The sequence below is a fragment of the Notothenia rossii genome (assembly GCF_949606895.1).
Source record: "Notothenia rossii genome assembly, chromosome: 5".
Taxonomy (NCBI): Eukaryota; Metazoa; Chordata; class Actinopteri; order Perciformes; family Nototheniidae; genus Notothenia; species Notothenia rossii.
Genome location: NC_136903.1, coordinates 3,219,110 through 3,290,363, shown reverse-complemented (window position 1 = coordinate 3,290,363; position 71,254 = coordinate 3,219,110). Strand labels below are relative to the sequence as shown.

The 71,254-nt window shown below is 41.7% G+C and overlaps 5 protein-coding genes across 16 annotated transcripts in view; 3 read left to right on the top strand and 2 right to left on the bottom strand.

The window, feature by feature from the left end:
• The window catches only part of LOC307041248 (calcium-dependent secretion activator 2-like), a 182,756-nt gene extending 171,488 nt beyond the window's left edge, over positions 1-11,268 (bottom strand). Inside the window, exon 1 of the mRNA XM_079684557.1 lies at positions 10,427-11,268. Within this exon, the coding sequence (XP_079540683.1) occupies positions 10,427-10,762 (336 nt within the window). The 5' untranslated portion in view covers positions 10,763-11,268. The remainder of the gene's footprint in view (positions 1-10,426) is intronic.
• A 3,851-nt stretch (positions 11,269-15,119) lies between these two features.
• On the bottom strand, positions 15,120-36,185 carry iqub (IQ motif and ubiquitin domain containing). Its single transcript, XM_079682695.1, has 14 exons — positions 35,745-36,185; positions 34,015-34,110; positions 33,594-33,704; positions 31,954-32,088; positions 31,385-31,552; positions 30,622-30,797; positions 26,746-26,901; positions 24,741-24,951; positions 23,098-23,273; positions 22,485-22,655; positions 18,582-18,758; positions 16,901-17,149; positions 15,970-16,155; positions 15,120-15,386 (listed from the first exon to the last, which is right to left on the bottom strand). Exons 1-14 carry the CDS (start codon positions 35,914-35,916, stop codon positions 15,195-15,197), a joined length of 2,376 nt encoding a protein of 791 aa, XP_079538821.1. The 5' UTR covers positions 35,917-36,185; the 3' UTR covers positions 15,120-15,194.
• A 4,230-nt stretch (positions 36,186-40,415) lies between these two features.
• Positions 40,416-50,173, top strand: LOC307040126 (ankyrin repeat and SOCS box protein 15-like). Its single transcript, XM_079682696.1, has 9 exons — positions 40,416-41,411; positions 41,523-41,575; positions 43,527-43,658; positions 45,450-45,614; positions 46,462-46,707; positions 47,354-47,525; positions 48,006-48,531; positions 48,897-49,050; positions 49,666-50,173. The coding sequence occupies exons 1-9, from the start codon at positions 41,308-41,310 to the stop codon at positions 49,839-49,841; spliced, it is 1,728 nt and encodes a 575-aa protein (XP_079538822.1). The 5' UTR covers positions 40,416-41,307; the 3' UTR covers positions 49,842-50,173.
• A 997-nt stretch (positions 50,174-51,170) lies between these two features.
• asb15a (ankyrin repeat and SOCS box containing 15a) lies at positions 51,171-65,726 on the top strand. Of its 12 annotated transcripts, none has more exons than XM_079682706.1 (10): positions 51,171-51,244; positions 52,139-52,231; positions 52,325-52,362; positions 59,426-59,557; positions 60,214-60,372; positions 61,107-61,352; positions 62,129-62,300; positions 62,486-63,008; positions 63,274-63,427; positions 65,142-65,726. In XM_079682706.1, the coding sequence occupies exons 2-10, from the start codon at positions 52,143-52,145 to the stop codon at positions 65,327-65,329; spliced, it is 1,701 nt and encodes a 566-aa protein (XP_079538832.1). In that variant the 5' UTR covers positions 51,171-51,244; positions 52,139-52,142; the 3' UTR covers positions 65,330-65,726. The 12 variants fall into 12 exon arrangements, with proteins under 12 accessions (XP_079538832.1, XP_079538827.1, XP_079538830.1 ...); XM_079682701.1 differs by having other exon boundaries at positions 52,304-52,362; XM_079682704.1 differs by having other exon boundaries at positions 51,173-52,231; positions 52,304-52,362; positions 65,142-65,348; positions 65,611-65,726.
• A 4,576-nt stretch (positions 65,727-70,302) lies between these two features.
• The window catches only part of LOC307040141 (leiomodin-2-like), a 4,258-nt gene continuing 3,306 nt past the window's right edge, over positions 70,303-71,254 (top strand). The window contains exon 1 of the mRNA XM_079682723.1: positions 70,303-70,703. Within this exon, the coding sequence (XP_079538849.1) occupies positions 70,440-70,703 (264 nt within the window). The 5' untranslated portion in view covers positions 70,303-70,439. The remainder of the gene's footprint in view (positions 70,704-71,254) is intronic.

Below are 71,254 nucleotides of genomic sequence, written 5' to 3'. Positions count from 1 at the left end.
CTGTTCCTACAGTGGAGACCCTGTCCACGGTCTCCCACTACTGGGGCATGGTTCAGCAAAATGCCTTTCCTCAGGCTTCACCCCACCTGAAGCCAATGAGTTCAGTTGTTCCGTTACAGCGAGGTAGTTACGTCTGCTTCCCGACGTCCAGTGATCTGTAGTCAGTGCAATGCACAGAGTTTATGCCGATTCCTCAACTTTCTATGCATTTTCACTGCAATACACTTCATGGAAAAAGAAATCTGTGCTGAAATGACCAGATGAAGTTGGAGTCAAACGTGGTAATGTGTTTTTAAAAAAGCATAATTTATATTTAAAGCGATAAGGTTTCAAGGTGAATCACATTGACAGCCCTAGTAGAAACAGCACAAAGTCAATCTTTTAACGTATTGAGGGTTGTTCCATTATCTCATTAGGTGAAGAAACTGATGTGCGTCTGTTGGTTTATTTCTCAGCAAACTGAGTGTGTATTCTCACACACATGCATCCTGCAGCCGTGCTACAGTACTGCTTGTGGAAGAAGTGTTGCTCTCATGGTACTGTAATGTTCTGCTGACTGCTGAGACTTTGAGTCAGGACCGTCTTTGGCCCCGGGGCCTCGCTGTCTGACGCTCTTCATGGAGCTCCCTGATCTGAGTCCTGCTGAGACATCCTTTCACTTTAGAGAGGAGGAGGAGGAGGAGGAGGAGGAGGAGGAGGAGGAGGAGGAGGAGGAGGAGTTGCATAACCCTTAAAGAGCTCAGGGTAACTGACAGAGAAGGAGGGATGACAAAGGAGGACGGAAGTCGCCTCCAGCTGATTTGTGGCCAAAAATCGCGCCCGCAGAAAACAAACCGAAAGGAGCCTCCATGCAGCTGAAGAGGCTTCCTACAGCGATGGCGTTTATCTTGTTTGTGTAATAAACAGCTGCCAGGGGATTAGATGTGTGCAGGAGGGTGGAGGGATGCGTGGGACTCCATCAGGAGGGGTTTCTGCAGTTTCCCTGCTCCGTTTGCCAGGCGCTTGGAAACGAGACAAAAACAGAAACACCGAGGGAAGACTGGAGGAGGCGAGGAAACAACAGGTGGCAGTTTCCTCTCAATGTCAGGAAACAGATAGAATATTCTCTCATTTTCATTACGTCACAATGGACTCTGTATCCAGCTTCCACCTTTACTACATTTTACATTTGAAAAGCCTCCGTGAATATTCTGCTGAGATATGCGAGGCAGTAACACAGCAGAAAGGTTTCCCTCCTTCCATTCAAATGAACTGAAATGACAGACTGTGAGCAGGAAGAGTTCAGAAGTCTCAGAGCTGAGAGGCAGAGAGGTGGTTAACCCTCCATAGCTTCAGGCTGCTGCCCTGCTGCGCTGCTCGGCCTCCTGCAGCCACACATCAACCAGACTGTGCTCAGGATTCTGGGGGTAAAGATCTGAGGGCATCTTTCTCTGGCAGAGGAGTGCTGGAGAAAGCTCTCATGCCAGCGTTTCATCAAGAAGAAAGCGCCCCCAGTGCTTCTCTCTCCAGCGAAGTCACCAGCACTTTTCTGCAAACTTGAGATATTTTCAACTGCAGCTCTCGGGCAACCGCAAAAAAACATCTGAAGAAGAAGCTGATTGCAGCGCTTTCTCTCATGGCGGCCACAAGCAACGGCATGTGCTCAGTCCTCAAAGTAAAGAAAAGAAAGGAGCCTCATCCCAACGTGCACACTAACTCTCCATTGGTTGACGCACTAGCATGTCCCTTTTGCTACAAAGGCGAATAAGGTCATTTGTTTAACTTAAAGATATCAGCAAGACATTTCTCCAGGTAGTTCCTTACATTAAGACAATTGTTTTTTGAAATAGCATGTTTAAATATGCAAATGAGCCATACTCTCATTAAATACATTTCAGGAACCGAAATCTGAACTTTGGATAAAGCCAGGTTCAAAATTCTTATTTCATTTTGTAGTCATATTAGAATCTAAAGTTTTTACTGAAGGGATTTGGATATCTCTTTTTATCACTCCATAAATCAGATAATACTGTCAACATCCCTAAAATATCCATTTGCCATGTTTTTAGGTATAAAATGTACTGATATAATTCAGGCTATGAATGATATATGAACAAACCCTTCTGTAAAAGCCTTCATAATGTTGATAGGAATATAACTGGAAGGTTTGGTGAATGTAAGGGCTGCTGAAGTGGACATTTCTCACTCAGAATATGAGAAAAAACTCGTTTTGAGAAAACGACCTTTAAAGATTGCAGTGTGGCGCTAGCTCAACCCTCCTGTTCTCTGGATGACAGCTTGCGCCTCGACGCACTCCGTGAAGGTATTTCATAGACAGGGTCATTTGTTTTTTGTATAACCTTGCTTCGTGCAACTGACAATTGTTGTCGTCTTCTATGTGAACGTTTATTTCGCTGTTCTTTTGCCATTTTGAGATTTACATTTCCAGCGAAAAGCTAAAACAGTAAGTGTTTTAGCACACCACGTGACGCATCTGAACGAATCACGTTCTCAGAAATTGACACCAGCCAATGAAATTTAGTTTTTTGGTTTAAGACCCCTTTGTGCTTTCACGATTGGTTGCTGATACAAAGGAAATGACCATATTTGGATCCGATGATCAGCGTATGGTAGGTTATACAATTTCAACACTGACCAGTAAAACATTCAGGGTCCATCAGGCCGATCTACTCCAACAAATCAGCTTTTCTGTCTTTTTTTTTTTTTAATATAGTGTCTGTCTGACATTAACATCAGGAAAGATAGACAGCGTCACTAGCACTTTTCCCAAAAAGATGAGGCGTCTTCAGCTAAACGCTTGGAGCGGATATACAAAGATGGCAGATTGCTCTAATAACAAAGATCCTGGATGCAGCGCTTTGTCTCAAGACAGTTGCATACAGTTATAATCTCTCTTATCATTGGAACAAATATTGAAAGAAGGCACTGAAACTCAGGGAAATAATTGTATACAGGGCTTTAATCAAGATCCTCAGATTGAGAATCAACATGTGTCCACTAAGTGAAGGCCTAGGATTCAAACGTTCCAACATGTTGCGTGTCTCAAAACAAACCCTTGTGTGGTTATAAAGGAATTTGAACTGGGATACCTTTGTGCCATTTAAAATAACAAGGGAAAGAGAACAAGGAGAACAAGTTTACTATCGGCCCCTGCTCTCATCATATGGTTTATTCTGAGTCATGCACCAGTCAGTGTTATGGAGGCAGTCTGCTGATTCAACTTGAAATGTTAATTATTTATCAGAATTAGGGATGAACCGGAGAGGCTCTCTGGGAAATAAACATCCTTCGTGTTAACTAGACGGCCTTGGGGTGAAACCTGGACCGCTTCCTTCCTTCCTCTCGTCTGATTCTCACCACGTTTAATCAATACATTCACAAAACATCAATCAAAAGCCCTTTGAGAGAGAATCATTCACTTCCTTGAACTTCAACAACTCAGACTTTCAATAATGTAGCATTAGAGACTATAAAGAGCTCTTTTGGTCTGACACTTATAAGTGGCTGCTTCACAAAGAGCAAACAAGACCTGTTAAACTCACGCTGAACGTTCTCACTGTGTGAACAAGGAAAGAGCAGATGTTGCACGGCTGGTTTCTCTGCTCCAGCTTCTCCACTAAACTTCCTCCCAAAAGGTGTCAGGGTTTACGGTCAGTCTGGTTCATATCGGTGTTACACAAACCGCAGACAAGCTGTTAATGTTTCAACATGTAAACCGGGAAGAAAATGGATTTGACTGAAAAGGAAAGTAATCAATAAATAATAAACCTTTGGCCACATGGCTTTCACAGTTGGCAAAGCATACATCAAAGTGATGGAAACTCGAGAGCAGTGCAGATCATTTTACTTCAATAGATAGATTTAATAAATATTACGTTTGCTACGGATGTTGGTTTTCAGTTGGGGAATTTGGGTGCTTTGTTTGTTTTTCAGAAAGATTAAGAAAAACTATTGGCCAGATTTTAATGAGACTTGTAGGAGTTCACAATTCGCAATATGGACTAGTGCTAAATGCTCCTGAAGTCAAATGTAACACCTTTTAAGACCTTTTTTAAGACCCTCTCCATAAATTTCAAGACCTCATCGCCACTTTGACTTCTAACCGGTTACATTCGCAACACACTTTACCTGGTGGTTGCAACTAGAAGTGTTTTCATAGTGGCTTTCGTCAACTTTTAATTGAACAATTTAGATGAGTTATAAATGGAACTATGAGTTGAAACTGTTATGGTTATTTCAAAGTAAAGGAAAATGTGAATTCACCTCAACAGGACATGTGATTTCTAAAGTTGATTCAAAAAGATTACAAGAAACAAAGTCATCGTAGCATATTTGTCCTTTCCCCCCACATGCAGTCATGTATAGAGCATTGATGTGTTTTTTCCGCAAGTAACAACACCCATGTCATCATTAAAGTGTGTGCTGGGGGGTGAGAGCATCATGGAGTCTGAGCGTGGGCCGCCGCTAAGCACCGGCTGCATCATTACCTCCGCCTCCAGAGGCACGGCGGCCAGCAGGAACTGACGGGATCAAGACGGAGGAAACGTTTTCCGTCAGAACTATTATTAGTCTTCAATCACTTCAGACAGGAGGGAAGGGAAACATTTCCAGCATCGCTCTACGCTCCAGCACAACACTAAATCTTTTTTCTGCACAAAAGGGTTGCAATCAATCCAAATGTTAGCGAAATTATCCAAATCGCACCAATATGTGGTAAAGGCCAAACATCTGAATGAAATACTGTGTAGTACAAGTCCCGGCCCGTTGACAGTGTTCTAAAGACTTCTTATGGCACCATGATCCTTTGAATGTATTCCTAGATGAAGATGTGAATGATGTTTCACTCAGGGTCATTCTAATAAGGCAAATCACAATTGAAATATCTGTCAGAATAATCGCAATTTGTTTGTTTTTTCAAATCGTGCAGCCTTAACAGTTGGTGATGCATTTGGTTGGTACTGCAGGTTTCAGCTAACTGATCAATATAGCTTCCAATTAGCTTTAAAGCATCAACGTAGAACAGCAGCAGCTTGTCAAACGAGCAGAGAAAGTCATTCTATGTCAGTTTGAGCGTGCAATGGAAAATAACACTTAGTTTTAGTGGAGTTTGAACGGGATCCGGGTCCAAAAGACCTGATTTGTACACTCCTGAGTATATGGATTAACTCTATAACGTTACGTAACAGTGGACGTCATCGTCAACACTTCAGGTTTCTAAATGAAAAGGTCACCCATTATGCAAAATCCTCTTCTTCATGTCTCTTCTACATCAACATGTGTCCCCTCTTCTCCATGTCTCTTCTTCATCAACATGTGTCCCCTCTTCTTCATGTCTCTTCTACATCAACATGTGTCCTCTCTTCTTCATGTCTCTTCTACATCAACATGTGTCCCCTCTTCTTCATGTCTCTTCTACATCAACATGTGTCCTCTCTTCTCCATGTCTCTTCTACATCAACATGTGTCCCCTCTTCTCCATGTCTCTTCTACATCAACATGTGTCCCCTCTTCTTCATGTCTCTTCTACATCAACATGTGTCCTCTCTTCTTCATGTCTCTTCTACATCAACATGTGTCCCCTCTTCTTCATGTCTCTTCTACATCAACATGTGTCCTCTCTTCTCCATGTCTCTTCTACATCAACATGTGTCCCCTCTTCTCCATGTCTCTTCTACATCAACATGTGTCCTCTCTTCTTCATGTCTCTTCTACATCAACATGTGTCCCGTCTTCTCCATGTCTCTTCTACATCAACATGTGTCCCCTCTTCTTCATGTCTCTTCTCCATCAACATGTGTCCCCTCTTCTTCATGTCTCTTCTCCATCAACATGTGTCCCCTCTGTGGAAAGACACTCTGAAAGTTTCAGGAACAAAGATTCTCTCTCTTTTTGATCCATTTCTATAAAAACCTGTCTGAAAATGAGCTGATCAGATTTTGGCCACTTTATGATGTCATAACGATGTTTTGTCTTGTGTAACCACTAGCCAATCAGCAACCAAGGTAACCCCCCCCCCTTATCACCTGAATCTCCTCCTAGAGCTCCATTGATTGAAATGTGATGTTAAATACAATGCTAAGAAGAGCGCTGTAATGATCTGCGGAGCAAAAGGGGATAAGAACCTTGGTTTTGGTTGAAACTAAGTATCTAGGACACATCATTACAGATGAAATGGCTGATGATGATGATGATGACATGTATAGACAGCGTCTTATATACACAAGCTAACATGTTGGCTAGAAAATTCTCTTGGTGTTCAGATAAGGTTTAGGTGAACCTCTTTAGAGCTTATTGTACTCCTCTGTATACTGCCCCCTTGTGGGTCAAGTTTAAGAAGGCGAGCCTCAAGAAGCTCCAGGTTGCTTATCATGATTGTTTGCGTATACTAGGGCTGCTCAATTAGTCGTATTTTAAAATCGCAATTACGATTATGGCTTGCAACGATTACGAAAACCACGTAATCGAAATAAACGATTATTTTTGTATTATCATTATTTTTTACTAGATTTTTTTTTAATTGTTTTTTCAGTTAATTATACTTAAAGTTCAGGGTAATCAACTGTTAAAAACATACTGTTCAAATAGTTTTTCTCCAATAAATGGATGTTTTCAAAGTAAATGGATAATCGTTTTTAATAATCGTGATATCAATTATTGACCCAAATAATCGAGATTTAGATTTTTGCCATAATCGAGCAGCCCTAGCGTATACTGCTTAGAAAACCAAGGTGGTGCAGTGCAAGTGAAATGTTTTGTAATGCACGAGTCAACACGTTCCATGCTCTCTTGAGAAATCTGATGAACAAATTCATCTGTCGATTAAATGTTTCTCATAACTCTGTCATTATGCTGCTTTCAAATCCGTGTCTCAGTGCTGTACGATACCAGTCACCTCTGTGGAAACATTGCTATAACTGCCTTTTTTCATTTATATTTGAGTGTTGTATGTCTTTTAATAATGCACCAAGAGTCTCTTTAAATAAAGCTGATGATGATGAGTTATTTTTAACCAAATGTCTCTCAGAGGGGCGTGGGGAGGGGCTCCTTATTTTCATCTAAAGTAACAGACAGAGAATCAGCACTTTGGAAACAGCGCTGAAACAGAGGGGATTATGGGTAATGCTGCAATGATCCGTTTGGTGTTTGGAGCCAAACAGAGACAGGGGCTGTATATATCTGCGACCTGTGATATATTCATGAAAAACAGTATGATAGGGCAGTGGTTCCCAACCTGGGGTCGCAGGGGGGCGCCAGGCCTCAGATGATTTGAGGCCAAATATCATATTTAGACTTTTTTTTTCCCATTTTTTTTTTTTTTACATATAATTGTAAGGCAATACATGATTGTCACTAAAAGCCTTGTTTCTACATTACAATAAAATATAAAAAAATAATTGATTAATTAATCGTAATACAAATTCAAGTTAGTATTAAAGGCATAAAAAGAAAGAAATGTACAATTCTTTCTTTAATAGAAATATTTCTTCTGCCCGTAAAGTGTCCAAACCAGGCTTGTCTGGATAAGCACATTTTTAAAAACATAGTCATTGTCCATGCCGGTTTCAGTTGGATTATTTGTCCCAGTTGCTCCGATCAGATCGGTCTCCTCCATTTTGTAGATTTTTTACGACTTTTGAATCCACATAAACACATCGGCAAAATCCGGCTTACTTTGAGCATGTGTTTCAAACAGTTCAATCCCTTTGTGAATTGTTTCCACTTCTGCCGTCCTTTAATTTCTTCATACAGCGGGAATCCAAATGAATGAATCCTGAGTCCAATAACCATCAAAGTCACTCCAATAGCTAATACTTAATTACGCTTTCATCCTCCTTTAACAAAATACTTCACATTCATCCAGTTGGTGACAGTATATGTAGCATTTTTGAGACTTTGAAACTTTAATTACCGCTGCCCCCCCCCCCCGTGTGTGTGTGTGTGTGTGTGTGTGTGTGTGTGTGTGTGTGTGTGTGCAACTTCCAACAGGAGTTATTTGGGGGGGCTCTTGGGGAAAAAAGGTTGGGAACCCCTGTGATAGGGGACCTTTAAAAAAAAAAAAAGGCACTGTAGGGCCCCAACTAATGACTACTTTCATTATGACTATTGTGCTGATTATTCTATATATAAATCGGTTCGATGTTAGTCTAATATTGTCAGGAAATTAAAGTCCATCCCAGTTTCTATAAATCCAAGGTGACATCTTAAAATGTCAAGTTTTGTCCGTCCAAAGCCTAAAGATATCGACTTTGATTTGATATGAAAACAGAGATAAAAGCAGGAAATATCCACATTTAAGAGGTTGAATACTGAGTTTCTTGACATTACAGTACATCAGGAAGAATCACATGCTTCCAAGGTTTTACTGTCCTCTGAACAGTAGCTACATCTTAGTGGTTGTCAATGAAAATCTGAAGTGCCATGCTTCTCAAACAGTGCTAAGTACAATCAACGTAAGGCAAAAGAAGTAAGGAAGTAATATATAGTGCAATAAGAAATGGTGAAAGTGAAACAAAGGTATAGTGGAGGAGAAGGTACAGAATGTTAGATACAAAAGATAAAGAGGGATTACGTGAAATTGTTGGAGATTAACGTCAATCGACTAAACAAAAGATTTACATGAAAATGGTGAAGCACAGCAGGAAGTGCTGGTGTAAGCCAAACAGTAGACCATTGTTGTGAGGACATCCTGATAAAAAACAAAACAATGGCTGTTCTCAGATCTGCTTCCTGTCTGACTTCACTTGGATGACTTGCTCCTCTGCCGATAAACCCCCCCCCCTGCCTGCAGAGAGTTTTATGGATTCTTCCGTCCTGCAGAGATCCAGAGCTGGGCAGGAGTCCAGGGATTCAAACCAGCAACACACAGACACGCCTCTCACCTCGCACCAGGGGAGTACTATTAACACGAGGAAATCCACTTCCTCTGCGAGACAACAAATCGATCGCCGCGTTTTCCTAAAGACTTCACACTCTGTTTATTTATGAATCAGCGCCGGGAGAAGCAGGACTTCCAGCACCACTGAGGAAATGCTCTCAGATTCCCTCGTGTTGGATCTCAAGTTTCTGTCTTATTAATGTGACATGGGTTTAATATTCTGAACTTGCACAAATAAACTCCCACGTCTGCCTTCTGTCGGAGCAGATTCATCACTCTCTGGATGGAAACACCTCGTCTCTGCTTATTGAAATCAAACACCACGAGACGCTCATTACCAGGCTCCCCAGTGGGAACATGGAGTCAGAACTGGCATCCCGTGCTTGTTTTATTGAGTGAGAACTCGCAGGTCCAGGATGCCCTCCAGCACCGCAAAAAGATGCATTCATCTGAATATAACATGAAGAAACCCCGGGGGGAGGGGGTTTCGCTTAATCAGCTGACGGTCCTTGAATGAAGTGCAGCCAAGGATGGGGATTCAATGCATCCGGAAATAAATAAATAACTGAACATGTGTGCCTTTAAAATAAAGCTTTTTGAAGCAGCTCTACCTATGTGTAGTGTGCAGAGATTTTAACAAACAGTTACATGAAACCAAAGGAAGCAACTTAAAGGTTAAGAGGACTTTTAAGGAGATATTGCTGTCAGTTTTAAGGTGATTTTGTTTGCATTTACAAAAGGTGTGTAGAATGGATTATAAGGTAAGCACAAACAAAGCAGACTTTAAGAAGTCCGTTCTAAGGCTGATGAGGGGTTTTACCCAATGGGATGGAAGCTGTAGATCGATAGCATTGTTTAATGTGTAATGTTGAAGGGTGGTGGGTTCATTACAATGTTATTTTTCAAGGCAATTAAAAAAGAACTGCATAAAGTATTGGTTTAACAACCTAGATACCCCTGATTCCCACATAACTCTTCACCACTATGCCAGATTCCTTTCGGATTTCACTCAATTTAAGGTAGACATGACCCGAACCAAAAAGATATACACAGCACAACTATAGAAACACATTACATTCAACAAGTCCAGTAGATTGTTCAATTCGGCATTAATTTCAACAAAAACATAGCGGGTTTTTTAGGATATATCCAATTTAACAGCTGGTTCACAATGGTGGTGGTCACTCTCAAAGGATTGTTGTGATACGGAAACAGCGTGGAAGCAACAGGAGAATCAAAGAGAAAAGGAGCTATTTTGTTCAAATTAAACAATTCATGGTGGATGTAATATATGCCGAATTGATAAGTAGGTGCATATGATTGTAAAAATATTAAAAGTGTAGTTGTTTGTTGGAAATATTGTGTCAGGTGGGAGAATATGCTTTAAATTGACTATTTTCTAATGGAGCTTCGACCCTAAATATTGTACATTGCGCATAGGAATCCTGAAGCATTAGGACATGTTTGTCCAATATAGAGATGACATGCTGTTTATTTCAAATTAAATATATTGTTGGTCTCTTGAAAGCAGACAACAGGTGTTTCTCTCACCTTCTGCTGCCGCCGGGCCATGTCTGTGGGCTGCTTGGCGTTGAAGGGGTAGGCAATGCACCGGAGGACAAACACATAAATCTGCACTTTAGTCTTCCTCTCCTCTTCCTCCTTCTGGATCTTCTCCCTCTCCTTCCTCTCCTCCTCCTCTTCACCTTTATCGTTGCAGTCTTTCGGAGCACCTTTCCCGGGGACAGCAGCTCCAGGTGCGGGGGGGTTTCTCCGGTTGTTTCCGCGTTTCCCCCCCGAAGAAGGAGCCTGTTTCCTGGGAGCCTCCTGCACAACTTCTGGGTCGGACTCCCCGCCCGTGTCTTCGCTGGAGGACGGGTCCAGCATGGTGGGGAACTCCGAGAAAAAAGAGAAACACCTGTCAGAGTTTGTTTGTTTTAGTCGACGTGGCGCTAACAGCTGCACTTTTCACACCAACGGTTCTTCTGTTCAGCCGTTAGTGTTGGACGCGTGGACGTTGGTTAGTTGCCAAACGGTTTTTAACGGTTAATATTCATCGGGGTTGTCGTCGCGTGCACTTCGTTCCGACGCACCGCCGGGAATGTGATGTGTTGGAATGGCTGCGCGTAACCGCTGCTGTGAGCGCGCTTTGACAGTGAGCGCTCCTTCAGACACAGGTGAGCAACCTGTAGCTACAGAGAGAGGAGAAACACAGCGAGAGGGATCACTCTGTCGGGGTTTATAAAAAAAACCTCTTGTGCAAACAGTTAATAGGTTAGTATAAGACATTGTACGGAAGAGGATTAGGGCCACATGAGAAAAAAAATGTTGGAATGTGAAAAACTAAACTCTGATTCTGGATTTTTTTCTCAGAGTTCTGAAATTGAAGTCACTCAACTCACTCATTCTGTGCTATAGGCTACACTATGTATTTCAGATAAGATAGCAAATTATAAAATAAGATTGACCTTTATTAATCCCCGTAGGGAAATTCAGGAGTTTAAGAATTAACAGAGTGAGATTGAAAAACAGGACAGTACAAGATTAATACAATTAAATATATATGCAGGTAAATAACTGTTAAAATAAGAAATGAATTAAATGAACATATATATACATACAAATATGTATGTATATATTATATTTAAGTACATACATATTTGAGTCCCATATACTGAGGAAAAATACTTTACTTTGCTACTTTAGACTTTTACTTTACTACTTTCAGAGACAATTATATTGCTTTTTATCACGCCATATTTCCTATTTCGAGTTTAGTTACTGTTCTGATCAAGATTTTACAAAAGAAGATGTTATATTTCAACTATTTAAAGAAGTTGTGTTACAGTAAAGATCTGCTATCTGTAGCTGCAGAGTCTTTTGTTTATATGTTATGTTGCAAACAAACAAGTGATGATAAAAGGACTTACTTCTTCAATTGTATTAGGGGCAGCAGCAGCTCAGTCCCTGGTTGGAGTCCCTGGTTGGAGTCCCTGGTTGGAGTCCCTGTCCGTGCCGAAAGAAAGGCGGATCCTGAACTACTTCCAGGTGGCAAACACATGGCAGCCTCTTAGCTCTGACACATAACTGTAAAGATGCAGGTGTATGTTTTTGATTGTGTATTATTTACTAACATCGTATAACTGAATTTTCCCTTGTGGGATTAATAAAGTATGTATTTTTGTTCTTCATCGTTATGCTAGTTTATGCAATACTATTCTAGATGTTAGCAGGCACGTGCACACATAGACATCAAAGTGGGCTTGAGCCCCTGCCCTTTTTCTTCCTCCAGAGAAAGTGCCCTTTTCCCCCTTTTTTTATTTTTATAAATGAATAAATATCAGTACTGCTGTTTGCGCACAGTTTCCCTTTCCAAAAATATATTGATTGAATGCTAAATTAAAATATTTTTTTGTGATATTGGGCTATATAAATAAACATTGATTGATTGATTGATTGATTGATTGATGAACAAATTACTAAACTGCCAGTGCCTCGAGTTGACAAAAACAAATATAGTTAACTAAGGTAGGCTACTAGCTAATGGATAAGTTAGCTCAAGGTTTAGCTAAGGCCATTTATCATGGGCATACAGGCTAATGTGCTGTAGGGGAGACACTAAAGGAGAATACAGTAAAATGTGTATCTAATAACGTCATCACAATCGCCACATTGATATGCTATGGAAGCAAACGAGAGACAGAAGTATTTGAATTTTATCAGACACCAAATGAATTGCACACCCCTTACAATTTCACTTCTGACTTACTGCACATATTTTACTTAGTAATTCTTACTTTCCTATTTAGTGATAGTGTTTTAATATGTTTCTATATGACAGTGTTTGTATTGTATTCAACACATATACAGTGAAGCAGATTCCCTTTGAATGTAAACTTTCTTGGCAATTAACCTTATTCTGAAACAGAGATGGTTCTTTTTACTCCACTGCATTTTGTCTGACAGCAGGTTAGTAGGGAGACGTTTTTTCCCCTGCAGAGTAATACCTCCTCTCAAATAGACGATCTTTGAGCTGAAAGGGAAGCAACATGTGTTCGAGCTGGAACACAAAAACATTTAAAGATGTACACCTCACAGTAAAAATATAAAGTGGTTTAACTAAAGTAATCTGTATGTAAGAATATGTATGTGTAGATAACAAATGTCTCAACTAATGTGTTGTTTCAATGTTATAAATACGCTCTGGCAGACTTTCCAAATTAAAGGTCACCTATCATGTTATTTGTAGGCAATAGCATAGGTCTCAGATATATACAAATATATAAAAAACATGTCTATGAAGTCTTTTGCTCAAAATACCAAGCAGAGCTCCCATTAGCCATGCCTCATATCCCTCTATTTCACTTCCTGTTTTAAAAGTGCTGATTCTGGGTATAAAGCTTTAAAAAAATAGAATTGCTAAAAAAAAAAAAAAAAAGTAGGGGTCTGAGCTCATGCGGGACCCGGCAGCTACAGTCTAAACTAAATACTGCCGTGATGAAACGCCATATCATGGATTATCAAGGATTCTCTCTGAAACAGTATGGAGCTCAAAGGCTTTCTCTCTTGCCGGTTATACCACAAGGTGAGTTCCTTTTTACTTCCTGCTTCTTCACACACATGCTCTCCAGTACAGGTTAGCTCTGAGTGTTAGCGATGCTAATGTAAACACCGACCATATTACGTCCAAAACAGTCGGGCATTGTTTCTGATAGCAACGTGTCTGATAGGGCCGTGGGTCCACATTTCAGATATTACGTCATATCGGACGCAAATCTGGATCAGCTCCTTTGTTCCCCCGTTTTTAGAGATTTGGGTACGGAGGGAAAGAGAGAGGGTTTTATTTCCTGACGCTGCGTGAGTTCCCCCGACACACATGATAGGTCCCCTTTAAGTCTTTCAGGATTGTGTTCACTACAAAACAAACCATACACATATAGATTTGTAAAGAGGGCTTTCTACCTCCTTAAAGCATGACAGACAATTCAAACAAGCACATTGTCCACTATGATCACAACATGTTAAGCTCTTGCAGCAGGGGATTACAGCTTTTGAATAGCAGTGTACACAGTTTATATAAATATCTTGTGTTAAGGTGTAGTCATTTAGGGACACAATAGCCACTAGAGGTCAGTGTTTCTCTGGTTGTTTACACCACGTACTAGTCTTAATTGGAGTCCTTAACATATAGGAGTTACTGAGCAATAAAGGCAACATATACAAAAAAAAAAAAAACAATCGCCTACATCTGTAATAATTCACATGTTTTCATTATTACAGGTTTTTGATTTACTGCTTCTGCTGCAGCTATAATGACACCAACCTGATAACTAAAGTGAGTAAAGTAGAGCTTCGTTGGTGCATTATTTATGTTTTATCCAAATGTATATCTGGGAGGAACATTGCCGTAAATGCTTCTCCTCTAAAGTGTCAACGTCAGAGGATGTTCAGAGTTAAAACTATGGACTGATTTCCTTTCTATTTATTACATTTGCCTGCGATCCAGCACCTCACCTGAACAGTTGTGTGCGCTCCATCCATCCGTGCTTTACTGAACACAAAGCTGCACATAAATGGGAACTCCACCAATTTAAAGGTGGGGTAATTCACTTCAGAAACACTTTTTGTTATATTCCATGGAATGCTCTTAACATCCCGATAGCAATGAATACATTAAATGCTTTGACAATAACTACATTAAAAAATATCATCTGTGGAAGCCGTAGCGCTGTAAAAAGCACGACCAATCATCTGAGCCGGCCCGGCTAAAGTAACTGGATGGCCTACCTGCCTGTCAGCCTTCCATCTGTGCACAAACTCATCTCGTGCCCTCATTGGTCATGTGCACGTTCGTGTGTGTTGGAGGAGGGGCTCTGTAAGGAAGTCTGAAGGAAGTGGCAGATGTTTTTCGGTTGCGTACTTTCAAATTCTTGCGCACTCCAGCTGGTTTCTCCATTCTTACCTACCCCACCTTTAACATGGCAAATAAATTGTTGTTTGCTAAAATAGTCCGGCTGAAATTGTGGAAATGCATGCACTGTAGTGGAAGGTTTGAAAACACCCCAAAAGACAGTATATACCATTTATTTTAGGGTTATTTTACTCTTCTTTCCGGAAGCCGAGCCCTGGGTATCCAGTGTGTAGAGCTCCCAACATCTAAGTTCTAAATAAAAGCTAACCCTAACCCTGAATTACAGGCTCGGGGCTCAACTGGTTAGTAAATGTGCATGAGTGAAAACCAGGATGAAGACCATCATGAACTTTATTTTGTAAAGTGACAGCTGATCAGAGTGAGGGAGGGGCACAATGGGGGGGTTTCTTAATGAGCTGAACCCGCTGGGGTGTGAACGGTGGGCTTGCCTGTCGCCATGTTGACGGGCTTGGAGACGAGCTGGTTGCCGAGCGTGACGGTCGGCTCAAGGTGCTCCGCCATGACGGGGACGCTGCTGAAGTGCCGGCGAGCCAACGTGTGTTTGTGATCGACCCTGCGGAGGAACGTCACCTCGTACGCCTGAACACACACACACACACACACACACACACACACACACACACACACACACACACACACACACACACACACACACACACACACACACACACACACACACACACACACACACACACACACACACACACACACACACACACACACACACGCACACACACACACACACACACACACACACACACACACACACACACACACACACACACACACACACACACACACAGGATGTCTAAATGGCTTCTTTAAGACCAACGGGAACATTTCAGTTTGGTCAGGTTAAAATTCCTCTGTGCTTTGTCTAGTCCTCTGTCTTTCTCTACAGCGTTAACCTTTGTGCTAGGTATTACTGTATGCATGTTTTGTTTTATTGTTTTTATAACTATTTCCAGATAAAATAGCCTCTTGGTTATTGCATTTAAGGAAGTCATAATAAAATAAAAAAATTGTGTTTAAAGATCCACCCTTTTATTGAAATTGGCTCTAATGCTTTCTTTTGACATACGGCTTTGAAAGTTAATGAAATTGTTGAAATCTGAGATTAGACATGAGGTGGAGACGATGTATACATGTTGAATGGACAGACCTTGTGCACGTCGTCCACCTCCAGGTGCGCGGACGTCTCCTCTTTGGACAGCAGGATGCAGTTCCAGGGGCTCCAGACCCTCCTCTTCTCCCAGCGCACAAACACCAGGCTGTAGAGGTCGCTGCTGCCGTGGAGGGCGGAGCGCGACGCCCACAGCACCTCCACCAGGTACCGCACGTCCTCCACCTGAGAGCACACACACACACACACACACACACACACACACACACACACACACACACACACACACACACACACACACACACACACACACACACACACACACACACACACACACACACACACACACACACACACACACACACACACACACACAGCTCAGAAACTACATTTACGCTCAAAAGCGTAAAGGTAAGTGAGAAAAGTAAAATGGCTGAAAGACGTGGAGAGCTCTCCGCTGCCGTGCGGAACAGCTTTCATACAATAACAATAAACCTTACAGTTAAAAACAATATATACATATGGACATAAGAGTATGTACACACTTTAAAATATACATAATATATTAGAATACTCTCTAATATATCAATCTACTAAAGGGACAGAAACATATACAAATCATCTGCTACATTAACAAGTTGTGCACAGTAGCTTATAATTCAAAGTAAAATATATCCTGTGAGGTAGCGTAAGTAGGCTGCAACATGTAAGTACAGTATGTGCAAATAGTTCATGATTATAGAAAGGGAGAACAGAAACAAACTGTGAAGTGTTCAGCCAGCCAGAGCTGAGGTGTTGTGAATGACTTCCTGTATCTGTTCTACTGTTTTTAAATCTGTAAAGCCCTCTGAGACAAACATGTTTTGTGATATTGGGCTATTCAAATAAAGTTTGATTTGCTTTGATTAGTGACCCGGGTGAGAGAGCCCCGGTCTGACCCTGGTTTTGGGTGTGTTGTGGTGATTGGTACCTGCAGCAGGAAGGGGATCTTGGCGTCCTGGTTGAGCCGCATCTCGTCGCTCCTCAGCCTCCTCAGGATGTTCCGGTAGCAGGAGAAGTCGTCTCGGGATCGGGCGATGTTGTCGAGGCCGGTGCAGTCCCGGCAGCGTCCGCTCAGACGCGCCCCGGCCGTCGGGCTGAAGTCAGAGGACTGGAGGTAGCGCTGGCAGCCGCGGCACTGGAACATGTCGTTCTTCAGCTGAGACGGGTTCTGGGGAACCTGGGACAGATTTTACAATACATGGAGACGGTTATTGTTGGGGAAATATGTTCCTAGGCCCATAACAATACAATACAATACAAAGGGGCTTTATTGGCATGACCACATTTTAAACATAGTATTAATAATAATAATAATAATTCATTACATTTTTTTTTAAGCGCTTCTCAAGGCACTCAAAGCGCTTTACAATGACACATTACACATATTAGACATGTAACAGTATTGCCAAAGCATTCAGCACAACAGCATGACACAAAACATACTGTATATGCCAACAACATGCAAATATTAGTATATAAATAAAAAGTGTGTGTGTGTAGGTGTGTGTGTGTGTGTGTGTGTGTGTGTGTGTGTGCGTGCGTGCGTGCGTGCGTGCGTGCGTGTGCGCGTGTGTGTGCGTTGTTACGACCCTGGTCGTTATGTGTATTGTGTGTAGGGATTTCCTTCAGAATTATTAGGTTTAGTAGTAGGCATGGTTAACAAAACTGTGAGTTTGTGTCTTAAGGGGGGGGGGTGTCACGGCTGCTGCTGCTGTCTGCTCGTTAACCTGTCTGGGATTGTTTTCAGCTGTGTATGTTATTATGTATATGAGATGTGCCGTTGCCCGGACGCCATTGGATGCCAGTTTCCTGTCCCTCCTCCGGTAGGCGTGACCAAAGATCTGGATTGGAGACCGACTCACCAATCCCTGCCCACACCTTCCGAGGACTCTTACAAGAGTGTGTGCATCTCAGTTAGACAGGAGAGGTCTGAATCTGTGTCAGACGTCTCTCGGTGCTCTCCTTACATTCTGTGTAGCCCTGTGCTAGTTCTGCTACAGTGGTTAGTAGGGTGTGTGCTTTATGTATATTCTGTGATTGGTGACGGCGTCGAACTTGTGCGAGACGCCTCACTATTTTAGCCTTAAGAGCCTGTATTTTTGGTTATATCATCTTTATTTTGAGTTTATTATTAAAATCAACCTCTTACCAAGAACACCTGGTTTCGTGTTGCTTCCCTTTTACCCTAAGCGAGCTGGGGACGTAACAGTGTGACTTTGACCCAGTTTATCCGTCTGTACCGCCCTCACTGAGCACAGGCCTGTGACCTCTGGCTGCTCTCAGTGTTTCGTCTGCCTGTTGGCGTCAGCTGATAGAGGTGTTATGGTTTATCTTGTTATGCAGCATGTTGATTCTTCTCTCAGAACCAGCTAAATACATGGGTCTGGGGTAGAGATCTTCAGAAGTGGTGTGGCAGCAGCTGTGTCACCTCGTGGCTCAGCTCATGTCTTGTGAATTCTCCGGCTGGAGCTCCAAATAAAGCGTCAGTGTTTACCATCAAAGATCCTGCTCTCTCCGAGTCTCTCTGAGTCTCGTCTCCATTGCTCCAGAACTTTGCATCAGTTATATGTGAAGAGCGTTTCTAAAGTTTCAGCCGTTAGAGGGCTCACCTTCAGGTGTTTGGCCACCTCGGGGTTAAACGCTGGAGTTTTGATGAACTGCAGGAACAGAGTGGAGATCCTCTTCCTCAGGCCCTGCAGACTCGCTACTTTAACCTGCCGAGTCATCAGGTCCGCCTCCCTGTCAATCAAATCCACGATGTCCCGGGTCAGCTGGCACTCGTGCTCCTGTACGAGAAGGAGAAAAACCTTCAGGCTACCAGCAGTAACAGAGAGAACAAGAACTATTCTAAATGGCATCAAATGTGTAGTAAGCGCACACTTTTATTTGGAAGTATTTGCTATGCTCAACTTCAGTGATCGGGTGCACTTTAAAACTTACGTGTGTGTGTGTGTGTGTGTGTGTGTGTGTGTGTGTGTGTGTGTGTGTGTGTGTGTGTGTGTGTGTGTGTGTGTGTGTGTGTGTGTGTGTGTGTGTGTGTGTGTGTGTGTGTGTGTGTGTGTGTGTGTGTGTGTGTGTGTGTGTGTGTGTGTGTGTGTGTGTGTGTGTGTGTGTGTGTGTGTGTGTGTGTGTGCACGACGCCATCTGCGATTGATTAACGAGTGGACAATGATCCCTCGCTCTACGCCTCCTGTACCCAGTCCCGGGCTGGCCATCGGGAGGACCGGGGAGTTTCCCGATGGCCAGGCCTGTTAAGTGCCTGGCTGGCCTGAGGATTTTTTTGAGTGACTGGCTGTCTACGTGATGTGGCCTGCCTCACAGGGGGACTGGCTGTCTACGTGATGTGGCCTGCCTCACAGGGGGACTGGCTGTCTATGTGATGTGGTCTGCCTCACAGGGGGACTGGCTGTCTACGTGATGTGGTCTGCCTCACAGGGGGACTGGCTGTCTACATGACATGGCCTGCCTCACAGGGGGACTGGCTGTCTACATGACATGGCCTGCCTCACAGGGGGACTGGCTGTCTACGTGATGTGGTCTGCCTCACAGGGGGACTGGCTGTCTACATGATGTGGCCTGCCTCACAGGGGGACTGGCTGTCTACATGACATGGCCTGCCTCACAGGGGGACTGGCTGTCTACGTGATGTGGTCTGCCTCACAGGGGGACTGGCTGTCTACATGATGTGGCCTGCCTCACAGGGGGACTGGCTGTCTACATGACATGGCCTGCCTCACAGGGGGACTGGCTGTCTACATGATGTGGCCTGCCTCACAGGGGGACTGGCTGTCTACATGATGTGGCCTGCCTCACAGGGGGACTGGCTGTCTACATGATGTGGCCTGCCTCACAGGGGGACTGGCTGTCTACATGACATGGCCTGCCTCACAGGGGGACTGGCTGTCTACGTGATGTGGCCTGCCTCACAGGGGGACTGGCTGTCTACATGACATGGCCTGCCTCACAGGGGGACTGGCTGTCTACATGATGTGGCCTGCCTCACAGGGGGACTGGCTGTCTACATGATGTGGCCTGCCTCACAGGGGGACTGGCTGTCTACATGACATGGCCTGCCTCACAGGGGGACTGGCTGTCTACATGACATGGCCTGCCTCACAGGGGGACTGGCTGTCTACATGATGTGGCCTGCCTCACAGGGGGACTGGCTGTCTACATGATGTGGCCTGCCTCACAGGGGGACTGGCTGTCTACATGACATGGCCTGCCTCACAGGGGGACTGGCTGTCTACGTGATGTGGTCTGCCTCACAGGGGGACTGGCTGTCTACATGATGTGGCCTGCCTCACAGGGGGACTGGCTGTCTACATGACATGGCCTGCCTCACAGGGGGACTGGCTGTCTACGTGATGTGGTCTGCCTCACAGGGTGACTGGCTGTCTACATGATGTGGCCTGCCTCACAGGGGGACTGGCTGTCTACATGATGTGGTCTGCCTCACAGGGGGACTGGCTGTCTACATGATGTGGTCTGCCTCACAGGGGGACTGGCTGTCTACATGATGTGGCCTGCCTCACAGGGGGACTGGCTGTCTACATGATGTGGCCTGCCTCACAGGGGGACTGGCTGTCTACATGATGTGGTCTGCCTCACAGGGGGACTGGCTGTCTACATGATGTGGTCTGCCTCACAGGGGGACTGGCTGTCTACATGACATGGCCTGCCTCACAGGGGGACTGGCTGTCTACATGATGTGGCCTGCCTCACAGGGGGACTGGCTGTCTTCATGACATGGCCTGCCTCACAGGGGGACTGGCTGTCTACATGATGTGGCCTGCCTCACAGGGGGACTGGCTGTCTACATGATGTGGCCTACCTCACAGGGGGACTGGCTGTCTACATGATGTGGTCTGCCTCACAGGGGGACTGGCTGTCTACATGACATGGCCTGCCTCACAGGGGGACTGGCTGTCTACATGATGTGGCCTGCCTCACAGGGGGACTGGCTGTCTACATGATGTGGCCTGCCTCACAGGGGGACTGGCTGTCTACATGATGTGGCCTGCCTCACAGGGGGACTGGCTGTCTACATGACATGGCCTGCCTCACAGGGGGACTGGCTGTCTACGTGATGTGGCCTGCCTCACAGGGGGACTGGCTGTCTACATGATGTGGCCTGCCTCACAGGGGGACTGGCTGTCTACATGACATGGCCTGCCTCACAGGGTGACTGGCTGTCTACATGACATGGCCTGCCTCACAGGGGGACTGGCTGTCTACGTGATGTGGCCTGCCTCACAGGGTGACTGGCTGTCTACATGATGTGGCCTGCCTCACAGGGGGACTGGCTGTCTACATGACATGGCCTGCCTCACAGGGGGACTGGCTGTCTACATGATGTGGCCTGCCTCACAGGGGGACTGGCTGTCTACATGATGTGGCCTGCCTCACAGGGGGACTGGCTGTCTACATGATGTGGCCTGCCTCACAGGGGGACTGGCTGTCTACATGATGTGGCCTGCCTCACAGGGGGACTGGCTGTCTACATGATGTGGCCTGCCTCACAGGGGGACTGGCTGTCTACATGACATGGCCTGCCTCACAGGGTGACTGGCTGTCTACATGACATGGCCTGCCTCACAGGGGGACTGGCTGTCTACGTGATGTGGCCTGCCTCACAGGGGGACTGGCTGTCTACATGACATGGCCTGCCTCACAGGGGGACTGGCTGTCTACATGATGTGGCCTGCCTCACAGGGGGACTGGCTGTCTACATGATGTGGCCTGCCTCACAGGGGGACTGGCTGTCTACATGATGTGGCCTGCCTCACAGGGGGACTGGCTGTCTACGTGATGTGGCCTGCTGACATGGCCACTGTTATACAGATCATAAATCAAAGCCCTTGATTGGTCTCTGTGTGTCATTCAGGCTCGGGATAACCTCAGCTCAGGTGAGGTAAAGGATTCTCTGAGGGTTTAGATAGTTAACTTAGTCTAAGTTCTCAGTGGGTTTCAAACGGTTTGGTCACCATTTATGTAAACACATATTTCCATTTGAGGGTGTCAGTGTTTTTTCATATTGGAAATGGTATGTTATTGGTTATGATTATTGAAATGTATAAAGTTCTGTTTCATAGGTGTTCCCATAGATCTAGTCTCTTTATATCACCCTCAAAGTGCACCAGATTGATGCATTTAACTCCAAAATATAAAAACAAATCTTACCGGGGGGGCATGCCCCCGGACCCCCCGAGAGGATCTGAGGTCCACCTCCACTTAAAATCACATGGACAGGTTCCTAAATACATTTACAATTTTTTTTAAATAGTAACCCATATCCATATGTTTATTTTTGGGTAGTAGATTTAAACTATAGGGCTATCACTATGGGCCCTGCCTGTACCTGTTCGCTCTGCCATCGCATGAAGGGTCTGCTAACAAACGACCAACAGAGAGGTTAATGTTGTTACACCTCACAAAGGCACGCCACCTCAACCCCCGCTACCACCACCCCCCCAAGTATATTTCAGATCTGTGTGTGTGTGTGTGTGTACCTTGACGGTGTGTCTGAGTGTCAGCAGGTGCTCCAGTCTCTGCTCCTGGCTCTCAGAGTTCAGGTTGATGGTGTTGTAAAGGTCTCTCAGCTCTCCGGCTCTGACGGTGTGTTCACTGTCCATCTCAATGAGACGGCCGTCCGCTGCTCTCCACTGATGAGGAGCCGCCGACTGAAACACAACACACTGTTAGTGAAGCTGACGGTACTGATAATAATACCACTGATGGTGCTAATAGCAACACTGACAATATTGCTGCTGTTGTAAAATATGTTTTAGCAGCCCTTACTCCAACACTGAGATGGTTTTAAACTGTATGTGTTATTTTGTATAAATTGATTGTTGTGCTTTTATTTGTCTTAATGTGTGCATATGTATAAATGTGTCTTTTGATTATGTACATAATAGGCATATACATATGTGCATAGATGTTTTTATATATATTTGTTTTTGTATTCGGGATTGTGGGAAGTGGTATTTCGATCTCTCCGTCTGTACACACAAACTGAAAGATTGACAAGGAAGTTGACTTTGACTTTATCTAATATGTATGAAAACAGTTTTGTCCTGGATTGGGAGATCTGTAAGCAGGTGATGGGCGGTGACCTCTGACCTTGTCCAGAAGGTTCCTGACCACCTTGTCGTAGTTGTTGTTCTGGAAGGCGATGCGATGGTGTCCGATGGCGGCGATGAGCTGTGTCTCCGTCTCCAGCAGAAAGCAGAGCGCCGCCTTCCTCTCCGCTCCTCTCAGGGACGAGTTGATCTGCTGCTCCTCCTCACTGCGCCACTCTGAGACACACACACACACACACACACACACACACACACACACCGGATTTAAATATATACATTATTTTTCTTTGTTCTACTGTTCATTGTTTAATTTTACATTCTGCCTTAGCTCGTTCAATTGTACATGTGTGTCATTTAAGATTGGGGAAGCGGCTTGTATCCACCTCTCTCCCTGCCGAGGAGCAGACCTTCTTACGGTCTTATTTAGATTTTTTATAATTGTTTAGTATTTATTAATTCTGTTTGATTATTTTATTGTGTGTGTGTGTGTGTGTGTGTGTGTGTGTGTGTGTGTACCTTGACAGTGTGTTTGAGTGTCAGCAGGTCCTGCTGTCTGTGTGTGTGTGTGTGTGTGTGTGTGTGTGTGTGTGTGTGTGTGTGTGTGTGTACCTTGACAGTGTGTTTGAGTGTCAGCAGGTCCTGCTGTGTGTGTGTGTGTGTGTGTGTGTGTGTGTGTGTGTGTGTGTGTGTGTGTGTGTGTGTGTGTGTGTGTGTGTGTGTGTGTGTGTGTGTGTGTGTGTGTGTGTGTGTGTGTGTGTGTGTGTGTGTGTGTGTGTGTTAATACTTCCATTTTTCACCTTCTAGTAATCACGTATGTATTATATACACATGCTGCATGTGAGCGTATGGAAAGCGCTCTACAAATAAAGCTTTGTTATTAATAATATTACTTGTTCTGCCTTTTACTCGTACTATTGTCTAACTGATTCCTATCTACTTTATATTTACATCTGAAGTTAATTGTATGTTGCATTGTAGGAGATGTGCACTTAATGATGTGTGATGGTGTCAGAGCGAGAGAGAGAGAATTATCTATGTTTAGGTGAGCAAATTGCATATTCTTTTAACTCAAATGAACTGAATAACTGAATTATAACTATACCGTTTGTGTAACATTTTGTTTTGCTTATGGACTGCTCCAGTTTTATGTTTTGTTATTTTTTACAGCAAGCAGAATGTAATGAGCATTCTCGAGTATAAATAACGCTGCCGGCGTGACACAGCAGGAAGTTTAGAGGGGAAGTCGGGAAAGGTTTTTGACCGCACACATCCGTACGCCTGTTGGATTTGTTTGTTTATCTTATTTAATAATAATATTACATGTGAATTATAAAGCGCTTTTCCTGCTGCTCAAAGCGCTTTACAAGCAAGTAGAGGAATAACAACAAGAGTAAAAAGTGCTAAGCTAGGTGGAATAAGGGCGTCAGCCAATCAAATCATATGCCAGTATAAGCTCTAGCCAATCAAACTGCGTGTCTGGGGCGGGAGATTCATGTGATTGGTCGCGCTTCAGACACGCCCGCCGGCAAGCTTCAACGCACGCCGCCGTGAGGACGCTGCTGCGTTAGGTATTTGGATTTCTTAAAGTTTACGCGAGTCAATATTCGAAGTGGCCTTTGAACATACTATCATGCCACTACAGATGGTAAAGCGTTTTGAATGATTCAATCTGGCTGCTCCTACTCTCCAGAGCGTGGTAGAGCAGGTTGAAGTCCTCCCTCCTCTGCGGGTTGACCCAGCGCCTCCTCCGGTCCTTCAGCTGCTCCTCCTTCTCCTCCCTCCTCTTCCTCTCCTGCAGCTCCAGCCAGACCAGCCTCCGGTCCCGGTCCCTCCTCAGACGCTGCACCTCCTGCAGGGCCAGCCAGCGCCGGGCAAACGTCTGGAGGACCACCACCTGGGGGGCGGGGGTTGGTGATAACATGCTAACAAAGGTATCCCAACTGTAGCTGTGAACATGACAGGATGTGTGATTACCTAGAAGAGCATCAGGACTGTTTGAGTCATATAATAATAATGCATTTTATTTATATAGCGCTTTTCACAACTCAAAGACGCTTTACCATATGAGGGAGGGTAGACAAACAAAGACAGGCAAACAAGTAAGTATAGTAAAATAAATAAATTAAATAAATAAATAAATAAATAAAAAGTCAATCAAGAGGAAGTTGATTGAGAGAGGGGGGGGGGAGGGGGGGCTTATGGGTAGACAGAGTTGAAAAGATGTGTTTTGAGGCGGGACTGAAAGACTGTGAGGGACTCAGAGTCACGGAGATCTTGGGGGAGGGAATACCAGAGCCTAGGAGCCGCCACTGAGAAGGCTCTGTCCCCAAAGCTGCAGAGTGTGGATGTGGGAGTGGATAGCTATGTGGTTAACATGATGATTCAGCCTCTATGGAGAGAGACATATGACAAGCATGATCATTTCTGACGTGGAGCTAATCTGAAGTAAACATTGAATACTGCTTTCTATTCCTCCATCTTGTGACTGTGGAACTCCCTCTCTTGGATATCAGCATGTGAAGGACACTGTTCAGGAACTAGTTGATGCTCTGTATGTGATGACTACTTCCATTCTGGAGAGGATCACAAATACATGTGTGAAGCCGACAATTGAGCGGCCCGACCAAGTAAGGAGGCAGAGGCAGAACGTCCCAAATATAACCCGGTGTGGGCATTTATTAAATGATCAACACACTGACACACAGCCTCAATCCTGCTGTTGTTTCCCTGAGCACAGCCTGCAGCCACCACGATCTCACACACACTACCAGCTCACAAAGGGAAACAGAGCCTAAATACCCACAAACTAATCAGCACAACAAGACACAGGTGAGGGGGGAGGAGACAACACAGGGCACCAGGTGCACACAATCAGCAGTAACAGACATGGGGAAGGGGGAACACTTTTCAAAACAAAACCAGCAAACAGAGACAGACAAACTAAAACACAGACAGATGCACAAACTACATACACTTCGCCACCAACGAAGCTACACAATCCGTAACGGAGGCAGAGATCTATGGCCCCAGAGATCACCTCCGTTACAACATGGATCCTGTGATTCAAGCTCAAACCGGTGTAGAGTGAATATAAAAATAAAAAAATCATAATTTTGAGAGAAAGTCATAATTTTGAGATTTTGAGAAAAAGTCATAATTTTTAGATTTGAAGAAAAAGTTTTATAGATTTTTGAGAAAAAGTCAGAATTTGAGAAAAAAGTAAGATTTTTGAAAAAGTCAGATGTTTGGGAAAAAGCCAAAATGTTGAGATTTTGAGAAACATATCAACAAATTCTCTTTTTTTGTTTTGACTACTTCAATTTTGAGAGGATAATAGATCCTGATATTGAAGCTCGAGCCGGTGACCAGTGATATTGTTCTAACAGTTGAACTGTAGTAAAACGTATTCCAGTAAAATGTGCACATTTTTACTTAAACTTCCTATGTTTATATAAGTAGTTTAATCTTTTTTAATTGATTTGTACTTTCATTGAACTTTATAATTTACTACAATTAGCGTGTTAATGATTGACTTATTGCTGTTTTGTGAGGTCACATGACCCTTGACCTTTCCTCCAGTGTCACAATCAGGACAAATGTTGGACTAGTATGCCAGTTATCATTTCTACATTAACCGGAATAAAAAAAGACCAGAAATATTTAATAAAAACACATCTTAGTCACTCACAGCTCTCAGCCTCTCTTCGTGGTACTGGTCAGCTGTGATGTAGTTGCCGGGGGCGACCAGCTTGTCGTCCATGCAGGAGACGTAGCAGCCGATCCCCGTCATCTGGCTGGAGGCGTCGAGCGGACACTGCTGCGCCTCAGACTGCAGCTCCACTGTCTGAGGGGGAACAGACAAGGAGATGGATGAATTCACTCATTGATTTCTTAAAGATATTTGTTGCCAATCATTGCAGAGAATAGGTAGTGGAAAGTGAGGGACGGCATGCAGCAGAGGTCCGCAGGTCGGCAGTATGGAGTCAGACTTAGTGCATGAACTCTCTCCCCGGTAACATTCAAAATGCCAACACTCCCACAACATTCAAACAGCCCTCAAAACTGTTCTCTCTCACCTCTCGTCTAAGAACATACTTTATTAGTCCCTCACGGGGACATTTATTTCTCCACTCTGCTGTACTTACACACATTACACACACAGGGAGAATAAAGACATTATAATCTGGTACCATGAGGATATACACAAACACAACTACATGCAGATAGCAGAGCAGGGAGCAGTTTCGAGGTTAGTAGCCTTGCTCAAGGGCACCTCAGGAACTGGCTCCAGCTAGCAGCTCACACTCTGTATTTCTTTGCTTCAATGGTTCGTGAACTATGAATTATTATTATTATTATTATGAAGCCATTTAGAAAAAAGGAATATATTTATTTATTCATATTTATTTTACAAACACAACACGGGTCAAAAAGTCATCCATTCAAATGTATGCGGAAGAGTCTTGTAACAAAAAATAAGGAATATGGAATTAAACATGAGAAGTTAAAGTAAGAGCAGGTTCAGGCTTTAGCCATATCCGCTGCCTTTCATACATTCTTTAAGTACAGTGAGCCTTTCTAAAATATACAGTAAGGAGACAAACCCACGCGCATTATAGGATATACTATATGACCTGATGCAGGCGCATGTATAGGCTATGTTCTCCCCTGATTAGTCGTGGAAAAACATGCCATTTCTGAACGTTACAGTAAATATTCTGTTTTTTGTGTGTTTCTTTTGAATGACTGAATCAAAGATATGAGGATAAGGATAGAGGGAGGCGTGTGTTGTACAGATCGTAAAGACCTTTGAGCTCAATTCTTGTTTTTGGGCTGTATAAATAAAATTGACTTGAAACAGTTGCTGATTTAGAGTACTGGCAACTTTTTATTCCAATTCAACACTGGGTAAGAGTGCACATTCCCCTTTTATGTGTGGTCTGCCAGAGAGTCGCCTGAAAAAAAGGAAGGAAAATAAATCCAGAAAACCCTGTTACGACCTTCCATAGTTTATGGTTTGTTGTAAAAGAGCGGGGAGTAAAGAAAGGGTGCAGGATAATGAGGCTAACAGACCGGCACCCTGTGAAGTGTAAACATCTTTACTGACACACACACACACACACACACACACACACACACACACACACACACACACACACACACACACACACACACACACACACACACACACACACACACACACACACACACACACACACACACACACACACACACACACACACACACCTCATTACTGCAGCACCTTGTCTTCATGTATGTGCATCTGTAACGATCCCACAACCATCATTACTGTGTGTGTGTGTGTGTGTGTGTGTGTGTGTGTGTGTGTGTGTGTGTGTGTGTGTGTATGTGTGTGTGTGTGTGTGTGTGTGTGTGTGTGTGTGTGTGTGTGTGTGTGTGTGTGTGTGTGTGTGTGCAGGAGAATGAGTCATACACAGTAACCAAAGGAACTCCGCCCCCCTCCTCTTTATCAAATCTTTCCTGTCTGGGGACATTTCACACTTTTATGGGATTTCACGCCATAATTCAGTGACCTCACGCATTCAAAATAAAACCTTCCATTGGTTTCATTTATGCTGGGACACTAGAGACATGTCCACACCCCTTTTTGAAATGGACAATTTAATCCCTACAGAATAATTTGTTAAAAATGTTCTGAAAAATAGTGCACACAACTTAAAAAAAAAACAAAGTAGAACACACTTCTATATCGTATAAGGCTTCGCCCTCTAAGGCTATGGCTATCGGGTAATCCCACTGCACGTGTGCAGCACTGACAGACTTAATCCACGCCCACCTATGACGTGGGCCCCACCTTCGGGCTCACTTCCGTATAAATAGGAAGTAGGCCCTACAATCTACTCCCACTTTTCTTCAGCACTCCGTTGCAGAAGCCATGTCAGTCACAAAGCTCTTTTCAGAGACAATACACCTGTGTGCTGTACCTGTGTGCTGTACCTGTGTGTTGTACCTGTGTGTTGTACCTGTGTGTTGTACCTGTGTGTTGTACCTGTGTGCTGTACCTGTGTGTTGTACCTGTGTGTTGTACCTGTGTGCTGTACCTGTGTGTTGTACCTGTGTGTTGTACCTGTGTGTTGTACCTGTGTGCTGTACCTGTGTGCTGTACCTGTGTGCTGTACCTGTGTGCTGTACCTGTGTGCTGTACCTGTGTGCTGTACCTGTGTGTTGTACCTGTGTGTTGTACCTGTGTGCTGTACCTGTGTGTTGTACCTGTGTGTTGTACCTGTGTGTTGTACCTGTGTGTTGTACCTGTGTGTTGTACCTGTGTGTTGTACCTGTGTGTTGTACCTGTGTGTTGTACCTGTGTGTTGTACCTGTGTGTTGTACCTGTGTGGTGTACCTGTGTGTTGTACCTGTGTGTTGTACCTGTGTGTTGTACCTGTGTGCTGCACCTGTGTGTTGTACCTGTGTGTTGTACCTGTGTGTTGTACCTGTGTGTTGTACCTGTGTGCTGCACCTGTGTGTTGTACCTGTGCACCTGTGTGTTGTACCTGTGTGTTGTACCTGTGTGTTGTACCTGTGCACCTGTGTGTTGTACCTGTGTGCTGCACCTGTGTGTTGTACCTGTGTGTTGTACCTGTGTGTTGTACCTGTGTGTTGTACCTGTGTGTTGTACCTGTGTGCTGTACCTGTGTGTTGTACCTGTGTGCTGCACCTGTGTGCTGTACCTGTGTGTTGTACCTGTGTGTTGTACCTGTGTGTTGTACCTGTGTGTTGTACCTGTGCACCTGTGTGTTGTACCTGTGCACCTGTGTGCTGTACCTGTGTGTTGTACCTGTGTGTTGTACCTGTGTGTTGTACCTGTGTGCTGTACCTGTGTGCTGCACCTGTGTGTTGTACCTGTGCACCTGTGTGCTGTACCTGTGTGTTGTACCTGTGTGTTGTACCTGTGTGTTGTACCTGTGTGCTGCACCTGTGTGTTGTACCTGTGCACCTGTGTGTTGTACCTGTGTGTTGTACCTGTGTGTTGTACCTGTGCACCTGTGTGTTGTACCTGTGTGTTGTACCTGTGTGTTGTACCTGTGTGTTGTACCTGTGTGTTGTACCTGTGTGTCGTACCTGTGTGTTGTACCTGTGCACCTGTGTGTTGTACCTGTGTGTTGTACCTGTGCACCTGTGTGTTGTACCTGTGTGTTGTACCTGTGTGTTGTACCTGTGTGTTGTACCTGTGCACCTGTGTGTTGTACCTGTGTGTTGTACCTGTGTGTTGTACCTGTGTGTTGTACCTGTGTGTTGTACCTGTGTGTTGTACCTGTGTGCTGTACCTGTGTGTTGTACCTGTGTGCTGTACCTGTGTGTTGTACCTGTTTGTACCTGTGTGTTGTACCTGTGTGTTGTACCTGTGTGTTGTACCTGTGTGTTGTACCTGTGTGTTGTACCTGTGTGTTGTACCTGTGTGTTGTACCTGTGTGTTGTACCTGTGTGCTGTACCTGTGTGCTGTACCTGTGTGTTGTACCTGTGTGCTGTACCTGTGTGCTGTACCTGTGTGTTGTACCTGTGTGTTGTACCTGTGTGTTGTACCTGTGTGTTGCGGCTGAAGAGCACCACCCCTCTGTCGGCTCTCCTCTTGGGGAGGGTCTGCATGGCGGCATGGTGGTACTGCGCCCCCGTCAGCCGGTGTTTGAACCCGCCCAGGAAGGCCTTCTGCTGGGGAGGACGCTCGATCTCCACCACCACCTCCCGGAACATGTTCTCCTCTGGAAGTCACAGAGATTTGAAGAGAGATAGAGCACACTAAAGCCTTCATATTAAACGCGGCGGACGCAGTGGTCCCTCGCTCTCCCGCTTCTTCAGTGTTTTTAATGTTTCGTCGATATGTTCGTCACGTCTGTTGAGTTCCCTTCAACTACCCCGCACCAACAGCACAGTCAGGAGAAGACAGTACGATATTGAAGTGACTGTTAAGTTGTATATTTTAGCTGTTGTGCTTTTATTTTTTTCTTAATGTGTGCATATGTATAAATGTGTCTGTTGATCGTGTATATATATATATATATATATATATATATATATATATATATATATATATATATATATATATATATATATATATATATATATGTACATATAGGTATATACATATTTGCATGCATATTTTTATATATCTTTGTTTTTGTATTCGGGATTGTGGGAAACGGTATTTTGATCTCTGTCTGCACACACAACTGAAAGATTGACAATAAAGTTGACTTTGAACCTTATTTCTAAAATAATAACTACGCTGTTCTCAAACCCCTCAGACAAACACTTAGTGTGTTTTAATCACAGAGAGGGAGGTGTTCACCTGTTTGCACTCTGACGGTGATGACGTCCGGCATGTTGTCCTGCTCGGGGGGGCGGAGGGGGCGCAGAGGGTGTGAGTCGGGGTCGATGGAGCTCATCTCCATCCGGGTGGAGCCGTTGGGCCGGACGCCGAGCTCCATCAGGCTCTGCTGCTCGTCCACCGCTCTGCCTGGAAACAACAGGCAGAGCGCACACATTGACTACTACATGCAGAAACTGCTAAATGTCTAACAAAAGAAGTAAGCGAGAAAAGACCATTAGCTTTTATTTATTTTTCAGAATAAATTGTAATATTAAAATAAAATAACAACTCAATTCCTCTTCCCGTGTTTATGTATGCACTGTTATACACCAGATTAAAATCCTTGTACTGTAGAACTACTTCACAATAAACCCGTTTCTTTTTTGTGCCTAATCATTTCTATCAGACATTTTCTTCTAATGAATCCACATCAGAATCTGGTTAGTTTCTGTTTACCAAACGTCTGTCTCTCTGAAAGGAACCAGTCCTTTCCCCCAAATAAAAAACGAAACATCGCTGAGCGTTTATCTGAAGAACAGCAGACGTACCGTCCAGAAAGATGTGCAGCACGTCAGCAGGAACTCGGAGCTCGTTGGCGAGGTGGAGCTTCAGCTGGGCGATGCTGAGGCCGATGGCGAACGCCACCGTCATCACATGACCCTCCGGCACCAGCACCACCTTCACTGCACACACACACACACACACACACACACACACACACACACACACACACACACACACACACACACACACACACACACACACACACACACACACACACACACACACACACACACACACACACACACACACACACACACACACACACACACACACACACACACACACACACACACACACACACACACACACACACACACACACACACACACACACATTCATATAGATATATATATGACAGCTATAGCTTAAGTTATATCCTTATCCGTGTACGATGTGAGGGTCTAAGGACAGAGGGTCTAAGGACAGAGGGTCTAAGGACAGAGGGTGTCGTGTTGTCATACTGATATTCTTTACAAACTGTGAAGTCCACTGAGACAAATGTAACATTTGTGATATTGGGCTGTATAAATAAACATTGATTGATAGGATAGTATTTTGAGGTTAGTGTTAAAAAAAAGTATTAAAAAAAAGAAAATTTAAAGAGAAAGCAAAACATGTTCAAAATAAATAATGAAATGAAAATTGACAAAGATAAAACATATAAGTAGAAACAAAACAGTAGAAACCTAAAAATAACATTTAAATTAAAAATACAAACGTAACTCACTATCATCACTTATATCGTTTATCATACATTGATACGAACAGACCAAACAGATTATTCCTTATAAAGCGTTTTGTCCTTTTGATGGATTTTATAATCACTGAGCTATTCATTCCACACCATGAGATCGTGGGGCGTTATTTAAAGCTACTTCTTTGTGTCTGCTTATGGCACTTGATACTGATCCTCATGTTGTGTGATGATGATCCCTGAGGCAGGTTACCTGGAAACAGCACACCTCGGGTCCTTCACTGCAGACACTTCACACACACATCCTGCTGCTTTTGTCTTTGCAAAAGCCAGAATACATGAATATGATCTGCATTCCTTTATCAGGGTGTGTTTGCATCGTGCCTCTGCATTTTATCACTCTGAACATTTCTACAACTGAATCAAAAAGGATATTGAATGAACTGTGTCCAATGGATTTTAGGAAGCATGTCACATGTCAACAGATCAGTGTCAGCGAGGCAAAATCAGATAAACTATAAGTAAATTGAAATGAGGAAGTGAATCCCATCAGGCAGAATCAAAAGCTATGGGTTAATATAAAAGTTTGTTACAGAGACGTAAACATTTTGTGCTTTTTTCCCCGCTTTAACTGAGTTTTTACATAATAGCTTTGTCTGTTCTGCTATCAGTAGTTTATTTACGTTTTATTATTGTCTTCACATATACTAAACATAAGAGACTACTTTACTATTATTGTATATTAACATAATATACGATATAATCAGCAAAAGTTTAACAGACTGATGAGGGTTGCCTGATGAAATTAATAACGGTACAAGAAAGTACATTCAAAAAGTAACATTCATTTTGAGTGTTTCTGTTTTCTGTGGTTACTGGTTCATGAATTTAGATAGATTGATACTTTGTTATTGTCTATGGATCAGTTACCTGTCGCCGTGGAGTTTCCAACATGTTCTGTTCTCTGAGGCTCTCCGAGCTGCTCGGCATCATGGGACAGATCCGCCTGAGTTTCAGCTTCCTCTACAGTCTCCAGCACATCTGTACAGTCAGCAAGGTCCAGATTATCACATTGAAATTGCAAATGAATGTGACACATGTCAATAACTAGGTTATTTTTTAATGCACGACTAGTGTCCTGTCATTTTCAATCAAATGCTATAAGTTTATGTTAAAAAAAACTATTATGGACAGATACTCAAATGCTGATATCACCCTGAAGTCAGCCATTGTGTGTAATATTTGTTACTGAGAAATCATCCATATTTCCAACTGTCAGCCACTGAATCTGAAATGTATTCCTGTTGAATTATTGATATCAGATGCAGATTTCTGAAGTGGTTTTTCTCACCTGTTGCCACTGAGTTTCCAACTTCTGCTGTGTTACCAGGCCCTATAAGACCGTCCTGCAGATCAGATTCAGCTTCTTCTGCGGCCTCCAGCACATCTGGACAGTCCAGAGAGGGACAAATTAATGTCTATGAAAATGATTCTTGTCAAATATCATAATTAAAGAATGCTTTAACACATCCTTAAAGACATCAAGAACTGTAGTCTATCTAAACTCACTTGTAGTCTATCTAAACTCACCTATAGTCTATCTAAGCTCACCCAGGGTTTCCCACACATAAACTATACTTGGGCGGGCCGCCCAGGTATATTAACAGCCGCCCAAGTATATTTACCCATTTAGGTTGTTTTTTTTGGTTTTTTTTATTAATTTTTGTTGTTTTTTTCGTCCGCGACCACGACGCTATCTGCGATCAATTAACTTGTGGACAATGATCCCTCACTCTACGCCTCCTGCACCCAGCCCCGGACTGGCCATCGGGAGGACCGGGGAGTTTCCCGATGGCCTGGCCTGTTAAGTGCCCGGCTGGCCTGAGGATTTTTTGAATGACTGGCTGTCTGCATGACATGGCCACTGTCATACAGATCATAAATCAAAGCCCTTGATTGGTCTCTGTGTGTCATTCAAGCTCGGGATAACCTCAGCTCAGGTGAGGTAAAGGATTCTCTGAGTGTTTAGTATAACTTAGTCTAAGTTCTCAATGGGTCTCAAAAGGGTTGGTCACCATTTATGTAAACACATATTTCCATTTTAGCGTGCCAGTGTTTTTTCCTATTGGAAATGGTATGTTATTGGTTATGGCCATGATTTTATTATTATTGAAATGTATACAGTTCTGTTTCATAGGTGTTCCCATAGATCTGGTCTCTTTATTTTCCCCTCAAAGTGCACCAGATTGATGCATTTAACTCCAAAATATAAAAACAAATCTTACCGGGGCAGCATGCCCCCGTACCCACCCTAGAGGATCTAAGGCTGAGGTCCACCTCCACTTAAAATCACATGGACAGGTTCCTAAATACATTTCCATTTTTTTTTTAAATAGTAACCCATATCCATATGTTTATGTGTGGGTTGTAGATTTAAACTATAGGGCTATCACTATGGGCCCTGCCTGTACTTGTTCGCTCTGCCATCACATGAAGGGTCTGCTAACAAACGACCAACAGAAAGGTTAATGTTATGTGTTGTTGCACGTCACAAAGGCACGTCACCTCACACAACCCCCCCCCCCCCCCCCCCCAAGTATATTTCAGATCTGTGGGAAACACTGTCACCTGTAGTCTGTCTAAACTAACCTGTAGTGAAACTAAACTCACCTAGTCTATCTAAACCTAAATTCACCTGAAGTCTAATAAACTCATCTGTAGTGTATCTAAACCAACAGGACTCACCTGTAGTCTATTTTACATTTTAGATAATTAGATGTAGTGAAACTAAACTCACCTGTAGTCTATCCAAACTCACCTGAAGTCTATCTAAACTCACCTGTAGTCTATCCAAACTCACCTGAAGTCTATCTAAAATCACCTGAAGTCTATCTAAACTCACCTGTAGTCTATCCAAACTCACCTGAAGTCTATCTAAACTCACCTGTAGTCTATCCAAACTCACCTGAAGTCTATCTAAACTCACCTGTAGTCTATCCAAACTCACCTGAAGTCTATCTAAAATCACCTGTAGTCTATCTAAACTCACCTGTAGTCTATTTGTAGTCTAATTAAACTCACCTGGGGTCGTCCTGTCTTCCTGCTCCTCCTCTCCTCTCCTCCCCGGCTCTCTGTCGTCCTCTGCCGGCTGCTCTACAGTATTTCCTCCTGGTTCAACATTTGTGTCCGTGTCTTCCTCCTCTTCTTCATATTCTTTCACCTCCTGCTCTTCATTTTCTCTCCTCTCCGACATGACAGCTTTAGCTAACCGACGGCTAATGCTAGGTTAGCTTGTTAGCTTTCTCACTTCAAGTCAACTAAAGTCAACAAAACGAGCTGTAAATCCTCCAAAACGCAGAGCCAGTGTTAACTTTCGGTGACACCGTTTAGAAACCACTGTCCACTGTCACTCGTTCAAACGCCTTCTTGTTTTATTCTACTTTTTAAAATGAGTTTTTGAGTTAGCCAAGCGGAGCTAACGCCGTGTTTCTAATGTTAGCTTGGTTCCCAGGCAACGCCAGAGTTTACACGTTTCCATAGCAACAATAAAACGCCACTGTCCGTTTACATTTTAGCTTTTTGTTTTTAGTTGATTGTACTTATGGATGATGATTTGATTAAAATATCTGATAGTAAGAAGACAAATAATACAATAATATAAATGTGATTCATCTGAACGTTTCTGTTAAGTTTTAAATAATAATACGATAATAACCATATTAAGCTGCATTCAATGACTTCAGTCAGAAACCCTTTGACTACTTGCACCTTACATCATAGATATGCTCAGAGTGGGAACAGAAAACTGCTTTTACTGTAAATAATGTAACTTTAAATGTGTTTAACCTGTATAATAACACAAGGCTTTCTTATATTGTTCAACTATTGCACTAGTATCCTACATATTTATTGTAATATATTGTAGTCATTTGTCTTACGTCTTGTTGTGATTGTTATTTGTACCAAATGTTTGCAATTGTATTCTTTTATGAACTCTACTGCACTATACTGTAGATATCAGACAATAAAGCCTTTCTTATCTTATCTATTTATGTCCAAATGATGCCAAAGATAACATTGTATGATAACAAATGTACAATATCTTAGCCTCACAAAATAAATCTTTATTTAATTACATTAAGTATGTTTGTTTAGTAATTCATGAAGTAGTTAATGACTGATAAGAGTATCATATGCTGTGTCTGGGATCGTTATAATATTTCACAATGGATATTTGGCACATTTAAACCCTTGTATCTCTTTTTTCTCAAGTACTTGAATTACAACATGTACTTTCCGTGAGACACCTGGGGGGTTAAACTGGATTTATTAATAATTTGCATGTTGGTGCAAGATTTAAGCAGGTTAAGAAGGATAAATGTATTCTGAAATGAAAGAAAAAACACTCCAAACTATACAATTATTCACTGTTAGGCCACCAAAGCCAGTCAAAATCTTGAATTTATTAATCTTGCAGTAGCAAAACTAGTAGTGGCAGATCATTAGCAGAAGTATTAAGTCATTAACAATCAAACTACATGCAATTATACCAGTAGAATGCGTGAAACAAGCATAATTAGTAGGCATACCATTGCAAGTATGAAGCAGTTAGTAGTATTTAGTATTTATGGATACAGAGACTCGTGCCCATTATCTTTTAACAACTTCTAATGCATGCTCAAAGAGTGAGGATGAGCAGCGGTCTTATTTTAGTGTATGGGAGCTTTATGATGAGCTGCAGCCCTGCTATTTCAGTCTGAGAACCAGAGGAGGCGACATGGTGACCCCTGCAAAGCTGCTCTAATCTGCAGCCGGACCCATGATGGCTCCCCAGAGGTCACAGAGCCTGGGTCCCCCGGTGTAAAACAAACAGGTACTCATCCATCCAGGGGGGGGTCTGGTTATCCTGTTAGCACTCTCTCAGGATCCGTAACGCACACACTGGGACATGAGCAGCAGAGACATCCGGACAGTATTTTGATCCGGGATCTGGGAGGGAATGTGGTGCAACGTGTTACCAAACAACACGGAAATATTATCACGTAGGTGCAAAGCTATCAGAAAACAGCGTCAACAAGGATCCTAATAACATACTATTGAACGTACAGGGTGGATATGACAGGATAAATATGATGATTGGTTTGAAAATAACATTGTTTGATATTTAGAAGTATTGCTTTTGTATTACAAAATAAGAATCAGAATTTGCAGAGTATTTATTTACATACAGGGAGTTATCGTTGGTGTATAATGGTGCATAGATCACACACAAAGAGTGATTACAATTAACAGAAATAGCATAAATAGAACAAATATTGAAATAATATTTTAAAAAGCATAATACAAATATAATCATAAAATGTGCAAAAGAAACTAAAATATATATAGAATGTAGAATACGCATGATAAAAACACAATATGACAAATGACTGTGATTAAATAATTTCAATGTGTCTGAATAAAAGTGGAAGAGCTGTGCTGTTTTAGAATTGTGCTTAACTATCTTTCTTTACATGTGCTTTAATTGTTTGTGGATATTGTATCCCTCTTGGTTGTTTTAGAGCACATGTGTCAAACTCAAGGCCCGGGGGCCAAATCAGGCCCTTGGTGGATTTAATTTCGGCCCGCTGGATAATTTGAAATTCCTATTAGATCTGGCCCGGAAAATTGCACGCACACCTTGACTCCATCCTGAGGGTCTCCTCAGCTCAGAGCCTGAGCCCAAACATTGATGACCTTGTACCCAAGATGAGATGCCAAGTATCTGATCTAGCATCACAGAGCAGCACACTGAGTTTAATGGATGTTTCCTTCTGCACTTTCTCTCTCACGACAACAGGGCATGTTTGGTTTCTCTTTGAGGGAAATAGTTTTGTTGAAGCTGTTGTTGGCCTGTGGAAAAATGTGATCATAAGAAATGACTCTGGAAAAGCTGCAGATAGAGCCATCAGAAATGAATGCAACTGATTATTTAATGTTTAATGTTGTTTTTATAGGCAATAATTTAAGCTGTGTTAGTTCCAGGTTTAATATGTGCAATAAGTTCATTTCAATAAGTTCTGCTATAAACATTGAACCAGTCCGGCACTCGACTAGTACCCATTTTTAAATGTTGGCCCACTGTGTATTTGAGTTTGACAGCAAATTGGAAACAACTTAAATCAAGCCAATTAATATAATAATATAACGTCAAGAAAACCATGAAAACAACCAGATAACAAAGAAACCATAGCATTGTAAATCACAAGTGGAAACAATAAAACAACAGTTTCCTCATAAAGGCACATTTCAGAAAGAGACATTTCATGAGACATCCATCATCTCACATGCTCAACAAAGCAGCGAAGGAAAAAATAGACCCGAATGATGCTGTCTTCCACAAAACAAAATAGATGGTGATGTGGAGTCCGCCGCGTAAGCCCGGAGGATTGTGGGATCTTGAATTTGGGATTCCCGCCGAATACGATTAAGTCCCGGATTAGCTCACACAATGGCACTCGTCAGCGAGCTATATTTAACACCAGGTGTCGAACACACACACACACACACACACACACACACACACACACACACACACACACACACACACACACACACACACACACACACACACACACACACACACACACACACACACACACACACACACACACACACACACACAGTTCCCCCTGCTGTTTTCAAAGCATCAGGTCACAAATATAAAACCACCGTGTGCCGTTAGAGAGCGAGCCGAGGGAGAGAAAAAACCTCTCAGGTGAGACATGCTGGGTTCATCTGCAGAAATGTGCTCGGATTTTTAAATAAGATTTTTTCCAGATTTTTGTGCCAGATTTAAAATGTTTGCTTTGACATGTGTTAGTGGGGAATCTTGCTAATTCTTTTTAAATGTTGTTGAAACATCTGCACATTTTATTGTCATTGTTTGTGCTTTTCCTTTTGCATTAGCATGAATTCATCTGCAGAAATTTGCTTGTTTTGGATTTGAAATTAAAACAAATTTGAATTTAGGTGTAGTGAACTTGTGCGCAGGGAATCTTGCAAAAACCTGGAAAGCTGCATTCTTTTATACATTTCTATTTTTTTTCCTACGTTTTTTTATCTAGCGTTTTTCGGGTTGAGCGAAGCAGACACGAACCAAATGCAGGTTTAACAGAAAATACCTTTATTTCAAGGATACAAGTAACATAAAGAGCAGAACTCTCTCCCCCGTGAACACAGTCAACAACAACAAGGATCTCACAAAGACTAACAGGAAAAGCAGAACCTAAATGCACACAGGACTAATGAAACAAACAAGACACAGGTGAGGAGGGAGGAGAAAACACAGGGGCACCAGGTGAACACAACCGGGTAATCAGGCAGGAGGGAACACAGAGACAGGAAGCAACAGAAGAGACGGGGTCGAACACTTTTCAAACTCAAACAGGAAACCGAAAAACAGATCTACACAGGACAAAAATAAAACAGAAATTCAGCGCTGATTTGGGATTTAAAACACATTTTTAGCCAGATGTTTGTGTCAGATTTAGGATTGTGCTTCTGTTGAGTAGAGGTGTGAAGAAGTTGTTAGCAAGGAACTTTTTTAAACATTGTTAAAACACCTGCTGGTCTGCATTCTCCGCTGCATGTTTTACCGTCATTGTTGGTGTTTATTATCTAGCGTTAGAATAAATGAATGTGAAGAAATGTGCCGGTGTCAGGTTTCAAGATTTTGTCAGATTTAGTATTTTTATTTTGGATTTGTTCAAAAGGAATCTTATTGTTGTTAAAACACCTGCAGATCTGCAATATGCTGTTTTTTATTTAGCAATAGCATGAATCAATCTGCAGAAATGTGCCGGCAATTGATTTGAAATACAATATACCTCTACTACGCAATTCTTTGTTTTACGCAGCTTTATTTTCTGAATACTTTCCCTTTAAGTCTCTTGGAAAGAACTGGGATTAATAATTTGGTAAACAGTAGAAATCTAAACGCCAAAAAGGCTATTTTCTTTACAACAGTTTTATTGGAAACGTTATTCTTCAATTACAGTAGGTTCAATAATGTGCTTGCCTAACAGTCAGATAAATGCTCAGTTGTCCTGATGTGCTCTGACTAAAAGGCTCTCTAGCAACTATTTGAATTAATGAATTGGAGGATTATCAAATTAACACCGTCTGATTTGTCTCTTTTTAACAGCATTTCCTGGAAAGTTCCTTGAATTAAATTGCAGAACTGTCAAATCAAGCTTTCCCGTTTGTTGTTGTTGACACTGTGCACAAATAGTTGTTCCATGATCATTATTAAGGATATGATTTGGTCTTGGATAGTTTTTAGGCAAATGAATTGGTGGACTGTTTTCTTGGATAGCTGCGTTGCTTTTGATATGTTCCACATAGTAATCCCACTGCATGTAGATCTAGAAAACACATTCAGAAAACCATGGAATATTTTATTAAAACTGATAAGGCAAAGAATCACCTTGTTTTAGACCAAATCTGTTAAAGAGGCCCTGTTGTGCTTTTTGGGGTTTTCCATTTCCTGTCGTGTGTTTTATAGTTTTTGTGCACATAAATGCTCTGCAGAGGCTGACATCCCTGTGTTCCCTCTGGAGGAGTCTGATGTTTATCAACCAGTGTGTCTCCTCCCTGCAGAGCGATGAACACTGATGAAGAATATGGTGAAGAGGGGCTCAGTGACTACATCCTCCAGCTCAGTATTCAAGACTCCTGCCAGGAGGCCTTTCTGAAATCTGCATCAAGGTATGAAACACACGTCAAGATTCCACCATCCGTCCCAAAGAATACATACAAAATTATAATTTGATCAAACTCAGCTGACTTCCCTTTGCATCGTCTGCTCCTCACTGTTAGTTTAGAAGCACCGACGGATGAGAATCTGAGAGTCCTGGCAGCCATCGAGCAAGGTGGGTTGGGCATCACGGAGGTGGGAAGGAGTGGAGTACAAATACTTCGTTTCTGTATTATACCTGTACTTTCTACATTTTGAACCCAAATACCTGTACTTTCTACTTCTTACATGTTGAACACAAATACCTGTACTTTCTACTTCTTACATTTTCCAAACAGGCTGGTTCCTTTAGTTTGAATATTAAAGGGAGGTCAGGTACTCTTTAAAACAGCTGCTAGTTATGGGTACTTTTTACTTAAGTACATTTCAAAGCCTCTTTACTTTTACTTGTAAAGAAGTTTAGTCATTACTTCTACTTTTGCCAGAGTATTTTTAAACATGAGTATCTGTACTTCTACTTGAGTAAAGGATGTGTGTACTTTTGCCATCTCTAGGCATCACACAGGGAAATACCTCCAGCGTTACACACTGTTGTGTTTGGTCCGCTGGTCACAGGGCGAGCAGCTGTAGGGAGGGCTGCCAGGCATCAGGAGGCTGGCAGGGCGACAACATAACTGAGAGGGCGATACATAAACAGAGAGGCGAGAGAGGAAAGGTGGAAAAGCATCTGTTGATTAGAAAACAGGAAATGTACACAGTAGTCTCACAGTCTCATTAGTACACTGCAGGTCGTACACTTGGTCAATGTAGGCCGTGTATGGTGACTAAAATCACACGGCTGCCCTTGCTGGAAGTGACGATAGCTAAGATTAGCTAACGAGCAAATCATTACAGAATCAGAATCCCTTTATTCGTCCCACAGAAGGGGAATGTACATTTATTGCAGCAAGAAAAGAGCCAACGACAGCTTAATGTTACCAAGAAGCATGCATTAAAAAATATTGAAGATACAAAAATGTAAAAGAAAATGTACACAATTTACAAAATACACATCCCGTAACAGAGTCCTAGACCAATAAAGTTATGGTGGCTTCTTTTTGACACCAGTATAGTGGTAGCCTACGTATATTATTAACACGTGTATAACTATTATTTATATAGTGTTGTGTTCACCCGAGCAAACACAACCACAGCTGGCTGAGAGTAGGCGGTCGTTGAGTGTGAGAATTATCGGAGGATGTATAAAGAAAACTTTTTTTAAACCACTGTGTGACGGGGCTCTATTGTCCGTATGAAAACATCGGCCTAGTCGGTTGGGTTAAGCTCCAAAAACTTTAATTACAGCAGCAGCAACAACAACAAAAAATAGCGAAGCAGCACAACTTAAACGACACAAAAAAGGTCCAAAAACAGGCCGTCCATCACTCATTAGAGTAAACATGCTCCCGTGTTGCCCTCTTTGCAACCATCTCCCGAACACGTCCCGGATGTTACCTTCATTGCAACATTCTTCCGAGTGACTCTCTCCAGGGCCACCGCCAAACCCCGTCCCTTTTGAGCCCATAGCCCCTCCCACAGGCTTACCGTCAACAGGTGACACAATTAGCTCAAAACCACATTTAAACATAAAAATCCGACCCAAACATAAACAGGTTAACCACCTCTTAACACAATCATTCCCCATAATTAATAAACGTAAAATAAATAAGAAATTGCAGGGTTCCTTTTTAGGAAGAGAGCAGGAAATGTTTGGTGTGTGTGTGTGTGTGTGTGTGTGTGTGTGTGTGTGTGTGTGTGTGTGTGTGTGTGTGTGTGTGTGTGTGTGTGTGTGTGTGTGTGTGTGTGTGTGTGTGTGTCGGCTGCAGTGGCGGAGTCAGTCACTCTGTGACCCGCTCCGTCACACACTGTTTTTTGTTATTTTATTTTATTGTCTGTAGCTACGGTTCTTTTAATACATCAGGGATCATGTTGGAAACAGGAGTTCACACTTTGTTATTCCTTGAATTGCTTTGTTTTGTTCTCTATATCCATGTCAGGGACCAAGCAGTAAGGCAACACAGAAGTGGTTTAAAGAAACTGGGTTTTCAATTAACAAATTCTACCTGTGCTGTTGCCGTGGTGACCAGGTGAGGTGTTGATGCTCAGAGGAATGCTGAGACACACCTTTGCCTTCAGAGAGTCGGACGCTCGCGGCTGGCTTCCTGTCCATCGAGCTGCGATGCAGCCGGACCCCGAGGTTCTGCACACCGTCCTAAAATGTAGGTACATTTCTTCAGTATATGGGCATTTCATTCAATATCAAAGGGTGGGGGGAGGGACCTTTGGGATTTAGCCTCTGCACATGCACAAAAAGCTACACAACAGGAAAGGGAAAACCAAAAAAAGGATGCGACAGTGGAGCCTTTTCAATCCATTTGTTTTTATAACAGCCAAAGGGGCTCCTAACTTCATTTTATATGGGACTTGTGGTCATTTTCACATTGAAACTTGTATTTTCAGGTCTTTTTAGGACATTTAGAAACACTTAATGTTAAAAAAACTGAATATACATGTACTCTCTGTCTAAAACATCTCTTTTAGTTCCTGTGTCTTTGCGCCCGCCTGCTGAAATAACCCAAATATGGGATATAGCCACATCTAAATTGCTTGTCGAATTGCATGTTTAGACAAAAACAGAATGCCTGGGTTAACTTATTTCACAGTCTGTGGGTTGGTAGGTACCCAAAAATATGTGCACAAACACTGAAGGAAGTGTTTTTTCATATTATAACCCTCTTTTAATACTATTTCTGAATTCTTCTTCTTGGCTGTCAATGATATGGTCAGCTGAACTGGAAAATCAGAAATCTAAAAGCAATTTCCTTAAAGTATATTTCTGATCACTTTGGGGAAGCAGAGCAGCAGCGGGATTATCAGAGATGGTTTGCTGGAAACACTGAGACTGAACCAAGCATTAAATGTGCTGTAATAACTCAAAGGGGGAAAAAGCTCCGTAGAGCCTCAGAGTTTCTCAAGTCTGAAAAGTGACTAACTTTAATTACTATTTTGCAAAGACACCCTGTTTGTATCTCTGTATTGCTCTGAAACATATTTTATTATAACCCAGTTAAGCTGGAACAGGTTCTGTTTAGCAGCTAAATTAATCAGATGCAAAGTGAAACATCAATCCAGACAGACTTGGGTGAATTAATATAACCTCCTGACACATTTCACTAAGAGGAGATGATAATGTAGAGATTATCCTGCTGAACAAAACGTGTACGTAAGTATCCTAAACGTTTGTTTGCCACTGATATTATTTGCTGTAATAATCCAAAATCCAATTGCAAAATCGTATTGACGTTTTGTTAGAGAAATCTCACTCGCCACCGGCTTGAGCTTGAATCTCAGGATCCATGTATCTGTGATCCTCTCCAGAATGGAAGCAGTCATCACATACAGAGCATCAACTAGTTCCTGAACAGTGTCCTTCACATGCTGATATCCAAGAGAGGGAGTTCCACAGTCACAAGATGGAGGAATAGAAAGCAGTATTCAATGTTTACTTCAGATTAGCTCCACGTCAGAAATGATCATGCTTGTCATATGTCTCTCTCCATAGAGGCTGAATCATCATGTTAATCACATAGCTATCATATGCCTCAAACAGTCCTGATGCTCTTCTAGGTAATCACACATCCTGTCATGTTCACAGCTACAGTTGGGATACTTTTGTTAGAATATGCTATTCTGATATTAGAAGGAATATCAAGGAAGTCAGGAGGATGCTAATTTCTGGTTCGGCCAACCATAATCCTCATCACTGCACGACTCTGTTTAGAATATGAAGCATCAGGTCACATTAGGGTTGAATGTCACTATAGGGGAGACATAAAACTACGAAATGATGCTGCCTATCTTCATCCAGCACATGTTGACCATTGATGACATCGACCTGTGTGTGTGTGTGTGTGTGTGTGTGTGTGTGTGTGTGTGTGTGTGTGTGTGTGTGTGTGTGTGTGTGTGTGTGTGTGTGTGTGTGTGTGTGTGTGTGTGTGTGTGTGTGTCAGTGACAGCTCAGGGGCTCAGCCTTGAGGAGAGGACGTCGGGGGGGGGAGAGACGGCGCTGACTCTGGCAGTGACAGCGGGGCTGGTGCAGAACGTGAAGAACCTTCTGGAGCACGGTGCATCACCTCACAACACCAACACCAAGAACGAGTCCCCGCTGCTGCTGGGTAACAGGGGGGGGGGGGGGGGGGGGGGGGATAATAAGACTAATGGTGTGACTAATTTAAACATCTTTAATGTTATCTGAAAATAATCACATTCTAAAACCATTGAAAACGGCATAGGCTGCAGTTAGGTGATCTTGACTCGGGTCCCCCAAGACTCCGATACATTGGAAATCAAAGAAAATCGTTAATCAAAGCACAGAAGAATAATATAAGGTCATTTGGAGCAAATTAACTGACTGCTTGCTTGGTTGATTGCTTGGTTGATTGAAAACATAGAATAAATATGTGAAAATAACAAACAGTAGGGTTTGTTGGTTGGTAAGTCGAGGGACGATTTGGAACCTTTGTTATTGGAAAACATCTTTGCCACCAATGGTGTTAATTCAAAAAGTTGTCCTGAGGGTAGTGCCAGAGTAACGACTATGTTGATGTAAAGAAGGTGCGAGAAAACATTGGAAAAAGAGTTCAAAGAGGCTAAAAAGCTCCGTACGATGGAAGTTGGCCATCATTCTCGGCATGTCCCTCAACCTTTGCACTACAGATTATCAGGTTCATTGTTACAATTAAAACGATTTCATAAATTAAAAAAGTAATCCCAGTCTTGCTAAACCTTAAAAAAACACATTTCTATATTTAGTTTAGTTGAGTTTATTTGTTTATAGTATCGTGGACAGTCCCTATTGATCGACTGTAAAAGAAAGCAGTAAATGGGGCGGCTTTAGACAACATTGCTCATTTCCAGCTGTTGTCCCCAGCCAGATGATAATAGACACCTTTTTAAAATCACAATACATCAACAGCATTAGTTATAAGTTATTTGGAAATAAAAATGTTCCTCCCTTCACAGCGGTGAAGGCCGCCTCTCTGGAGATCACGGAGCTGCTGGTGGCTCACGACACCTGGGTGGAGCAGGTGTGCGGGAAGCGATGGACCGCCATGCACGAGGCGGCCAAGGTGGGAAACGTGGACATCCTGATGCTGCTGCTGAGGAACGGAGGCCAGGTCAACCAGAAGGACGTGTCGGGGGGGACGCCGCTCGCCGTGGCTGCAGAGCATTCACACTACCACATCATCGAGATTCTGCTGAACTGTGGTCAGTCATAAGAGCTTAACGGCAGGTTTAGAGACCGTGGAAAGACAGTTCATTCAACATGGGTAGATATGGGAATATTGAAATTACAGACAGTCTTTTAGTACTTGTTAGCATTAGCCAAAACCTTTGATCAGGACTCCAAAGTTGTTAAATACTGATGATTGGGAAGTTCTCACCGTTTCCAATACCCACGCACTAATGCATCTTTAGTATGTGGTTAAGAAGAACCAGGCTTTAGGGTAACAATGTAAACGTATTAATCTCGATAATGGACGCCAAAAGGAACGGATGTTAACAAAGAAGGAGTTTGCTCAGGGGTGCCAAAAAATGTCAAAGTTGACTTACAGTATCTAATGGAATTAATACCAGTTTCTTAACAAACACAAATGCTACTCAAAGTTATTTATTTTTTCCGCTGAAAACACAATCTTTAACTGAATTAATCCAGTACTACAGTTGCTTTATCCTAACATTATTGTAAAAGTAAACCTACATTCGTTATGCCACCGAACTGACATTGTAGAAGGACCAAATGCACTGTAGTTTGAAGTGTAGGGCAGTGAGAATGTTATCGACAGCAATGTTTACACTTGTACAAATTAACTTAACTTCCCCCCCTACACATCTGAATCTCCTCTTGTTGCAGGCAGCAGCGTGAACGCTCAGGCCTGTAACGGTGAGAGTATCCTGCTGGACGCGTCCGGATCCGGAAACACCGCCTGCATTCAGCTGCTGCTCGACAACGGAGCCGACCCCAACCTGCCCAGCACCAACGGACACCTGCCGCTCCACAAGGCCGCGTTCAACGGACACTTCGAGTGAGCTTCTTTGTTGGGGAAATATTTTCCTATGCCCATAACTTTGACCCAGTTTATCAGTTTGTACTGCCCTCGCTGAGCACAGTCCTGCAACCTCGAACTGCTCTCAGTGTTTCGTCTCCCTGTTCCTGACTGTTGGCGTCAAATGATAGAGGTGTTATGGTTTATCTTGTTATGCAGCATGTTGATTCTTCTCTCAGAACTGGCTAAATACATGGGTCTGGGGTAGAGATCTTCAGAATTGGTTTGGCAGCAGCTGTGTCACCTCGTGGCTCAGCTCATGTCTTGTGAATTATCCGGCCAAAGCTCCAAATAAACCATCAGTGTTTACCATCAAAGCTCCTGCTCTCTCCGAGTCTCTCTGAGTCTCGTCTCCATAGCTCCAGAAGTTTCCATCACATTCTTCTGAAGCAGCTTTAAGTGGAAGCCAGTGAGAGTTGATCCCAGCAGAACATTTAACTGCTTGTGTTTTCCCCACAGTGCTCTGAAGATGCTGATTCCTCTGACCACCAAGAAGGCGATCAAAGCGGCGGGTCAGAGTCCGGTCCACTCGGCGTCAGAGGGAGGTCAGAGCCGCTGCCTGAAGCACCTGCTGGCCTGTGGCTTCGACGTGAACTACCGCATGAACGCCAGAAACTCAGAGAACTACAGTGACATGAGGAGGAGCGCCTTGTACTTCGCCGTCTCAAACGGGGACGTGGAGTGCTCTAAAATCCTGCTGGCGGCCGGAGCGAAGACGGACCTGGACCCTCTGTGCTGCCTCCTGGTGGCGGTGAGGTCGGGGCGCTACGATATCGTGAAGCTGCTGCTGGCGGCTAAAGCGGACGTGAACTGTTACTTCACGGTGCTGAACGACACAGTGTTTCCCACAGCGCTGCAGTACTGCCTGAAGGACGAGGTGATGATGAGGCTGCTGCTCAACAACGGATACAAGGTGGAGCTCTGCTTTCACTGCCACCACGATGACGATTTCCGTGAAGCCAACGAAGGGCAGGGGAAGTTTACAGTAAGTGACATCAGCTAGGTTAGAAAATGTATCTACGTTGCTTATTTTACTTACGTCATTTGGTTAGCCTTCTTTTCAGATACGTAATTTAAAGTACGCAACAAGGTAACTGTTTTAACCCACATGACAATATTTAATGAATAATGAAAACGTTGCGAATAATCCAAGTGAAAATGTTGCTCTAAACATAATTGATAATGCAGTTTTGTTTTATGGAAACGTAACTTCTGGGACGGGAAGAGTCCAGTAAGTGACATCAGCTAAGTTAGAAAAAGGGGGGAAACTGGAAAGAGTTGCACATTTATATATAATGTTACTTCTAGAGAAGACATTGTTGACCTTGTGATTGTCCGTCCTCTCTGCAGTTCTGTGAGTTCATGAGCCTCTGCTGCGTCATGCATCTGTCCGGCACGGTGGTCCGGACTCTGCTCGACTACGTCAACCACGTTCAGATCTGCTCCAAACTCAGACTGCTCCTGAAGAAACAGAGAGAGTGGCCCGACATCTGCGACATCCTCAGTGAGTTCATTCAAGATTATTATCTGGCTGGAGGCAAGGTTCAAAGCCTTACAAAGACTGCCATCACTAACATATGAAGAAGTATCACTTTAAACGAGGCCCTTTAATTGTTTTGGGGGTTTCCCTCTCCTTTGATGTGTTCTATAGGTTTGAGTGGGATTTTCTCTCCCACATATCCCCCCCTCCCCCTGCCTGAAACGCCTCCATTGGACTCCTTTGTTTACTTATAGTAACATCACTATGTAACTCTTTCGCTTCTTTTTTTTACTAGTACTCCAACTCATCGTACGTGATAGGCAAGGGGCGGGACATCTCTAAGTGGTTGAGCAATCACAACAGAGCCAGTCAGCTAACCAATCAGAGAAGACGGGGCTCTGGTTTCAGACAGAGGGTGACAAGAGAAAAGTAAAGGGCTTTCTGAACATTAAAGCATGGAGACATGTCACAGAAGAGACATTGAATACTAATGTGAACCTGAAAATGAGCTGAATATGGCCCCTTGGTCTCTTTCCTGCACAAGCCCTCTATATTACTGTGTTTAATCCCTCAGTTCTGTGTTTTATGGAAGAATGAACTAATAAAGTAAAACCCATTCTTTTTTACCTTGCCCTCCAGACAGCCCTCGCTCCCTGCGGCACCTCTGCAGACTGGAGATCCGGAGGCGTCTGACCCTGAAGAGACTCAACAAACCTGAAGTGATGGACTCGCACATTTTCCCCCCCAGACTGAAACACTTCATACTGTACCAGGAGCTCGACCTCTACAGCCAGGACCTCCAACGCATCATATGAACACATTATGGATTTCCTCTGCTAGATTCCTGCATATTTTAAAAAGACGTTTCTGTTGTTTAAGCTTTGTTATCTCTGTTTTTTATAAGCACCATTTTTTAACCAACTTTATTTTTTTGCTCCATGAAGGAAGTGAGTTAAAAAATACTGGTTTGATTTTCATGTACATTTATAGAAGGGTGTAGCATGGGACAAAGAATAACCCATAACATTTTGGAGTGGATTCAAATCACATCATTTTTGAGGTGAAAAGCTGGAGAGGCTATAAAGGAACTACAGCACGGTCACATGACTTCACGTCACCACCGCTAAGCTGAAGACGGCTAATGCTGGGCTATATAGGAACTACAGCACGGTCACATGACTTCACGTCACCACCGCTAAGCTGAAGACGGCTAATGCTGGGCTATATAGGAACTACAGCACGGTCACATGACTTCACGTCACCACCGCTAAGCTAAAGGCAGCAAATGTTGGGCTATATAGGAACTACAGCACGGTCACATGACTTCACGTCACCACGAATGAGCTAAAGGTGGCTAATGTTGGGCTATATAGGAACTACAGCACGGTCACATGACTTCACGTCACCACCGCTAAGCTGAAGACGGCTAATGTTGGGCTATAAAGGAACTACAGCACGGTCACATGATTTCACGTCACCACCGCTAAGCTAAAGGTGGCTAATGTTGGGCTATAAAGGAACTACAGTACGGTTACATGACTTCACGTCACCACCGCTAAGCTAAAGGTGGCTAATGTTGGGCTATCACATGACTTCATGTCAACATTTTAATATTGGTGTTTCAGAAAACTGTTCTTTTGCTGCTACATTGTGATTAAAATTATAAAATATAAAAGAACTTGCTTTATGTGTTGAGGCCAGGAAAACTTGTATATTTCCCTCTTTTGGCAGTATGTTTTGGAGCTTAAATAATTGGTAGTAAATAGACATGGAAAAAAGTACTTTAAAATGCTAATCAAAGAGGTCAAAGGTCAGCCGCAGCTGGAGATCAGGTTAAGAGTAATTTCCCTCTTGAAGCCTCTTCAATACTTCAGCAGGTTGTCATCGACTTGTTTTTTAACGGTGTTTTGAGCACACGGCGGATCATAATGACAATAAATATTCATACAACAGACCACTTCATTATTGTTTGTCATTAGCTGTGGAAAATGTGCAGAGCGACATTACACTCCATTAGGTGCTGCTGAGCGGCCTGCATGTTAAATACACTGGAACAGGTGACACCTATAAATAGTGTTCTGGAGTGTGTGTGTGTGTGTGTGTGTGTGTGTGTGTGTGTGTGTGTGTGTGTGGTGTGTGTGGGAGGACTTCGGCCATGACATAAACACTGTGCTGCTGCTGCTTCGTCCTTTGACTCCAACACTGACACATTTATCAGGTGAGACTGATTCAGTGCAGTCTTTGTCACGTTACAGGTGTGTTTTGCAAGTTTTCTTCTACAGAATGATGTTAAATTAATAACATTGTGTACTTACTGTGGTTTGTTGAGTAACACTTATTATATCTGATTAGGTCAGGGGTCAAAATCGTCTGAAAATAGAGCCGGTATCAAATACATTAAGAGTCCTATATAAAGAAATCATTTAAATGTGATTTTGGAGTCTGAATGAATGAACACAACTCACTGAGACATGAGAGCTGTGGCCGTGATCCAAACTAAAAGCTAGTGCCGTCAGATCAGCATTCAAAACAGCAATATTATATATAAGATTAAACACATTTTGTGGAATCACAATATTTTCAATCAAATGCCTCGATGTTGATGTTGTAGAGTCGACTTTTGGTGCTTCATAAAATATTTACACAATGGCATTTTTGATAAACAACAATCAGTACAAATATGAATGGGAAAATGACTTTACTTTAATGGAGCTTTCAAGACAAGGGAAATACAACACTTATGCCATATTACAACATTATGAATCCCACATATAAGACGATATCTGGTCTTATGTCTGTAGGCAAAGCAAGTGTTTATAAAGCACATTTGAACACAAGGTAATCCATGTGATAGTTAGTTTGGTAAACAAAGTATTTCATCACTTTTATACCTACTGGAGATGATCAGATGTTCACATGTGGTCCAAATATCTTCCGTATACTACCCACAACATTTGTAGTTTATCCATTGGCAGGAATCAGTGTATCTGCTTGTACTGTTCAAAATCGTGTGTGTGTGTGTGTGTGTGTGTGTGTGTGTGTGTGTGTGTGTGTGTGTGTGTGTGTGTGTGTGTGTGTGTGTGTGTGTGTGTGTGTGTGTGTGTGTGGTCAGTAGGATGGATGCAGCTGAGGACCTTGATGAAGGCGATCTTATGCACTACGATGTTCAGATGAGCATCCAGGAGACGGTTCAGAGACCAGAGAGGTGCAGCAACATGAAACAACTTCACTCGGAAAATCAAATTCAACATGTTTTAATTTGTCTAAATATTTAAAGTCTTTCTGTTTTAACATCTAGAAGTGAGGCTATGAAGCTCGTGGGGGCCATCAAACAAGGTAAAGAGTCAAACCTGGCTGTGGTTAACAATCAAAACTTGTTTTAAAATAACATCAATAAATGTTTTGTCAGTATAAGAGATGATGACGTCTTGAGTCCTTGGTCAAAAAGACTGGATGTTAGTTGACCCAGAAAATATACAAATACAATTTTTTTTTTGAAAATTATGCTTTCTCAGAATCTGTAAAGCGTAAAAACCAAAACACCAAGGGAGGAATATCTTTTGACAAAGAATCAGAAACAGATTTATTACAACGTTTGTTTTCCATGAAAGGAATTAGTATAATTGAGCTAGTTCTTCCTTGGGTCATTGCATTGCAAAGTTAACAAAAGTAAAAAACTAAAATGCGGATCCTGTTCAACATTTAACGGGTTCCTCGGCCAATGCTGAACAATTCCACAAAGTTTCATGAGAATTGGCCAAGTAGTTTTCCACAAACAATAACCACTGGTCAGAGATGGCAAAAGTACACACATCCTTTACTCAAGTAGAAGTACAGATACTCGTGTTTAAAAATACTCTGGTAAAAGTAGAAGTACTGACTAAACTTTTTTACTCAAGTAGAAGTACAGATACTCGTGTTTAAAAATACTCTGGTGAAAGTAGAAGTACTGACTAAACTTTTTTACTCAAGTCAAAGTAAAGAACTTTGAAATGTATTTCAGTAAAAAGTACCCATAACTAGCAGCTGTTTTAAAGAGTACCTGACCTCCCTTTATATTAATAGAACAATAATGTCATTGTTAGCTAATGAATGTTTCCATGGTGAACAACGTTTTCATTGGTCCCTCTTCTTTAGAGAAGACCAGGAAATGATGGATACACGGATCGTGTTCAAATCAATAGGCACGCAATGATTCTAAATAATAATGATCACGCCACCAAACACACATTCAGACAAAAGGAACCAGCCTGTTTGGAAAATGAGAGAAGTAGAAATTACAGGTATTTGTGTTCAACATGTAAGAAGTAGAAAGTACAGGTATTAGGGTTCAACATGTAAGAAGTAGAAAGTACAGGTATTTGTGTTCAACATGTAAGAAGTAGAAAGTACAGGTATTTGTGTTCAACATGTAAGAAGTAGAAAGTACAGGTATTTGTGTTCAACATGTAAGAAGTAGAAAGTACAGGTATTTGTGTTCAACATGTAAGAAGTAGAAAGTACAGGTATTTGAGTTCAACATGTAAGAAGTAGAAAGTACAGGTATTTGAGTTCAACATGTAAGAAGTAGAAAGTACAGGTATTTGAGTTCAACATGTAAGAAGTAGAAAGTACAGGTATTTGAGTTCAACATGTAAGAAGTAGAAAGTACAGGTATTTGTGTTCAACATGTGAGAAGTAGAAAGTACAGGTATTTGTGTTCAACATGTGAGAAGTAGAAAGTACAGGTATTAGTGTTCAACATGTGAGAAGTAGAAAGTACAGGTATTTGAGTTCAACATGTAAGAAGTAGAAAGTACAGGTATTTGTGTTCAACATGTGAGAAGTAGAAAGTACAGGTATTTGAGTTCAACATGTAAGAAGTAGAAAGTACAGGTATTTGTGTTCAACATGTGAGAAGTAGAAAGTACAGGTATTTGAGTTCAACATGTAAGAAGTAGAAAGTACAGGTATTTGTGTTCAACATGTAAGAAGTAGAAAGTACAGGTATTTGTGTTCAACATGTGAGAAGTAGAAAGTACAGGTATTTGAGTTCAACATGTAAGAAGTAGAAAGTACAGGTATTTGAGTTCAACATGTAAGAAGTAGAAAGTACAGGTATTTGTGTTCAACATGTGAGAAGTAGAAAGTACAGGTATTTGAGTTCAACATGTAAGAAGTAGAAAGTACAGGTATTTGTGTTCAACATGTGAGAAGTAGAAAGTACAGGTATTTGTGTTCAACATGTGAGAAGTAGAAAGTACAGGTATTTGAGTTCAACATGTAAGAAGTAGAAAGTACAGGTATTTGAGTTCAACATGTAAGAAGTAGAAAGTACAGGTATTTGGGTTCAACATGTGAGAAGTAGAAAGTACAGGTATTTGTGTTCAACATGTGAGAAGTAGAAAGTACAGGTATTTGAGATCAACATGTAAGAAGTAGAAAGTACAGGTATTTGAGTTCAACATGTAAGAAGTAGAAAGTACAGGTATTTGGGTTCAACATGTGAGAAGTAGAAAGTACAGGTATTTGTGTTCAACATGTAAGAAGTAGAAAGTTCAGGTATTAGTGTTCAACATGTGAGAAGTAGAAAGTACAGGTATTTGAGTTCAACATGTAAGAAGTAGAAAGTACAGGTATTTGAGTTCAACATGTAAGAAGTAGAAAGTACAGGTATTTGTGTTCAACATGTAAGAAGTAGAAAGTACAGGTATTTGTGTTCAACATGTAAGAAGTAGAAAGTACAGGTATTTGAGTTCAACATGTAAGAAGTAGAAAGTACAGGTATTTGAGTTCAACATGTAAGAAGTAGAAAGTACAGGTATTTGGGTTCAACATGTAAGAAGTAGAAAGTACAGGTATTTGTGTTCAACATGTAAGAAGTAGAAAGTACAGGTATTTGAGTTCAACATGTGAGAAGTAGAAAGTACAGGTATTTGGGTTCAACATGTAAGAAGTAGAAAGTACAGGTATTTGTGTTCAACATGTAAGAAGTAGAAAGTACAGGTATTTGTGTTCAACATGTAAGAAGTAGAAAGTACAGGTATTTGTGTTCAACATGTAAGAAGTAGAAAGTACAGGTATTTGTGTTCAACATGTAAGAAGTAGAAAGTACAGGTATTTGTGTTCAACATGTGAGAAGTAGAAAGTACAGGTATTTGTGTTCAACATGTGAGAAGTAGAAAGTACAGGTATTTGAGTTCAACATGTGAGAAGTAGAAAGTACAGGTATTTGAGTTCAACATGTAAGAAGTAGAAAGTACAGGTATTTGTGTTCAACATGTAAGAAGTAGAAAGTACAGGTATTTGTGTTCAACATGTAAGAAGTAGAAAGTACAGGTATTTGTGTTCAACATGTGAGAAGTAGAAAGTACAGGTATTTGTGTTCAACATGTGAGAAGTAGAAAGTACAGGTATTTGTGTTCAACATGTGAGAAGTAGAAAGTACAGGTATTTGAGTTCAACATGTAAGAAGTAGAAAGTACAGGTATTTGTGTTCAACATGTAAGAAGTAGAAAGTACAGGTATTTGTGTTCAACATGTAAGAAGTAGAAAGTACAGGTATTTGTGTTCAACATGTGAGAAGTAGAAAGTACAGGTATTTGTGTTCAACATGTGAGAAGTAGAAAGTACAGGTATTAGTGTTCAACATGTGAGAAGTAGAAAGTACAGGTATTTGAGTTCAACATGTAAGAAGTAGAAAGTACAGGTATTTGTGTTCAACATGTGAGAAGTAGAAAGTACAGGTATTTGTGTTCAACATGTGAGAAGTAGAAAGTACAGGTATTTGAGTTCAACATGTAAGAAGTAGAAAGTACAGGTATTTGAGTTCAACATGTAAGAAGTAGAAAGTACAGGTATTTGTGTTCAACATGTGAGAAGTAGAAAGTACAGGTATTTGTGTTCAACATGTGAGAAGTAGAAAGTACAGGTATTTGAGTTCAACATGTAAGAAGTAGAAAGTACAGGTATTTGTGTTCAACATGTGAGAAGTAGAAAGTACAGGTATTTGTGTTCAACATGTGAGAAGTAGAAAGTACAGGTATTTGTGTTCAACATGTAAGAAGTAGAAAGTACAGGTATTTGAGTTCAACATGTGAGAAGTAGAAAGTACAGGTATTTGAGTTCAACATGTGAGAAGTAGAAAGTACAGGTATTTGTGTTCAACATGTGAGAAGTAGAAAGTACAGGTATTTGAGTTCAACATGTAAGAAGTAGAAAGTTCAGGTATTAGTGTTCAACATGTGAGAAGTAGAAAGTACAGGTATTTGAGTTCAACATGTAAGAAGTAGAAAGTACAGGTATTTGTGTTCAACATGTGAGAAGTAGAAAGTACAGGTATTTGTGTTCAACATGTGAGAAGTAGAAAGTACAGGTATTTGAGTTCAACATGTGAGAAGTAGAAAGTACAGGTATTTGAGTTCAACATGTAAGAAGTAGAAAGTACAGGTATTTGTGTTCAACATGTGAGAAGTAGAAAGTACAGGTATTTGTGTTCAACATGTGAGAAGTAGAAAGTACAGGTATTTGTGTTCAACATGTAAGAAGTAGAAAGTACAGGTATTTGAGTTCAACATGTAAGAAGTAGAAAGTACAGGTATTTGAGTTCAACATGTAAGAAGTAGAAAGTACAGGTATTTGAGTTCAACATGTAAGAAGTAGAAAGTTCAGGTATTAGTGTTCAACATGTGAGAAGTAGAAAGTACAGGTATTTGAGTTCAACATGTAAGAAGTAGAAAGTACAGGTATTTGTGTTCAACATGTGAGAAGTAGAAAGTACAGGTATTTGTGTTCAACATGTGAGAAGTAGAAAGTACAGGTATTTGAGTTCAACATGTGAGAAGTAGAAAGTACAGGTATTTGAGTTCAACATGTAAGAAGTAGAAAGTACAGGTATTTGTGTTCAACATGTGAGAAGTAGAAAGTACAGGTATTTGTGTTCAACATGTGAGAAGTAGAAAGTACAGGTATTTGTGTTCAACATGTAAGAAGTAGAAAGTACAGGTATTTGAGTTCAACATGTAAGAAGTAGAAAGTACAGGTATTTGTGTTCAACATGTAAGAAGTAGAAAGTACAGGTATTTGAGTTCAACATGTGAGAAGTAGAAAGTACAGGTATTTGAGTTCAACATGTAAGAAGTAGAAAGTACAGGTATTTGTGTTCAACATGTAAGAAGTAGAAAGTACAGGTATTTGAGTTCAACATGTGAGAAGTAGAAAGTACAGGTATTTGTGTTCAACATGTAAGAAGTAGAAAGTACAGGTATTAGTGTTCAACATGTGAGAAGTAGAAAGTACAGGTATTTGTGTTCAACATGTGAGAAGTAGAAAGTACAGGTATTTGTGTTCAACATGTAAGAAGTAGAAAGTACAGGTATTAGTGTTCAACATGTGAGAAGTAGAAAGTACAGGTATTTGTGTTCAACATGTAAGAAGTAGAAAGTACAGGTATTTGTGTTCAACATGTAAGAAGTAGAAAGTACAGGTATTAGTGTTCAACATGTGAGAAGTAGAAAGTACAGGTATTTGTGTTCAACATGTGAGAAGTAGAAAGTACAGGTATTTGTGTTCAACATGTGAGAAGTAGAAAGTACAGGTATTTGTGTTCAACATGTGAGAAGTAGAAAGTACAGGTATTAGTGTTCAACATGTGAGAAGTAGAAAGTACAGGTATTTGAGTTCAACATGTAAGAAGTAGAAAGTACAGGTATTTGTGTTCAACATGTGAGAAGTAGAAAGTACAGGTATTTGTGTTCAACATGTGAGAAGTAGAAAGTACAGGTATTTGAGTTCAACATGTAAGAAGTAGAAAGTACAGGTATTTGAGTTCAACATGTAAGAAGTAGAAAGTACAGGTATTTGTGTTCAACATGTAAGAAGTAGAAAGTACAGGTATTTGAGTTCAACATGTAAGAAGTAGAAAGTACAGGTATTTGTGTTCAACATGTGAGAAGTAGAAAGTACAGGTATTTGTGTTCAACATGTGAGAAGTAGAAAGTACAGGTATTTGAGTTCAACATGTGAGAAGTAGAAAGTACAGGTATTTGAGTTCAACATGTAAGAAGTAGAAAGTACAGGTATTTGGGTTCAACATGTAAGAAGTAGAAAGTTCAGGTATTAGTGTTCAACATGTGAGAAGTAGAAAGTACAGGTATTTGAGTTCAACATGTAAGAAGTAGAAAGTTCAGGTATTAGTGTTCAACATGTGAGAAGTAGAAAGTACAGGTATTTGTGTTCAACATGTAAGAAGTAGAAAGTTCAGGTATTAGTGTTCAACATGTGAGAAGTAGAAAGTACAGGTATTTGAGTTCAACATGTAAGAAGTAGAAAGTACAGGTATTTGTGTTCAACATGTGAGAAGTAGAAAGTACAGGTATTTGTGTTCAACATGTGAGAAGTAGAAAGTACAGGTATTTGAGTTCAACATGTGAGAAGTAGAAAGTACAGGTATTTGAGTTCAACATGTAAGAAGTAGAAAGTACAGGTATTTGTGTTCAACATGTGAGAAGTAGAAAGTACAGGTATTTGTGTTCAACATGTGAGAAGTAGAAAGTACAGGTATTTGTGTTCAACATGTAAGAAGTAGAAAGTACAGGTATTTGAGTTCAACATGTAAGAAGTAGAAAGTACAGGTATTTGAGTTCAACATGTAAGAAGTAGAAAGTACAGGTATTTGAGTTCAACATGTAAGAAGTAGAAAGTTCAGGTATTAGTGTTCAACATGTAAGAAGTAGAAAGTACAGGTATTTGTGTTCAACATGTAAGAAGTAGAAAGTACAGGTATTTGAGTTCAACATGTAAGAAGTAGAAAGTACAGGTATTTGTGTTCAACATGTAAGAAGTAGAAAGTACAGGTATTTGAGTTCAACATGTGAGAAGTAGAAAGTACAGGTATTTGAGTTCAACATGTAAGAAGTAGAAAGTACAGGTATTTGTGTTCAACATGTGAGAAGTAGAAAGTACAGGTATTTGTGTTCAACATGTAAGAAGTAGAAAGTACAGGTATTAGTGTTCAACATGTGAGAAGTAGAAAGTACAGGTATTTGTGTTCAACATGTAAGAAGTAGAAAGTACAGGTATTTGAGTTCAACATGTAAGAAGTAGAAAGTACAGGTATTTGTGTTCAACATGTGAGAAGTAGAAAGTACAGGTATTTGTGTTCAACATGTGAGAAGTAGAAAGTACAGGTATTTGTGTTCAACATGTGAGAAGTAGAAAGTACAGGTATTTGTGTTCAACATGTAAGAAGTCAAAGTAAAAAGTCGTCAGAAAAATAAGTAGTGGAGTAAAGTACTGATACCAGAAACATGTACTTAAGTACAGTAACAAAGTATTTGTACTCTACTCCTTCCCACCTCTGCTGTGCGATAGAGATACAGTAAAGTAACATATTAATATATTCTCTGAAATGTCTCTGCAGGTGACATGTTGGCTCTGCGGCAGTTCTGTGATTTCCCAGCATCCTTCAGTCAGGCGGATGAGCGCGGCTGGTTTCCTCTGCACTGGGCGGTGGTGCAACCTCTGGTTCTGGTCCTGGAGACGGTGCTGTACGGTGGGTAAGAGGTCCACACTTTTACCACAATTTATTTCACAGTTTAGAGAATGGATGAGAAAAAAACAAACGGATGGTGATGTATTTCTGAATTATTATTATTAAATACATTAAATGTTAAATCCAAACAAGAAATCATCAGTATACTGTACGTGTCAAATATCTATTTCTTTTTATACTATTTAATAAATTAACTTTAATATTTATACTTTTGCATTCATTTTGTTCCATTATCAGATTGTCCGCCTCAATGTTCAACTTCTACATGAGGCTTTAAAATAAGGTTTCACATTGATTAACTGTGACAAACTTTTTAACCATTTTGATGAGAGAAACTGAGAAAGATATTCACATTATGACAGAAACAATTATTTGATATTAAAAATACCGCTGAGAGTCCGGTTTGAAAAAACGTATATGGTCAAGTTTAGTGACCTTTTTGCAGGGAAACAGGCATCAAGGACAAGTCTCCAGAAAAAGAAAAGCAGACGGATAAATGATGAAAGGTCATATAAGGTTCAAATCTGAGCTACACGGTCAATGTCTGTCTCAAAGTTTAGCTGAACTTCGAGAACTGACATGGTGGAGTTGAAGAGCAGGTTTTTTAATGACTAAATAAAGTGTTATAATTACCAACTTTTTCTCGTGCTCTTCAGCGTCTTTCCGTCTGACTCTGGAGGAAAAGACTTCGGAAGGCGAGACCTTCCTGACTTTAGCGGTTGGAGATGGTTTGTTGGAAAACGTGAAGCTGTTGTTGGAGAACGGCGCTTCTCCTCACACGACCAACAGCAAGAACGAAACCCCGCTGCTTTTAGGTCAGAACACTGCTTCCCGTTTAGTAGAGTCTACGTATTGAGCTATGTTTCAAACTGATCATCAGCAGAGGTGGCAAAAGTACACACATCCTTTACTCAAGTAGAAGTACATATACTCGTGTTTAAAAATACTCTGGTGAAAGTAGAAGTACTGACTAAACTTCTTTACTCAAGTCAAAGTAAAGAGGCTTTGAAATGTACTTCAGTAAAAAGTACCCATAACTAGCAGCTGTTTTAAAGAGTACCTGACCTCCCTTTATATTAATAGAACAATAATGTCATTGTTAGCTAATGAATGTTTCCATGGTGACCAACGGCAACATGACAACGTTTCCATTGGTCCCTCTTCTTTAGAGAAGACCAGGAAATGATGGATACACGGATCGTGTTCAAATCAATAGGCACGCAATGACTCTAAATAATAATGATCACGCCACCAAACACACATTCAGACTAAAGGAACCAGCCTGTTTGGGAAATGAGAGAAGTAGAAAGTACAGGTATTTGTGTTCAACATGTGAGAAGTAGAAAGTACAGATATTTGTGTTCAACATGTAAGAAGTAGAAAGTACAGATATTTGAGTTCAAAATGTAAGAAGTCAAAGTAAAAAGTCCTCAGAAAAATAAGTAGTGGAGTAAAGTACTGATACCAGAAAAATGTACTTAAGTACAGTAACGAAGTATTTGTACTCCACTACTTCTCACCTCTGACCATCAGTTCCTCCTCCGTGCAGCAGTGAGAGCCGGATCCTATCAGATGGTTTCCAGTCTGATGGCAGCAGGAGCTCAGGTGGAGCAGGTGTGTCTGAAGAAGTGGACGGCCATGCACGAGGCCTCCAGAGCCGGCTGTGTTCCTGTCATGGAGCTCCTGCTGCAGAGGGGGGGAAAGGTTTCAGAGACGGACCAGTACGGAGTCACTCCTCTGGGCATCGCTGCGGAGTACAGCCACTCTGGAGTCTTGGAGCTCCTCATCAAACACGGTGAACACATAATGCTGTACTGATTCGACACCATCTTTGTGTGTGAAACTCCTTATGGAAACATCAAGTCAAGCTATTTGTTTTAGTGTCTAATCAATGACGACTAAAGGCGGAGGCCAGACTGATTCATTTAACAAACGCAGGACTTTTACCCAGAAAACCCAGTGTACCCAGTTTTTGATAAAAAGTTAACATTGACTTGTTCTAATTTTAATTAACCTACGTAACTAACTTCACATGCAACACATACAGTATATACATAGATACTTTATTGATTCTCTCTCTCTCTCTCTCTCTCTCTCTCTCTATCTCTCTCTCTCTCTTACTTCTTAACATGCTTAGCATACACAGCAAAAACCACAGTGTACATTGTATTCTATAAGAGTACATTTAACACCAGTCTCGGAGTGTATATAGGTCCAAGAGTTTGGTGTTCTCTGAACACTGTCAAAAGTGTAAAATATAAACTCCAAATAAAGAGTTAGATTTGAACACTTTGGGAGTCAAAATATACTATACTTAATCAAGATATGTAACTTAAGGTGCGTAACAAGGTACTTATTTGAACCCCATAACACGATTGTTTTACTTTCTTTACTGTTTTAAAAATAACGTAAACTGCGACAGTAATCAAGAGTAAATATGTCGCTCGAGACGTCATTGAGGTTTTGTTGATGCGAACGTAGCTTCTGGGAGAAAAGGTTGGCAGGTGCCTTGTTGAATGATTGTGTTGTGATGGTTGTTTGAACTCTGTTTCTGTTTCCACATTTAAAAAGGTGCTGATGTGAACGCCCAGGCACCAAATGGCGACAGTGTTCTGTACGACGCTGCAGGTTCTGGAGACCCGGACTGTCTCAACATCCTGCTGCAGAACGGAGCCAATCCCAACGTCCACAACCTGAGCTCCCAGCTGCCCGTGCACCACGCTGCGTACGAGGGACACCACCTGTGAGTGCGTTGAGGAAGTTGATTGTTCTTTAAGTTCAACTAGCAGAATCTAAAATAGTTGGTATCGTAAATTGACGGACAGGAAAACGAATTTTTGCCTCAAAAAACGAACTGCTCAGCCTTCATGTAGAATATTTCCTGATTCATAAGTTCTTTAAGAACTTTCTACTCTCTTTCTCCATCAGAGCTTTAAGGATTTTGATCCCGATCACCACCAGACGGGCCCTGCGTGTCTCCGGCCACAGCCCCGTCCACTCTGCTGCGGACGGAGGAAACACCCGCTGCCTGGAGATGCTGCTGCAGAAAGGCTTCGACGTCAACGCTCAGCTAGCCCCTCACATCTCCGACAACTATGGAGACATGAGGAAAAGCCCGCTGTACTTCGCCGTCTCCAACGGGGACGCCACCTGTACTGAGATTCTGCTCAAATCGGGGGCCAATCCCAACCTGGACCCTCTGTGCTGCCTCCTGGTGGCGGTCAGGTCGGGGCGCTCCGACATCGTGGAGCTGCTGCTGGCGGCTAAAGCGGACGTGAACTGTTACTTCACGGTGCTGAACGACACGGTGTTTGCCACGGCGCTGCAGTACTGCCTGAAGGACGAGGTGATGATGAGGCTGCTGCTCAACAACGGATATAATGCAGAGAAGTGTTTCTGCTGCCACCATGAGGACGACTGGGACGAGCTGAGCGAGGAGGAGAAAGTCCCTGTGAGTTGATCTGCACCTTGGAAGTAACATCTTAGACAACGTTTTACCTATCAATACATGTGTGAAAAATCCTTAAGCATTAAGCCGAATAATTTGTGGCTATATGTCCGATTGCTAGCTCCTAATATGTGCAAAAAAAAGGCGTCATACACTTAAAGTCGTGTATCAATCAATGTTTGGGGTATATTGCTCAAATAAGTCAGAAATATGTAATTTCAGTAACGTTTTCCCATGTGTAATTAGCATTAATATCTTCGTGTTCTAGTTTTGTGATTTCGTCAGCGTCTCCTGGCTAGACAACCTGGTGGGCCGAGTCGTGTCGATCCTCCTCGAATACGTCGGTCAGGTTTCCCTCTGCAGCAAACTGACAAAAACCCTGGAGGAACACAAGGAGTGGCCTCACATCCACTGGACATTATGTGAGTTACGCTGTGGTAAAAACAATTAAAGATGATTAGACAATTAGACGATTCCTGTCACTTCGAACACATGAACGTACCTGTTCTTCCTGCTGTATTAGCAGAGATGGCAAAAGTACACACATCCTTTACTCGAGTAGAGGTACAGATACTCGTGTTTAAAAATACTCTGGTAAAAGTAGAAGTACTGACTACACTTCTTTACTCAAGTGAAATTAAAGAGGCTTTGAAATGTACTTCAGTAAAAAGTACCCATAACTAGCAGCTGTTTTAAAGAGTACCTGACCTCCCTTTATATTAATAGAACAATAATGTCATTGTTAGCTAATGAATGTTTCCATGCTGAACAACGGCAACATGACAACGTTTTCATTGGTCCCTCTTCTTTAGAGAAGACCAGGAAATGATGGATACACGGATCGTGTTCAAATCAATAGGCACGCAATGACTCTAAATAATAATGATCACGCCACCAAACACACATTCAGACTAAAGGAACCAGCCTGTTTGGAAAATGAGAGAAGTAGAAAGTACAGGTATTTGTGTTCAACATGTAAGAAGTAGAAAGTACAGGTATTTGAGTTCAACATGTAAGAAGTAGAAAGTAGAGGTATTTGTGTTCAACATGTAAGAAGTAGAAAGTCCAGGTATTTGTGTTCAACATGTAAGAAGTAGAAAGTCCAGGTATTTGTGTTCAACATGTAAGAAGTAGAAAGTACAGGTATTTGAGTTCAACATGTAAGAAGTAGAAAGTAGAGGTATTTGTGTTCAACATGTAAGAAGTAGAAAGTAGAGGTATTTGTGTTCAACATGTAAGAAGTAGAAAGTACAGGTATTTGGGTTCAACATGTAAGAAGTAGAAAGTAAAGGTATTTGGATTCAACATGTAAGAAGTAGAAAGTACAGGTTTTTGTGTTCAACATGTAAGAAGTAGAAAGTCCAGGTATTTGTGTTCAACATGTAAGAAGTAGAAAGTAAAGGTATTTGGATTCAACATGTGAGAAGTAGAAAGTTCAGGTATTTGAATTCAACATGTAAGAAGTAGAAAGTACAGGTATTTGTGTTCAACATGTGAGAAGTAGAAAGTACAGGTATTTGTGTTCAACATGTAAGAAGTAGAAAGTACAGGTATTTGTGTTCAACATGGAAGAAGTAGAAAGTACAGGTATTTGTGTTCAACATGGAAGAAGTAGAAAGTTCAGGTATTTGTGTTCAACATGTGAGAAGTAGAAAGTACAGGTATTTGTGTTCAACATGTGAGAAGTAGAAAGTACAGGTATTTGTGTTCAACATGTAAGAAGTAGAAAGTACAGGTATTTGAGTTCAACATGTAAGAAGTAGAAAGTACAGGTATTTGTGTTCAACATGTAAGAAGTAGAAAGTACAGGTATTTGTGTTCAAAGTGTAAGAAGTAGAAAGTTCAGGTATTTGAGTTCAACATGTAAGAAGTAGAAAGTACAGGTATTTGTGTTCAACATGTAAGAAGTAGAAAGTACAGGTATTTGAGTTCAACATGTAAGAAGTAGAAAGTACAGGTATTTGTGTTCAAAATGTAAGAAGTCAAAGTAAAAAGTCGTCAGAAAAATAAGTAGTGGAGTAAAGTACTGATACCAGAAACATGTACTTAAGTACAGTAACAAAGTATTTGTACTCCACTACTTCCTCACGTTTCCTGTCACTTTGGTCCAAATGTTGTGTTCTCTGTGACTTCCAGGTAACCCTCGCTCTCTGTCTCACCTGAGCAGAGTGGTGATCAGGAAACACCTGAGCTTCAGCAGCATGGCGTCCGCCCCGCTGCCCAACCGGCTGAAGGACTACCTGCTGTTCAAAGAGAGCCACCTGGACGCCAAAATCATCTGCAGGGAGGACTGTGCGGACGAGGAAATCCTTCACATTCAATGAGCCATAAATGTGGTTTACTGTATGTAGCAGGGCGTCAATGTTTCACAATTATCTAAAATTGACACGCAATAATTTCCCTAAGTCAATTTAGGAGTAAATATGTGTTTTTGCAGTGTTAGAGTTACCTTTACAGGCCCATATCTGTACTGTATGGCTGCCCCTTATCACATTGTTTCAAAGGGGCATTAGCTAAGATTTTTCTGGTCCAGGCTGCATAAAGTAAACATGAAATGTCTGCGGTCAATCACTTTGTGAGATGACTCAGATTTCTCTGATTTCAGGTCCCTGCTACTGAGAATGTTCCTTCCTGAGAAGTGGGTTTTTCTACGGTCGCATTTTAACAAGTTGTAAATACATTTGTACTGTCTGTTATTAAACTTTATGTTAATGTAATACATTGCCTGGGAACGTCTCTTGATTAAATTATAATTCATGCTCTGGGTTCAATGCATGTTGGTTAGGCAATCCATCAAATGATTGCTGAGAGATTTCAGTCTAGATTGACCTTTAAATGGCCAGCAGGGGGCGACTCAACTAGTTTGATTTTTATAAAAGTTTATGAAACAATGACTCATCATATTACCTCAGTTTTCAACATGTTCTTATTGTATTTATGGTCTGATTCTCCAGTTTAACAGCATGATTTTCAGTTTAAAGTGGTCTTGTTTAGAATAAACAATAAAGCAGCGCTCTTTTGCAATGTTTTAAGTGTCTACATTGTGATTGACAGGTCGCTACCACCACCGTACAACTTCAACAGTGATGTCAGTTCATGAAAGGGCCTTTTTTTTGTCATACAGTTGTACTTTGTTCCACCCGTTATTTAATACCGATTCCAAAAGAACAAGCTGGCAAGATTACAACTAACAGCAACGGCTAAATTGCCAACGTCAAGGCTTAAAGACTGTAGTCCACAAACCAGTGGACGAGATAACGGCGACGACATCCACTTCCTATAATAGTCAACAAATGGTTGACTGACATAATGTTTTTTCTTTTGCTGTGAGAAGTTTTACTGTCAGCTGGTGCGGTTTCCAATGCTGACCATTAAGCAGGTTGACTGTAAATGTAACCCTGCGACCTGCAGAAACAACAACAACAACAACAACAACAACAACAACATGGCTTCAAATTTAGCATTTATCAGGTCACACAAGAACCTGAGAACAGAGAGGTCACATTTGTCAAAGGACTTCCAAACTCTAGTCACCAAGGCAAGGCAAGTTTATTTATAGCACCTTTCTCCCCTATACGCTAATCAACGTGCTTTATAACAATGGAAGACATTAAGAGCACTAAGAAACATATTATACAATGGCATTTAAAAACACTAATTTAAAAGCAAATATAATAAAACATGAATAGGGTACAAGAACAAAAAAGTTACAGTGCAGTCTAAGATATGAATAGTTCAATTAAAAGCAGCGACAACATGGCTTCAAATTTAGCATTTATCAGGTCACACAAGAACCTGAGAACAGAGAGGTCACATTTGTCAAAGGACTTCCAAACTCTAGTCACCAAGGCAAGGCAAGTTTATTTATAGCACCTTTCTCCCCTATACGCTAATCAACGTGCTTTATAACAATGGAAGACATTAAGAGCACTAAGAAACATATTATACAATGGCATTTAAAAACACTAATTTAAAAGCAAATATAATAAAACATGAATAGGGTACAAGAACAAAAAAGTTACAGTGCAGTCTAAGATATGAATAGTTCAATTAAAAGCAGCGACAAAAAGAAAAGTCTTCAGCCTGGATTTAAAAGTAGTCTTCGTTGCAGCGGACTTTCAGGTTTCTCTTAGTTTGCTCCAGAGATTTGGAGCATAATAACTGAACGCTGCCTCTCCATGTTTAGTTCTGACTCTGGGGACAGAAAGCTGCCCTCAAGATCTGAGAGATCTGGATGGTTCATAATTTAGCAGGAGGTCAGAAATGTATTTTGGGCCGAAACCATTCAAAGCTTTATAAACCAGCAGCAGTATTTAGAAACACATTCTTTGACACACAGGAAGCCAGTGTAAAGACTTCAGAACAGGAAGTGAAGCAGGAAGTTTGGGGTCATCTCTGAGGAAGCTGTGAACCAGCAGGTGTTGTAATGTGCTAAGCACGCTAACGGTACGTCCACAAGGCAGCATGCGTTGAAGCTTGCCGGTGGGCGTGTCTGGCGTGCGACCAACAACCAATCACATTAATCTTCCGCCCCGGACACACAAGCACACGGTTTGATTGGCTAGAGCAGGGGTCTCAAACTCAAGGCCCGGGGGCCAAATCCGGCCCGCGACTTCATTTTATGTGGCCCCGCTAGAGCTTGCAAAGAATATAATACGTTTATTATACGGTTACATGCCACTTTACAGAAACAGGTTGCCCATAAACTACATGTCCCACAATGCATCTCGTTTTGTGACATGCACACTGAAGAGACTTATTTGCCATGGACTTCTGCTTTCAGACGTAGTTAATTACTAAGTTATTATCCTATCCAATAATAATCCAATTCAGAGGCAATAATGTAATATAATACATTATTTTATATATATTATATTTATATAGTTACAACCGGCCCTTTGAGTGCAACCTTTATGCGAATGTGGCCCACGATGAAATTGCAGCAGGCCAACATGGGGAACTCTGCGCGGTTGGGATTGAATTAAACAAAAGTTATTTTGCTAACTTCTTTGCGTAGATTAATCATTTAAAAAAACGTTATAGGCCCACAAAGCTTTTACTACGGTTCAGAATTAGCTTTCCTTAAAAACAATATGATTGTGAATTCATTAAACACAACGCCATTTGGTGTCAGGGCGTTTACATCAGCACCTTTTTAAATGTATAAACAGAAACAGAATTCAATCAGCCGACAAGGTAACTGCCAACCTTGTCTCCCAAAAGTTACGTTCCCATCCAACAAAACTACTTTCTCAATAACCTCTCGAGAGAACACAACATTTTGTCAGAGTTCTGCGGTTAAACTTGCTGTCAAGGAAGTAATGAAATCATACTGCTTACGCTGACTGAAATGATTCAATTGAAAAGAAAGGCACATAAAGGTTTCACTCTATTCTGCAAATGTCCTCCTGTTCCATGAAGAGAACTTTGCATGAAGTGCTTCAGACTTTCAAGCAGCGTATTGGATTTCTTCAACCACTAATTGGAACCAATTATGAAACTGCTGCTGTGTGTGTGTGTGTGTGTGTGTGTGTGTGTGTGTGTGTGTGTGTGTGTGTGTGGGGGGGGGGGGGTGTGTGTGCATGTGTGTGTGTGTGTGTGTGTGTGTGTGTGTGTGTGTGTGTGTGTGTGTGTGTGTGTGTGTGTGTGTGTGTGTGAGTCAGGAAAATGAATATAACGTTTAAAAAATGGTTGCTTTGAGGTTTTGGGGCAAAATATCTGATGAAGGGCATCGGTGAAAAACAGACCTCTACCACGCTGTGTCCATAAGTGAGAAGTAATGGCTGCACTCTATTGTACAAACAAGTTCTAAGAAACTGGGCCTGGGGTTTTATTTATGTAATCCTGCCGACCGACAGACACAAAAACAAACAAGACCTTAGACACGAACTCAGATGCCAGATAAAGATGAACACTCAGAGGAAACTTAAAACTGATAGTGATTGATTGTCTCTTTGGGAATTGGCTGCAAAGATGAAAGGAAATGAATCCGATCTATGAGTAAACCGTTTCAGAGTCTGTGAGGTAAACGAGCAGAAACCGGCCGTTCGCAGCTGGATGACTAATCAGCAATGATCCAGGTCAAAGGTTATATTCCAGCAGGCTTAGGATGAGAGTGGTGTTATGTCACTCTGAGTCTTTTCACTTTCGGACATGTAACACGAGGCGACTTGTTAAACATGCTCAGTGACGGACGCATGTTGAGCTCTGATGGTCGTCTTAGAAACAAAACAACAAACCGTGCTCCCTCCAAAAACATTTTATTCAAACTGAAGGTCAGTTCTACACATCTATACTGAGGTTACTCCAGTATAGGGGTGGACACAATAATGACAACACTTATGTCACATGGTATGGTCCATATGTTACAGCTCGGCAGCAATTAAACATAAAGTTGGGTTTGTGTTTGAATCTCTCTACTTCCGTTTTTCTATTTTCTAGGATTTCTTTGCTGAACACAGTGATTGCAAACCAGAATTGAACTTCCTTGGTTGACAGATTGACCTCTAGCCAACATTTTGGCAATGGAGCCAGGTTTTTAAAAGGACAAAGTCAGATTATTTCTGTTGTTGTTTGGTCTATTGTTTTTATCAGTAATCTGCCTTAATGGATAGTCAATAATCAACTGAATATTTGAGATATAGTGAAAGTTCATTCTCACCAGAGGGTCTATTTAGTAGGTGTACAAGGTTTCAATCAAATCACAGTCTTCATCAGCAGCTTCATTTAGTTCAGAGCACTTTAAGTAACTCTCATTCATGTTGGCTGAAAAGAATGACAGTGCAATATGTTTAAAAATGTAATATTGAATATGAAATGAAACCTGGTCACTGCTTTGTTTTTCGTTCCAACACATGGCTGTAAGAGTGGTAACAACTCAGTCTGTCCTGACATTTAGGTTGTTGAGTTGTAGTGTAAACAGCATCTGTGTCCACAATCAGCTGTACTGAACATAGTCCTGCCATCCTCCGGGAGAACAAGTGTTTCCCGGACAACTTCACAACCAAGGCTGTGGCATTCATTCAAGTGTGTGTTGCATTCAGTGTCCGGACACATCTTCATCTCTGATGTCTCCCTACGGCGTTTTGTCCCCCCAACGTTTTGTTCACAGGCCACTCAGAGGGTTCACATTCCTGCGGTAAGCCTATCTCATTGACCCCCCCCCCCAACCCAACACCCTAAAAAAAGACAGGACCATCAGTGGCATGGCGGCCCTCCCCTTATTTCCCCTGTCAGGCTTCTTGGGCAGCTGGAGCCAGTAGAGGACTCTCTGACTCACCACCAGTCTACCAAAGCATCTTTTCTCTGAAGGAACTTAATGGAGGGAAGTCAATGACAAGATCAACAACATAAGGAACATTTGAACGTACAAAAAAGGGGGTTAAAGTGCAAGAGATTTAAGAGTTTGACGACTCCTCGAACGAGCGAAGGACCATGAGTACCTTTGGGTACCGTAAGGAGCCGAAGAAGAACGAGGAGGTGGACGAGGACGAGCTGCTGGCCACTCTGTCCTCCGAGGAGCTGCAGGAGCTGGAGAGGGAGCTGGCCGTCCTCGATGACAACGTCCCCATCGGCCTGAGGCAGAAAGACCAGACCGCCAAGATCCCAACTGGGACCTTCGATAGGGACGCTTTGATGAAATACTGGGAGGACGAGAACAAGAAGCTGGTGGAGGACGAGAGGATGGAGGACAGACAGGTGAGAGGAGACATCAATACTCTGACCGCAAATCAATCTATAACAAGCAAGGCGTTGTTTAAAAAAGGGTCCCTGTTTGCACCATGCATCTGTAACTTAAGTTAACTAAATGAATGTAATGGGTTCATCTTTTTGTCATCTCTGATTGATGGTCTATAGATCTCAATCTAAAGAAATACATAATAACAAATGAGTTGATATGTAAAGTATGAGTAATATAGATCTGCAAAGTAAATGCTTAAGTTCCTCTACATTTCTAAATGTAGTTAGTTGCATCACACTTTGAAGGGAAACCTAACTGAAAACATATTTTAATGTGTTTTTGTATTCATTGATGAAACAAGCTTTATTTCTTTTTTTTTAAATCTGTATTTCCAGATAATATTGGAGCAATAACATGTGCAGTATTTTAAGTAATGCACAGATTTGAGTGACAAGTCCTAACAGTCTCACTCCGACAAAATAAGACTCATCTAGATCAACACCCTGACAGCCCTTTGGGAGAAAAAAATGAAACAGATTCAGTTTCAGTTTGGGATTTAAGGAGCACT

What these genes read in the sequence shown, in the direction of transcription:
- asb15a (XM_079682701.1), top strand. Translation starts at nt 52,143, where the DNA reads ATGGATGCAGCTGAGGACCTTGATGAAGGCGATCTTATGCACTACGAT. An exon ending in CCTGGAGACGGTGCTGTACG is followed by an intron (nt 59,558 to 60,213) that starts GTGGGTAAGAGG and finishes CGTGCTCTTCAG; the next exon opens with CGTCTTTCCGTCTGACTCTG. An exon ending in TCACATCCACTGGACATTAT is followed by an intron (nt 63,428 to 65,141) that starts GTGAGTTACGCT and finishes TGTGACTTCCAG; the next exon opens with GTAACCCTCGCTCTCTGTCT.
- iqub (XM_079682695.1), bottom strand. Translation starts at nt 35,916, where the DNA reads ATGTCGGAGAGGAGAGAAAATGAAGAGCAGGAGGTGAAAGAATATGAA. An exon ending in GCTCTACCACGCTCTGGAGA is followed by an intron (nt 23,274 to 24,740) that starts GTAGGAGCAGCC and finishes TGTGTGTCTCAG; the next exon opens with AGTGGCGCAGTGAGGAGGAG. An exon ending in AGATCCCCTTCCTGCTGCAG is followed by an intron (nt 16,156 to 16,900) that starts GTACCAATCACC and finishes GTGTGCTCTCAG; the next exon opens with GTGGAGGACGTGCGGTACCT.
- LOC307040126 (XM_079682696.1), top strand. Translation starts at nt 41,308, where the DNA reads ATGAACACTGATGAAGAATATGGTGAAGAGGGGCTCAGTGACTACATC. An exon ending in TCTGCACACCGTCCTAAAAT is followed by an intron (nt 43,659 to 45,449) that starts GTAGGTACATTT and finishes TGTGTGTGTCAG; the next exon opens with TGACAGCTCAGGGGCTCAGC. An exon ending in CGAGTCCCCGCTGCTGCTGG is followed by an intron (nt 45,615 to 46,461) that starts GTAACAGGGGGG and finishes CTCCCTTCACAG; the next exon opens with CGGTGAAGGCCGCCTCTCTG.